This window comes from Phalacrocorax carbo, chromosome 1 (assembly GCF_963921805.1).
Source record: "Phalacrocorax carbo chromosome 1, bPhaCar2.1, whole genome shotgun sequence".
Taxonomy (NCBI): domain Eukaryota; kingdom Metazoa; phylum Chordata; class Aves; order Suliformes; family Phalacrocoracidae; genus Phalacrocorax; species Phalacrocorax carbo.
The window spans coordinates 184666769-184729758 of record NC_087513.1 but is presented as its reverse complement, the minus strand read 5'-3'; the positions used below and the strand labels follow the sequence as shown (position 1 = coordinate 184729758).

The window sequence follows — 62990 nt, the reverse complement described above, 5'->3', positions numbered from 1 at the left end:
AGAAAACTCATGGTTTGAGATAAAAAAGGTTTAATAGGTAAAGCAAAAGCTGCACGCACAAGCAAAACAAAACAAGGAATTTATTCACTACTTCCCATTGGCAGGCAGGGCTGATGTTCAGCCATCTCCAGGAAAGCAGGACTCCATCACGCATAATAGTTACTTGGGAAGACAAATGCCATAGCTCCAAATGTCCCCTCCTTCCTTCTTCTTCCCCCCAGCTTTAAATGCTGAGCATGGCGTCATATGGTATGGAATACCCCTTTGATCAGCTGGGATCATCTGTCCCAGCTGTGCCTCCTCCCAGCACCTTGTGCACCTGGCAGAGCTTGGGAAGCTGAAAAAGTCCTTGACTAGTGTAAGCACCACTTAGCAACAACTAAAATATCTCTGCATTATTAACACTGTTTTTAGCACAAATCCAAAACATAGCCCCATCCTAGCTACTATGGAGAAAATCAACTCTATCCCAGCCAAAACCAGGACACCGTCAAAAGTTGTGGTTTAGTAACATGAAACTGAAGGGCTGATGAATGACGCTCTGCGGAGTATGCCACAGATGTACATTGGATGTGTTTGAGATGCAGAGATGGCTGGGACAGTGGTGGAGGGATGTTTAGGGTGGAGGAAACTAAACCTGGTAAAGTCATATTCATACTGACTTTCTGGGGGTTGTACCTGGCATAAAACATCCTCAGAGCCAGGCCTGGACGTTGTTCTGGAGACAGCTAGTTTGGGTTGTCCAAAACAGAGCTAAGAAATGAATGAGCATTGAAGTGACTGAGCTTCTAGTGCTTGGGTTTATTGTATATCCCCCTTTTTGAGCAATATAGATATAAACTACTTAGATTCTACAGTTACTGTTTGCAGCCAAAACTTTCTACATTTCAACAGGAAACAGATATTGGATCTGAATTGTACATAACAATGTGAGATTGAAGATACAGCAGTAGTGGCCACATTAATTATAATCCATTTTTGCAATTAAATTTGGGTTATTAAGACATCAATCTGCCTGGGTTACCAAGAATCCTGATGTTGAAGCTGGATTTTTACCAAATATGGTGCCTGTAGGCACAGCTGTTACCCCACAAATCTTTGCAGTCCTCAGACATGACTCTTATCATTTACACTGCCTCTATTCTCTGTGCACTTCATGTATTTACCCTGCAGTCCTACATAAGGGACTAAGCTTGGTACTTGCTTTCATTTGCCAGCACCTCATATAAAAACCCCATTTATATTGGTGAAGAGGAGGGGGAACCTGGGTTAAGAGACCTTCCCCAGGCCCTGCCTTTAGCAGGTGGCAGCCCACATGAAGCACAACAGCAAGCCACAAGCCTTCTGGCCTACCTGAACACCTTCTTGGACAACTCAGGGGATGACTCAGGTTGTCAAGTGCCATGCATTTGATTTCTGGTAAAAGCCCAATTACTATCCAGGATGAAATGTCTGTGTTCTTCACAGAGACCAGAGGTAAAGAATAAGCCCACACAGCTGCTCCCAAGGCTGTGAGGCCTTTTGCTCTTTTAGCAATTCCTGAAAACATCTGGCAGAGGAGATGCTCTCTCCCACACCAGACTGGAACACTCCAAAGCAAGAAACTGCCTATGTTGGCAACATCAAGAGTTGCCTTGCAGCTATGACCCAGCAGTTGTCTTACACACTAGACATATTCCTTTGTCCGCAGTATATGGATTTAAACAATGTGGGTCAAAGAGGACTATTGCCTGCTCTGGCCTCCTGGCAGTTCCCAAACAAGGATGGCCCGTGTGAGCAAACACTCTTGATTAATGGCCCAGGCAGCTAAAAAGCAGCTGGTACCGATCCACCCCAGCTGGGCCAGCTCCTTAAAAAATGTCCCAGAGGCCAATTCTTCCCATCAGAAACCAAAAAAAGAGACTGTACTGCCAACGTGGGATGATTTCTGCATATGTCTCAATGAATGCCACATCGTTGTCTTGAGAGAGATTGGGATTAGAGAGATCAAGAGATCAGGGCCATAGGTTCTGCCAGGAGCCTGCTCGAGCACAGGTTTCCATGGGGTCACAGCCTCCTTTGGGCATCCACCTGCTCTAGCATGGGGTTATCCACAGGGGCTGCAAGGGAATATCTGCTCCGCCGTTAACCTCCATGGGCTGCAGGGGGACAGCCTACCTCATCGTGGTCTTCACCGCAGGCTGCAGGGAAATCTCTGCTTCAGCACCTGGAGCACCTCCTCCCCCTCCTTCTTCAGTGACCTTGGTGTCTGCAGAGTTGTTTCTCATGTATCCTCACTCCTCTCTCCCGCTGCAATTGTGCAGCAGTTTTCCCCCCGTCTTAATTACGTTATCCCAGAAGCACTACCACCATCACTCATTGCCTCGTCCTTGACCAGCGAGCGACGGGTCCATCTTGGAGCTGGCTGGCATTGGCTCTATCAGACATAGGGGAAGCTTCTAGCAGCTTCTCACAGAAACCACCCCTGTAGCCCCCACCACTACCAAAGCCTTACCATGCAAACCTTGGCCACAAAAGTATCACTTCAACAACGTGGTTTTAGTGCAGCTTGAGCAGCTGAGGACAAAAAGTGACAGGATCTGCATGCTTGGGGCTGAAATTGCCTACGTCTGCTGCATAAAGCTTGAATCACAGAATGGCAGGGGTTGGAAGGGACCTCTAGAGATCATCTTGTCCAACCGCCCTGATTGAGCAGGGACACCTAGAGCAGGGGGCACAGGAACGTGTCCAGGTGGGTTCTGAATGTCTCCAGGGAAGGAGATTCCACAACCTCCCTGGGCAGCCTGTGCCACTGCTCTGGCACCCTCACAGGAAATAAGTTTTTTCTCATATTGAGGTGGAACTTCCTGTGTTCCAGCTTGAGCCCATTGCCCCTTGTCCTGTCATTGGGCACTAATGAAAAAAGCCTAGTCCCATCATCCTGACACCCACGCTTTAGATATTTATAGGTATTGATGACACCCCCCCTCAGTCTTCTCTTCTCCAGGCTGAACAAACCCAGGTCTCTCAGCCTTTCCTCATATGGGAGATGCTTCAGTCCCGTGATCAGCTTTGTAGCTGTCTGCTGGACTTGCTCAAGCAGTCCCACATTCTTCTTAAACTGGAGGGCCCAAAACTGGACACAATACTCCAAATGCGATCTCACTAGGGCAGAGTAGAGTGGGAGGATAATCTCTCTTGATCTGCTGGCCACACTCCTTTGAATGCAGCCCAGGATATTGTTGGCCTTCTTGGCCACAAGGGCACATTGCTGGCTCATGGTCAGCTTGTTGTCCACCAGTACTCCCATGTCCTTCTCAGCAGAGCCGCTTTCCAGTAGTTCAGCCCCCAGCCTGTACTGGTGCATGGGGTTGCTCCTCCGCAGGTGCAGGACCTTGCATTTGCTTTTGTTGAATTTCATGAGGTTCCCCTTGGCCCAGCTGTCCATCCTGTCCAGGTCTCGCTGGATGGCAGCACAGCCTTCTGGTGTATCAGCCACTCCTCCCAGCTTGGTATCATCAGTGAACTTGCTGAGGTTGCACTCTGTCCCATTGTCCAGGTCATTGATGAATATGTTGAACAGGACTGGACCCAGCACAGACCCCTGGGGAACACCACTAGTGACAGGCCTCCATCCAGACTCTGCTCCATTGATCACAACCCTCTGAGTTCTGTTGCTGAGCCAGTTCTCTATCCACTTCACTGTCCACTCATCCAACCCACACCTCCTTAGCTTGCCTGTGAGGAGGCTATGGGAGACAGTGTCGAATGCCTTACTGAAGTCAAGATAGACAACACCCACTGCTCTCCCTTCATTGACCCAGTCAGTCACGCCATCATAGAAGGCTATCAGGTTGGTCAAGCATGATCTTCCCTTGGTGAATCCATATTGACTACTTCTGATAATCTTCTTGTCCTCTACATGCCTGGAGATGACCTCCAGGATAAACTGCTCCATCACCTTTCCGGGGATAAAGGTGAGGCTGACTGGCCTATAGTTCCCCAGGTCCTCCTTGCCCTTTTTGAAGATTGGAGTGACATTTGCTTTCCTCCAGTCCTCAGGCCTCTCTCCTGTCCTCCATGACCTTTCAAAGATGATGGAGAGTGGCTCAGCAAGAACATCCGTCAGGTCCCTCAGCACTCACGGGTACCTCCCATGAAGGCCCATGGATTTGCGAGGATCCAGTTTGCACAGGTGATCTCTGACCCAGTCCTTCTCAACCAATGGTACATCTTCCTTTCTCCAGATTTGTCCTCTCTTCTCTGGGGGCTGAGATGCCTGAGGGCCAGCCTTAGCAGTAAAGACCGAGGCAAAGAAGGCATTGAGTAACTCCGCCTTCTCTGCATCCTGTGTTACCAGGGCCCCTTCCTTGTTCAGCAGTGGGCCCACTGTATCCCCAGTCTTCTTTTACTGCTGATGTATTTAAAGAAGCCCTTCTTGTTATCTTTGACATGCATTGCCAGATTTAATTCCAAGTGGGCCTTGGCCTTCCTCGTCGAATATCTGCACACCCTGACAATATTCCTATATTCCTTCCAAGTGGCCAGTCCCTTTATTCACATACTGTGAACCTCCTTCCTCCATTTGAGTTTCTCTGGAAGCTCTTTGCTCATCCTTGCAGGTCTCCTGGCTCCTCTGCCTGACTTCTTCCTCCTGGGGTTGTACCAATCTTGAGCTTGGAGGAAGTCATCCCTGAATACTGTCCAGCTCTCTTGGAGCCCCCTGCCTTCCAGAGCCCTAGCCCATGGGATTCCTCCTAGCAGGTCTTTCAAGAGGCCAAAGTTGGCCCTCTTGAAGTCCAAGGTTGTAACCTGACTCATAGCCCTGCTTCTACCACGCAGTATCCTAAACTCAACCATCTCATGGTCACTGCAGCCAAGGCTGCCCCCAGCTCTTACATCTTCAACCAGCCCTTCCATGTTTGTTAGGATAAGGTCAAGCAGCACATCTCGCCTCATTGGCTCCTCCAGCACTTGCATCAAAAAGTTGTCCCTGATGCTCTGCAGGAACCTTCTGGATCGTGCGTGGCTCCCTGTGTTGCTTTTCCAGCAAATATCAGGGTGGTTGAAGTCCCCCATGAGGACCAGGGCCTGTGACTGTGAGGCTACTTCAGGCTGTCTGTAGAAGGCTTCATCAGCTTCTTCTTCTTGGTCAGGTGGCCTGTAGCAAACGCCCACAACAGTGTCACCCATATTTTGCTGTCCCTTAATTTTTACCCACAAGCTCTCAACGTGTTCTCCTTCCACTCCAAGGCAGAGCTCAGTGCATTCCAGTTGCTCCCTCACATAAAGAGCAACTCCCCCACCTCACCTTGCTGGTCTGTCTTTCCTGAAAAGCCTGTAGCCATCCACTACCACATTCCAGTCATGTGAGCTATCCCACTGTGTCTCTGTGATTGCAATGAGATCATGGCCCTGCGACCGCACACAGACCTCTAGTTCCTCCTGTTTATTCCCCATGCTGCGTGCGTTGGTGTACAGGCATTTCAGAAAGGTGCTTGAGCACACAGGTTTTCCCAGAGGGGTGTACAAGGACCCACTACAGCTATGCAAACCCTTGAGGTGGTTGGTCTCCTTGAGTAGCATTACTAGTTCTTTTTTTCTTGGGTTAGGAGCTGCTAAACATCTTTATCTTACTAGTGATATTAAGAAAGTTGCTGGTTTTCCACAGCCCTGCAGGTCTCATAGATACAATACTGCTGGTCAAAGGTGTTCACTGAAGGGATCTACATTATTGGTTAAGAGGATGATGTATTTGTCTGCTATTTGTCAGGTAGAATTAGGAAGGCTGAAGTAAAAAAGGTTTTCTGATTGAGCAGAATTGGAAGGCAGAATTAGAGTTGTGCAGGACCCTTGCCTTAGGATTCACGTGAGGCTTAGTCTTTAGTTTCACTTTCATCTTTCTCTTTACACTCCTGCAAAATAAAAACCAGCAACCCCCCTAGAGCTACTCTGCTCTGTCACTGGCAAGTTTGAAATGCTGGGGTAAAAAACGGTCAGAAATAGGGCTTTCAGGCAGACCTCACCACCCTTGTGCTGAAGCCGTCTATTTCAAGACTGTGCAAAGTGTTGCTGACTGTTTTATCAGTATAGATCAGCTTTGCTGTCACCCCGTGACTCCAGTCTGCCGGGGTGCTGTGGCTGAGATGATCAAACTGACCTTCAGCTGGAGTATTGCTCAGAAACCAGTATGTTCTGAGATATGCATGTATTTACATGTCTTACAGCTGAGATTCCAGGCAGGGGCGGGTCTTATAAGGAATTGAAACCAACTTGTGAGAACTCAAAAGCTTTGAGTCTTTCCCTAGCCTTAGCTGCAATACTCCTTTCTGACAAGGCAAGGTACTGCCGAAGCAATGTCTGGGGACAGCAGATGGAGGGAAGGCAGCAGGTACAGGACAGCTGCTGCCTCTGGTACCCTGTTTTCCTCTCATGGTTACCTCTGGGATGGCAACAATAAAACAGAGGAGGCTGAAAACTCTCAGAAGCTGACGACATCTGAAGAGGAGCAAAGTGGCCAAGCACCAGCCTACCAACAGCAGCGAGAGCAGTAGTAAGTAGCAAGGAGCCTGGCTGAAATGGTGTTGCATGTAGCGGGTGCCTGTTCTCCACCTTAATCAAGGTGTGCACCTTCAAAGGCAGAAGTACTTTATAGAGAGCCTGTGAATGGGACTGGGCACACAAGCAGCTTGCCCTTGTCCTCTCAGAGCCACCTGTGGTCAGCCTGAAGCCTACCTATGAATGATGCTTCTTACATGTGACCTGAGTCGTTCTGGTAGCTTTCATGATGGCATGGCTTACACCTCACGTGATAGCAGCAGCTGGTTCTGTACGTTTGATATTGCCATACATAGTGTTAGTTTCTTGGCATCTTTTTTGAAGTGAAATTTCAAATCTGGTTCTAGTTCCCTGTTTCCTGTCTCCTAATATTTCATCCTGGAAAGTCTGAAAATACTTCCTTTGGCTTAAGAGATAGATATAGGCTGCACTCCAGCAGTAATCTGAGTGCAGTCCAGGACACAGAACAGCTTCTAACAACTTCATGCTGACAGAAGTAAAGCTAAAGTTTGAGCCCTCAATTTCATTTTAGGTATCGGGATCTACGCTCAGTCCATCTCTGATTTTTCAATGACAATTCTTAGATAGTTTGTATAACCTCTAGCTGGCAGATATAACACAGAATAGAAACAGACAGTAGCGTATGTGTATTTTATGCACGTGTGCTTAACACATATATGCTTAGCTGACCAAAAGTAATTGTTTACAGTCCTTTTCCCTAAATGTGCTTTTTCTGAGCTGTTAGTAACAGTGCATATAATGCTATTATTATTTTTTGCTGAGTTTGCTTAGCTTGGCTTTTTTCCCCTGCCTTTCAAAGTGCAGCTGACGGAAACTGAAGGCTGTTTCAGTTTCCTTTCCCGTTCTGGGTGAAGAAGGTGGAGCCACGCTGTAAAAGAGGTAGCAGGCTGCTAATCACAACCAGCCATCAGCAGCTTTCCATTGTAACCCATGGATGCTTGCCTACTAGGAAGTAATGATACAGGGACTATTAAGAGTGGGGTAGCTTTGAAATCTGTCAGTGCTTTAATGACTGACTTTCAGGAGAGCAAACAACCATTCCTGAGTTACAGTCTATGTTTATTTTCTGCCACTTCCAAACATGAAAGACCCTCTGTCTTGCCTGCCCTCACACTGGCATATATCCTCAGTACAGTGAGAACAGCCCTAGTTAGCTTATGTATTTGTGCTATGTGTGGTTTTTGCTGGTTTTTTGGTGTGTTTTTTCACCTTTTGATCAGTTGGGTTGTGGGTGTGGGGTTTTTTTTTTGTTGTTGTTTTTGGTTTTTGTTTTTTTCTGGTGGGGGTGGATAGTGGGAGTTGCCCCATTGATATAACTGTGTTCGCCCAGATTTAGTCTGGGGTACAAACCCCTTGGTAGAGGTTAGGTAAATACATAAACAGTTGGTTAGCCTGAACTCCCCACAGAATTTAAGGCTAGAGCAAATACATTCACACAGATTCTGACCAAATGATGGGATCCATCACTAAAACTAGGTGAGCTTTTGGGGAAGAATAATTTAAAGCCCCGTCCCTGTTTCATCTTTATATGATGCTTGCAGAGAGAAAGCTGTTGTGCATCTACTGCAGGGACTGTGCACTTTACGTTTTTTGCTGTATGATACAAAAGATTCTCTCTGTGCCTTCATAAAGATGTAGCAAAGAATTCATTCCTAAACCTGGAGTGTACAAATTAAGGTCTGCATTAGTATGTAGTTGCTGAGAAGAAGGAATGAGGGAAAAGTAGATTCAAAGAGAAACCACATAAGTGAGAAACAAATAAGAAGTGAACAAGACTGGAGTTTGCTTCCCTCCCTCAAGGAGGGGGACGCTAACAGTTTGAAGGAGATGAAGCTGCTTAAACTGCAGTTTTCTTAACTAACCCAGATTAAAGTGGTAGATGGTGTTGAAAATACTGAAGCAGACAAGGGGAGATCTTTATTCTTAAAACAAAAAAATCCCCATATTTCATTCATTGTTACTACATTTGTTCTGTTATTTCAAGTAACATTTCAAGAAAGATCCCAGATTAAAGTATCATTTTAGCAGTGATAAAGCTGACTCAGCCTTTTAGACATCAATCCTTTTGAACATGATATTTAAAAGTAAAATACTAGGACACCCTCAGAATAGTCCAGGTTCTCAGGCTCTAGGGTAGCCAAGGGTTGAGCATTGCAGTTGGAGAGCTGAAGTCATGGGCTGTCAGTAGAAGAAAAAAATGCACAGACTAGCATTAACCTAGAAGGCTTTCAGGAATATGTGTAGCAGAGGGAACATAAGGGGCCCAAGCAGCATACCTCTGTGCCAAGGAGTGGCTCTATCCCAACTTGTGTGGCGCTTGCTATTTTCTGGAAACAGCCAGGATACCATTTTGCTGCCAGCAAAGCAGGAATTGGAGTCTCTGTTGAAGCCTCTTTCTGTGTGTGTGGTTTCCAGGCAAACTCTCAGTCCCAGGCTGTGCATCATTGCAGTTGGGAGTGGAAAAACACCTTAGCAGCATCTTAGGGAGAGATCAGGTGACCTTTCATGTAGACTGGACACATGAAATATGTGTGGGACATGGCATGTTGTAGTCTCATCCACTACTCGATATTCAAACTTGACTGTTAAAAAGTACAAAGTGGGCAACTGGTATTAGAGGGTAATTTTCCTATTGCTTTGGAAAAGCCCTGATATGACATGTCGAGGCTGAAAAGTGATAACAAAATGGTCCTAATTAAGTTAGGAAGAATACTTGTTCAAATGCAAAATTGAAATGAAAATTCACACATCTCCCTCCAGTTATATATAGGATGTGGTTTCAGGCGGTGGAAAAAAAATCACCGGGATGGCAAGTGCTTGAAACTGCTTATAATAATAAGCTTGCATTTAAGTTACTTCACTTTGTCTGCTAAGTGCCATGAAATTAACTTGTAGAAAGTGAATTCCCAAATTGCCCCTGTTCATGTCTATTCAGAAACAAAAGTCTATACAGCAGAAAAGGTGGAGGAAAGTGGGAAGATTAGAGGGTAAATTATAGCTAGTGCCTAAAAAAGAAAATGCTGCCCCCAGTCAGTAGTCTGTCCTTGGCACCTTTAAAGCTGGCAAGAATAATATTGGTTCTGGTAAAAATCCATTAAAAAATCAAATTCAAAATAATAAAATCTGAAGATGTATTGTCGCACAGCTGGTAACAGTCCCTCTCATTTTGTGTGAGAAGAGACCAGAGCTCCTAGAATGCTTGACTCACAAAATTGTATTCTTCGACTGCCAGAGCCAAATCCGTCAAAGCTTTCTTTTCTTCCTTTTCCAATCTTCATCCTGAATTAAAAAAAATATATATATCTGTAGTGTTGTAAGACGTCTCAATCTCTTGCTGACAGAGTACACTTAGCAGTTCTTCTGAAAATTTTATTTTCTGTCATGATCTGAAATTTCTTTTTAAAAACACCAAGTTAGTCTATGAAACTGAGGTGGGTGCTTAGCAAAATGCTTGTTTTGTCCACTGCCCTGGCACTGGTGAGAGTGCTAGAAGTGTAATTTGAATTATGGACAATCTGTTTAGAGTTGAGTTCTGCATTTGCTGCACAGGTGAAGTCTCCCAACTCCCTATCTTTCAGGCTGAGGGACTAATCTTTACAGCCCAGTGGGGTGATTCAGTGATATCTGGCTTCGATGTGGTCAGTAGCCATCCTTACCTCCAGCCAAGTGTTTAGTGGCTGAGTCCATATACGGGGATAACTATGCAGTAAGATTTCTGTTGGTCTTGAGGATGGGAGCTGCTCTGTTCCTCCTAATGTGTGTGAGCGGGAAAGGAAGTCCTTTTAACTACTACATTAGAAGCCTTTCTTGGAAGAGCTTGGTTTGCACATACCCTGGCATGTTCTCTTGATGCATAGCTTGATGAGCGGCTGTGGTGAGATGATGAATAAGGAACATATGGGAGGATATTGCATTTGTGCAGGGGCAATAAAAGGACAGCAAATACTGTGGTGCAGAGGCAGAGGACAAGGAAATATATTGTTGAAAAGAAAGTGGGGGAAGCAGAGATGAACATGCCACTAGCTTAGGTCTTAATCTTCATGAGATACAATATCTGAACTGTTCAGCTCTCCAGGCATGCTGGCAAGCCTGACTTGCAACACACGGATGCCTCTGCGGGGTGTAGCTCAGCTCAGCGCTGGTGTTGCCAAGCCCAGTGCCTGGCCTGCCCATGTATAGATGCTCTGCGCTCCTCATGGCTAGTGATAACCAGGTGCTCTAGCTGGCTCTGGCCCACTCGCTGCAGCCCTGGCACTGTTCTGCGCTGACGTAACTGAGCTGCTTTGGGACCTGGGGACAGCATAAACACGGCTGCATCCAACTTCATAGACTTTGTTGGGTCCAATGTTAGTCTAACACACTGCCACAGCAAACTCTCTGCCCACAAGCATATCTGACTAATGGCACGTTAGTGTTTTCAGGGGAGAAAGCTGTGCTGCAAGCCAAGTTTGGGCTGAGAGCTATCCTTTGGCTCCCTGATCTGATCCATCGCTGTGACAATTTCTCTGGAGATTTAGAGGGTGTTTAAGATTGTCTTCCAGCACCAATGTGTTTACTACATCAAGTGGGGCACTGGTTGAAGCACCTGCCGTTCTTTTTCCACTGTGCTATCGCATGCTGAGCCCAAACCAAGCTGCTGAATCCAAGCCCCATCTTAACTCTTGGAAATTCAGTTCTGAGCTTCAGTTTTACACTTTGGGCCAAATTTTAACTTAAGGAATTTTTCTACAAGCTTGTGGGTACCAAAGAATTAAGGTCTGGGTGCCAACAGCAGAACCATAGGTCTGTTGCTTTCCTGCTTGTCTCTGACTCATACCTTCTCCTGGGCTTTCCTCTGTTGTAACTGCACCTCGTGCAAGTTCACTTCTGCAGGGTTTAACTCTTGCTTTATCCTGAGGCCTCACTATGGCAAAAATATTGGTCATTTTAATGAAAGCTTTAGCTAACCAGAGGGACCAGATACAGAAGTGAGTTACTTAATAAGCTTCCAGACTTTAGCTGAACCGTGGTAATTAAGTGCACTCCTAGTGTGTGGCAAACGCAGGACAAAATCCACGAATGCAGACTTTTGATGATAAACATTTTCTGTTACATGCAGTTTATTTTCTGCCTCTTGTGTCAAGAGCACACACGCAGCTAGGATGAATCAGACAGCGTAGAATCTTAAGCCCCAGTAATTCAGTTTTTTCTCTGAGCTGCAAACTGGTAAGATGCTGCTGCTGATAAAGATGGAAAGCCAGAGCCCCAAAGTTGCACGCGAGGTTTGTACACCCTCCCAGAGCTCTGCTTATGGCACCGCCAGGGCACAGAGCATATTGCTCAACTGAAGTCTAGAACTGTGGCTGTCAGTTATCATTAGCATCTGGCTGTATGTGCATTGCAAAATACGGCTACCTGCAGGACAGTTGTCTGCTCGCTGGGATTTGGCAGCTTTCGTGGTGCTTGGCAGCATATGGTTGCTCCATGTGGCATGGGAGCCTTGGTGAGAATAATACTTTGTGGCGGCATGGACTTGACTGCTCTTAAAACAATTCCTGATAATTGAATGCAAAGTTTAGCTTATCGTATCTTTGAAGGAGATTTGACAATCATCTTCGGCATTTTAGTCTCTCTTCTCTTTTTAATTCAGCCTTAACATATTATTTACTGCAGTATTTCACCTATATCTTCCCTTGAGTCTTTCCTCCAGACTGAACCTGCCCAGATCTTTTTTCCCAAGCTTTAGTCATTTCTGTTACTCTCCAACTACATTCTCCTTGGTTTCAGTCTCTTACAGAGAGCTCATTGCCCAGCAGAGCGAAATATTTAGCTTTCAGCTTTGTGCCATTCACATACCGATGCACCCACAGTATAAAACACAGTGGAACTGGAAATAGTTTATAACAGTCATTACTTTTGTAACTCTTTAAACTATTTCACACTTCATTTGGAAAGCTCCCCAGTGGTAGACAGCTGGAGCAGACTTGAGGAAAAACTGAAGGGCACAGCTCTGCAAAAAACATTATTAGTGAATGGCAGTTCCCATGTGTATTTTCAATTTTAGAAATAAACTATTTTATACAAACTGGAAAGAAAGTAGAACAAAGGTTTCTATGGTCTGTACCATGAAAGCCTTGAAAAAGTGTCCTTGAGTGGTGCTAGTTAGATAAGTGGAGTTGCACACAGGACTCAGAATTGAGGATTGCAGCCATGGTGTTCTCTGTGTTGCTGATCACTCAAACTGTAAACTGTCCTTGCAGATTTTCTATGACTGTATTGAATGTACCTCTGGATTGAAATTTTTGTATACCTATTTATACGTAGTTATATAGGTATTTATGTTCCCACTGCTGTGGTATTTGATGTCTATCTGTTTGAAAAATCATCTGAGGTTGCTTTTTGTTTTAATTTCAATATAGATACATTCTCTTATTGGGTTATAACTTTCTTACTCTCATTAATATCTGTTCGGTCTGTGTAATTAGTCAATACCTTCCCATTTTCTTTGGAGAAAATAAACCAAAAAAACCTCAACAAGATTAATATGATCTATAAAGACGTAAGACGATTTGTTTCCCTTTTTTGAAGAGCTATAACCTGGGTAAGATGTTCCCCTCCCCAGTGACGTCTGTATTTTTATTCATAAAACAATCCTACCTCAAAGATAGGCTTAAGTCATATAACAATAAGAATCATTATTAGGGAACCTGGAGAGTTAAATTCTTTATCATCTTTTCTGGTTGGGGATTTTGAAGAGCCTCATATATTGGTGTAAAGTACAAAAAGTCTGCACATCACTGATAGCTTCAAATCTTCACATTTCCTTAATTGCTACCCAGGTAAGTAGGATAATTTGCTCCAGACTTATGGCTACTGTGGCAACTCAGAAACTGACTGGAATATTAAATTGACAGGCTGTAGCAGGTTTTATAGGCTTTACTGGATCAGAGGTTTTGTCTGAACAAAGAAATTACATGCAATATCCTGCAAACTGGCTAAAACATAAGGTGAAAGCTGGTGGTGGGGTTTTGCATTAACTTTCTTTCCTTCAAAAAAAAAAAAAAAAAGAAAACGAGGGATGCTAGGTGTGGATTTTAATTTTAGCGTTAGAACTGGTAGGGCAGATGGTGTCTCCTGGGTGACAGCTTGTCTGGCTCCTCTCCTGCTGTAGGCTTGAAAAACAAGGACCAGTTCATACCCTGACTTTCACCCATCCCACAGGTTTTCCATGTGCTCACACCTCCTTCCTCCTGATCCCAGTACCCAAAGCTATACCCTTACATATCTATCTTCCCAGAGACCAAGATGAACACTATAAAGTTAGATAAACTCGCTAATGCTTTTTTTCCTCCCCTAACTTGGACTAAAACAAAGTACAAACACTAGGTAAAAGACAAACAAAAGTTGGTATCCTGTTCTCCCTTTCGCTCCCCCACTACAGACTTGACATCCGCATTTTATTTTAATTTTGCCTTTATTTCACTAACATGGAAACCAAATTGGCCTTTAAGTAAGCACTTTCTTAACCACAATGACTCTTACACTGGTCTTTGGAAAACAGAGCAGGGGTTTCCCTGCCAGTAAGTGTAGTGTCACCTCTACCCCTTTTGTAAACTGATTGATCTTTGCTGTATTTCGTGTGCCATCCTTCTGACTTCCTGGATTATGTCTATGGACTGGTGTCAGAAAAGTGGCCCCCACCTGGCCTCCCAGCCTCTGAGCCTTCCAGCCAAAAAGCAGAAGCAGATAACTGAAATGATTCATGGCATAAGGGCTAGATTTGATATTGTGATTTCTCATACATGTGTGGACACCGAGAGGTCCATGCTTTCTTTTTAATTTGATTTCTAATTTTAAAAAAATCCAACCAGAAAAACACTGTTTGAAGTAATCAGAGTACATTTGATGATATAAAAACTCTTCTGCCCTCTAGTGCTGTGAAGCAGTGGGATGTCTGAGATGCACTGATGTTGTGGGGGGAAATTTTGTGGCCTTGCAACTCACAATTCCAGACATATTTTTTTTTCGCTGAGAGAGGGAGGGGAGTGTAAAAGGTACTTAATCATTTTTGTGTATGAACTTGAGAGAAATACGGTCTTAATATCTGAAACAGCCAAGAAAAAATTCATTGAAACTGATAAACTGTACAACAGCTTGTCAAAGGCAGTTTGGGATAAACTGTAAATGCTACCACTCAGTCAAATGAATACAAATCTGAAAAACCATCACTGATGGGGAATGTTATGCCATAAGCAAGATGGGTTGGCAAAACTTCTTTCAAGTAACTATTACAGTTGTGCCATGAATGCCAGAGAGGCATTGCTGCTTTCTTAGCTCCTGCCTTTAAGGGTCTGGGATTCAGTGGAGAGGTGAAGAACAGTCCCAGGGCACCAGAGTATGCTGGCAGGAAAGGAAAGGATCATATTAAATGGCACCATTAAAGCTTGTAGCCATATCTTTACTAGTTTAATCTCATAAATTAATCCACATCCTCCCAGAATAAGTCTTCAAAGTGAAAGAGGTAATTGGATATAAATACTTTCCTTCCCAAACCCTGAATTATTGTAGGCAGCAGGCAGCTTTTTGCACTTTGATCTCTTTGCACGATATTCAGTCTCCTTTTTAGCCTTAGTCTCTGGCCTCATTCTCTCATTACTTTTCCACAGCCAACTGTGCTCTCTCTGCTTCCTAGCTTGTCCTCTAGCCACCCCCTGTGGCCCTTCTTTTAAGAGTCTCAGCCTTTGCCCCTCATTATTCTTTGTTTTCTGCTCTTCTCCTTGGGCCTTTCCTGGATGAAGTCAGATGAAATTTTTGTGCCCATGTGTGCAGATAAAACCCTTCTGAATGCTTCAGAGAGATGTGAGCTTACTCTGATACGTGGAGCCGACTGCTGCCTAGTGCATTTCTGGTGAACCTGCACCCCCATGGCTTAACTTCTGCTGAGCGAGAGCCATGTAAACTCGTACCCAGACAATACACTGTGTAGATAAATCCCTTTGTTTTCTCCAAGCAGAACTGACATGTTTTCATCACTCTTTTGATCACCTCAAGTCTCTAATACACTCTGAACCATGTCCTGCCTCTTTGCTGTCACATTAGATTGATAGCTCCTTGAGACAGCAACCACATTTTGAATTAAGTCTAGCAAAACAGGACCTTTGTCCTGATTCAATGAGTCGCACCTTAGGCATGACAGCAAGATAAATATGCCCAAGGAATTCCTGGTGCCTGACAAATGAAAGGCTGACAAGGAAACTGAGGCTCGGGCTGAGAGCAAGTCACCTCGGTCCATCACAAGCAGTATGATTTTGCATGCTCCTTGGACAACTCTTGGGCAGACTGCCTAAATCTACAAGGTGCGTGGTGCCCTTGAGGTATGGGGTGGGACTGCCAGCCCCAGTGCTCTTCCCAGTAGACAGTGGTCTTCCTCTGTTCCTGAGCAAGCTGTGGAAGTAGTTGTCTACCACATGGAACTGTTTGATTCGAGGGAGTGATTTGATTTGAAATGACTGAGATTTGAGGTCAGCAGTCTAGAGTGAGAATTAAATAAGGAAAGTGAGGATTATGCTAAAAGTGTCTGAAAATGTTATCTTGGTGGCTGCAGCCAATTCCAAATATAACAATTATTTCTAGAGTATTTACCAAAAATTCCTGAAGAGCTGAATCAAAATAAATACCGGTTTTGATATGAAGTTGTTTGCTACAGCAGCAGAAAACTGATCTTGCTGATGAAGGAAACCCCTTCCAATCTTGTTTTCCTGTAGACAGGAAAAATAAGAGTGTTCTCTTTTGTTTTAGTGTCAGCCCATATGTCTTGGTAACTCCAAACGAAACCAGAAGAAACCAGTTGCAGCAAAGTAAGTTCCGTTGTCTAATATGGTAATACATTATTTCTACTTGTATAAGTTTAGAGTTTTGTGCGCTGTATCGCTTTGCAACTTTTATCCTAATTTTTACAATGTTTTTATATGTGCAGCTGTGACAGTAAAGTTGGTGCTACAAGCATTCTCCTTCATCGCGTAGGCTTTTCTTAAGATTAACTTCTCATCTGGCTAAACTTCATGCAGGTTAAGTATTGTTCAGGAAAACATTTTTGGCAATTTCAGTACTGGAACTATTCTAGCTGGCTTCTACAAGACAGCTGGAATTAGCTCTATCCCACTTCTACGGGACTGAATTCAGATTGGAGAATCCACTCTCTGCGTTAGAGGGAGGAAGAAGAAAAATGTAAGATATTTTTTTGAAAATACTCTTATGTGGAGAACTAAAGCAGCTAGAACCACTGTTGGTTCTTGTATCTCCGTTTAAGGATTATAGGTGGGTCTTTTAAGGAAGATGGGAAAGATCATTTTAGACAGAAAATATCTTCACTTTTGCTTCACTTCAAGTCTTGCTGGTGAAAGTAGCTAAGCAGGAACACCCTGAACCTCTAACAGAAATATTAGGCATGTGTTAAAAAGCTTTCATTGCCAAAAGTTACAACAGAAGAGCCATGAAATAAATTCTGTATGCAGAGGTGACCAGGCACTGCAGTCCTGCACTCATGGCTGTTTATTTGTGCAAGACACGAAAGCCAAAGGAGTGTCAGTCACCACTCTTCACATTTTTAGCCCTCAAAGAAACAGTGCAATAAAAACATTTCTTCTCCAACATTGTGAGTTTGGCTGAAATGCTTCACCAGCATGCTGGTGTAGGGTTGGGTTACCTTTGGTTGTGAGAAAGAAAAAGGACTTCTGAACCAAACCGTAATCTTCTGGAAGGAGGAATAAAAGCAGATCATCTTAGAGCTGACTCTGATGATAACGCCAAAGGTGCTGCTGCTCTAATAAAGATCTGCTTTCACTTTGTGGCACCAGCATGCAAAGTCTGAAGCACGCCAAGTACTTCCACCTTGCGTACTGGCAGAAATAGGGCCTCACTAAATCCAGTCTCTACCTAAGTGTTTGTTTTAAAAGTGAAATTACAAGCTGGTGTATCTCTTGGGCCTCTTTAGAGTCTTGCCCAGGAACTGGCTTTAGCTTGTGAGAGGAGAGCTGGTGTTAGCACCTGTTAGCCGTAGCCTACCATTAGAAAATATAGTTCATGTTGGTTTTAGGAAGAGTGAATTGAGCTCTTAGAGTGACTGAGGTACTACCCTAAAACACAGCTCCTCTTTCCATAGGCTTTGTGCTCCTTGGTATTAAAATGATTTTTCTTTTCTCCTTCTGTCAGCTGACTTGAGAGAGCAGTTTAATCAACCAGCCGCCCTAAAGCATATGGCTGGTGCCCCTGGCTCTATTGACTAGACTTCCACTGACTACACTGGGGGCTCTCCACCCATCTCACATGCGGACACCTGTGTTGAAGTGTCTTAACTTGAAGCCGAACCATTAACTCCTCCTGTTTTCATTTAGGAAGCATGTGGTTGGGAGGGAAAATTACTTATTCTTCATTTTCCTGCTGGGGAGTGTTATATCACAAGCATTTCCCTACATGCAGCTATAACATCTTAATTGTAACAACTTCTGCTTTACCTGTACTGTGGCATTTACCTACAGGTTCCCAGGGTTTAAAAAGAAGTCTATTAGCAGTCCCTTAGCTGTTTTTTGTTTTGCTTTTGGGGTTGAATCCTAAGGTTTTCTCACCATACAGTCTCAAGTTAGGCAAAGTGTTTGCCTTCTTAACAGTTCATTGCAGTGACCATGTAATCTCCTGGGGGTCATCTGCACCCCTTGAGAACAAGTGTGTCTATTCCTGGAAGGGTCTTCAGGGTTACATACAACTAATGATACCACCTGCTTTTTAGTGCTGCCTCTAACTTCCATATATTTGTTTCTTTTTGGACCTGCTCAGTTGCTAAGAAAGAGCTAGATGACCTGGAGCGGTGGAAGAAAGAGCACCAGCCAGGGCCAATTAAGTTGGTTCCACAGAGACTGGGTAAGACGTGTGAAGCAACTATTATGAATTGCAAAATTGTATGTTCCAGGACATGAGACGTTTTCCTCTTTTTCCATATTAAAGAGATTCAGTGTCAAAAAGGGCTAACATGAGCCTACTGTATGTGCTCTGTGCTTTTTGATGGTCATGGTTTCTGAAACAAAACAGCATAGATTGTCACTCGAGAAATCTGTCAAGCTCAGTGTAGAAAATCAGTACTAACATTTGGGAAAAAGAGGTGGATTATCCCTCCTGCTAGCAACATTTTCTGTGGTTGATGTCTCTGAGGGGACGCACACTTGGAAATAGTGGGCAGATGGACAACATATGTTGAAGACCCTCCAGTTACCCATAAGAAGACTCCTCTGTGTTAGGGGACAGTGTGTTTCCTGATGGCTAGCTCCCGAAGAGGCAGAAGTGAACCCTGCAGCTTCAGGCATTTGCAGGCTAAATGTGCATGTGGCTTTGTATTAACATTTTTGTAAAAAATAACAACAGAGATAGGTAAATGAAAAACAGAATAAAAAGCTACAGGAACTTAGGTAATGCTGAACTGATGTGTTTGATAACATAGCCAACTTTTTTCCTAGACAAGTGAGAGGAACTGTAGTCAATCTCTTCAATTGTAACCGCTATAAAGCATTTAATTTAATGTCATTTAGGAGTTAGTTTTCAAAAAATTTAAAAGACAAAAAAAACCTCCCCAACAGACCTCAAGTCTTGTACAGAAAGTAGGGCTGCAGGTTGTGCTGAAGAGGGAGGAAGGTTATTAGAAGTGCTTTTCAAGTACCAGTCTTCAGACATATCTTGTTTTAGTATCTTTCTTTGGCACAAAAGGTAGGAGAGAGCTGATGAAGCTTGCTGACAAGACAAAGCTTGAAAGCATCATCCGTACCAAACATGATGAGGATACTGCACAGCAAAAATGGGATGACCTTGAGGAACTACACTAATAGAAGTGGCACAAAATTCATTCTGACAATGTGAATGATTATAATGATGCCTTTATTAGTTTTGTGAAACTGGAGCTTGTCTTTCTTCTCTTGGCTATTGTAGGAGAATTTGGGGTACACAGTGCGGGCTATTGTCTGTTTGACCTGGAAACTAAGTTCTTTCTTTGCCGTGCCATACAAGATAAGTTTGGGGTGGTTTACTGTGTATAAGAATAGATACCAGATGGGAGATGGAGGAATTTGATCTGACTCCAACCCAGATTTGTTTCTGGGGTCAAGGTGATACTGGTCCCACGTGTTTGTTTTGCCCTGCAGCCTGAATCTCAGTTGTTTACTGTGGTGAACCTACCTTTGCAAGTTGGTGTAATGCCCTGTATGACCACCATCCTGTGGCCAGATGTGCTCTTTGTGAGCTCATACATACTGGCTGCTTCTTGCCTGTGAGCAGTTCCTAGAAGACAAGCTTCTGCCCCAAGAGGACCACAAAGCTTTCTGCTGAAGAAAGTGAAACCTGAAGACAGAAAGTTGGTGTGTGGTGTCTATGCAGAATTTACACAGGCTGGCTGTGTGACTGGGGACATGGTGGCAAACCCACAGTGGCTAAGATTGTAAGGAGTCTTAACTTCTTCTGGTCCCACTGCATTTAACAAATTTCTTGGGAAAGAAGCAAATTAAGAAAAAAAAAAAAAGGCAAGAAAAAGCTGAAAGAGTTCAAGGAGGTTATATGAGCTCCTCAGTCACTGTCTAGCTGCCACTTAGAAAGACCCCTGGAGACTGAGACACATGCACTGTGTTCAGTGCCTCTGAAATGAGGTAAGGTGCAAAGATTATTGGATCTTATCATTCCCACAGGAACAAATTTGGAACAGAAGAGAGCTCAAGGAAAGAGAAAAAAGTATAAGCGGCATCTCTAATTTCACAACTGTAGGTACTCATTAAGGTAAAAACGTATCCTATGTTATTTTCTCAGAGTGATTTTAAGACACTACACATCTAGTCCAAATCACCAGAGAATTCTTGAAGCTGAAGTTTCTTAATGCTCATGCTTTCCATAGGGAAATAAATATTCTGGATTTCAACTCTGTAATATTTGGCTGGCAAACTTTCAGGTACCATAGAGGGATGAAGGATGCAAGTTCCACCCTCCTCCATAAGCAAGGAATGGAGCAACAAATCATGCCTGATAAACGCAATGGCCTCGTTTTTTATCATATTATATAAAGACAGTCACAACATAATCTTAATTCAGTGAAACATTTGACACATTGCACCCAAGCCAACTTGAATGAATTAAACCTGGCTGAAAGGCTATAGGCAGTGGCTAATGATGGTCAGTAAAATACTTGCTTAGAGCCAATGTACATGCAGAAACGTACAGTGAACACAAGAGTGTTAAATGTTGCCAATAAAAGGCTAGAAAGAAAGAAAGATCAAGCATCCAAAGGTTTCAAAAGTTGTTTAGTATCAATTTTATTTCCTAGAGCTAGGGAGGAGACAGTCTCCAATGCCAGCTGTATGCTTGTTGCTACTGTAAGCTTGTTGTTTATATACTGTGTGGCCAATCTTTCTTGTGAGCTTAATCTTAAGGAGTTATCTGTGTGCATAGGAATGTTTCCACACTTAAGGAATTGATCTCCCATTCATTGAACCTCACAAAAGCACCTAAAGATTATTTACCTTCCATTAGTAAGTGGAGAAAGCTACTTCTAGTGAAGGGTGATCCCTCCTGAAAGATCTAATATAGCTGTCTAACGTTTCATGCACCTCAGGTAGCACAGATTAGTCCAGCTGTTTCTGTAGAATTAACAGGCAGATAGGGGGGGGACTTACCAGAAAATCTGTAGGTGAAAATACAGCCCTCATCCTCAAAATGGGGCGGGGCTGCTGTTGGTTTTTCTGTTGTTTTTCGCAGCAACTGAGGGAACGAATTACTGGATTTCCCAAAGCAAGAAAGTACTTCGGAAAATAGTAGAGCAGAATAATAGAATGAAACCCACTGCCTCCATCCCTTAGGACCTATTATCACTTTCTCTGTGTGGTTGGGGGTTTTTTGGTTGGTTTTGGGTTGTGTTTTGTTTTTTTTTTAATTGAAGGCTGAACATTATGGCCAGAGGTATAGATGCCCTCAAAAGAGAGCCTGTGCCTTTGGAAAGGGCACCTTCTGCTACCTGGATATGAATATGAGGTCTGTGGGAAAAGGCTTTGATTTCTATTTCAGAAAGGGGATTCTTCCTTGAGCCCCAAGTCATTACTTAGAAGATATTCAAATGATAGCATCCCATTAGAGCTGGCAGAGACTCCAAGTTCCTAAATTTTATGAAAGAGAAACTTTTTGGCAATAAAATTTCTGACTGTTTATGTGTGTGTGACAAACTGAGCAAAGGTGGGGAGAGCTGGATCTGAAGATGAAGACTCATCTGCAAAGAGTGACTGATTTTCTGAAAATGGAACAGTTCCTCAGTGAACTGATCATATACTGTAGGACATACTTGCTGGTAGAGTGGGTGATATAGTTGATGCTCTGTAAATAACAAGCTAGTGCTTTTGACGGATGGACAAAATGATCAAAGAGGTCTCCTGTCTGTTCTCTTCAATGTCAGACAGCTACTGTAATTATGAAAAATTTCCTGTATATCCATACATGCAATCTGTTATATTGCTCTGTTCTGAAATGACTGACATTTTAACTTAAAATGCTCATGCAAAATGCAATTTATACTTTTTTCTTTTTTTAAGGTGGAAGGGAATCAGAGGCTCAAGCAAGGCAGAAACAGCAAATGATGCTCATGCAATCTAAATACCAGCAAAAGGTCAGGAAGAATAAATTTGTTTGTTTATTTTAAGAACTCAAAAAATAACGCTTTTTGTGAAGTGTTTCATGTGGCTATAAAATGAACTCACAGGTGCTTGACAAAAGAAAGTCATGAAGGATGCAGCAGAAAACTAGAAACGAATGTTCTGCACCAAAGAAAATGAGAAATCTGCCTATAAATATGTAGCAACCTGTATCACAGATCACATCTAAAATGATAATCAGTACAGTTGTAAAGCCACTTTCATGCCTCACTGTACCTTTCGGCATGTTGCCTACACTTCGACTAATTGATCAATGTACCGCCCCATCCAGTGCTTATGTAGAAATGTTGTTCCTGTTATAAAAGGTATAAATGCTTGTAAGTTCTCAATCAGCTGTGTGACTCCTTGCAAGGATGCCCATTTATCAGTCCTAGATTTCTCAGTCTTTGTAAAACCAATATTGGAGTAGCTGGTGCACAGCCTGCTTTAGTCAGTGCCTCATTTTAAGAAAAAAATCTGGACACTTTCCTCAAACACACTTGTTTAAAACACACTAAGTTTCAAAGATGTACAGTACAGGAGTCAAGTCAATTTACCTTATGTGTTCTTTGTATACATACATATATAAAATAATTTTCTGTATTTATGTCATACAGCACAAGAGAGAAGAATATGTAAAAGCAAAGAAGGCAGCTGAAGAAGCTGAAATCCTGAAAAAGAAAGCAATTCAGAGAGAAAAGGTAAGCATGCTTACTGCAGAATTGAAGCCATATAACAAAGTTCATGTCCTGATGCTTGATTTTGCTGAATACATGGAACAGGCTAATAAAAGTAATGGTAGCCCCAGACTGCATCACGGAGTTAGGAAATCCAGTCCTTCTCCTCAGCAGCTGACTGAAAGATCCTGACCTGGTGTTCTTTGGGGCTTGAGCATTCCTTTGGCTCTTCAGGAACTCCAGCCTTTCAGCTGCATCCATCCTGAAGAACTAGCAGAAAGAGAGAACACTATGGTGAGGATTAATGTTGTGTATACAGGTTATATAGTTCACTTTGGCATGAGCGTTCTCTGTAAGATCAGATTGTGGCAGATGGCACAAAGACCTTACAGAAATCCACAACTGCCTGCTGGGAAGAATACAAGAAAATCCAGCCTGTCATAGTGGAAAAGGCATCCAAATAATAAAAAGATCATGTAGTCTATCTGCTTTTTGCTGACTGCACCCTGAAATTCAGATGTCCCTCCAGTTCCTTTGGGGCTTGCACACCCAGGTGTATTGCTAGTATGTAAGATCACTTTTCCTTCTAATATTCTCCATATATTGACACGAATGATAGCTCACTTTTAAATCTTCAGTTTTATTTTGTGGGTGGTTTTTTGTGTTTTTTGTTTGTTTGTTTGTTTGTTTTTCTAATTATTCTTACAAAGTATCTTCTTGTCCTGTGTTCTGCATAAATCTTTGTAAAAGTTCATTCGTGTCTCCGTGGTGGAAACCAAGTAGCACTCACTTGAGAGTGTAACGTGGAATTTAAATGAAAAAAGAAAAGAGGAGGAACATGATACTGATGTGCACAGTAGTAATGAGAGAAAGGGAGATTTCAGGTTTGCAAGTTTTGCCTTCACAACAGTAAAAATTATCTGCTGTGCAGAAGATGACTGCTGAGAGTTAATTTAAAAAAATCATCACTACTGGATGGCGTACAAGGGCATGCATACACAAAAATAGCCTTAATTGCCTCTAGGTAAGGGTTACTGTGTTCCCAGTCTTTCAGTGGTTAGCATTGCTCTTTGGGGATAAGCCCGTACACAATAGCTCACAGGGGCAATAAATGTTATCATGTGGAAATGTCATTAACAGTTACCAGCTCATGTATAGCTCTAGAAGCAGTGATGATAGCAGTGGTAGAAAGGGGATTAATTATATTTTATTCACCTATTAAATATATGTTGTTTGCCTGTGGGCGTTGGAAAAGAAAAATGTTGAAAGACTGCTATAATTTATAGTTACACCTAGAATATATATTGATGTATCAGTTTTGTTTTCATGCTCTTTAATTTCCTTACCTTCACTCCCCCAGATTATAAAATCTTTATAGATATTGTAGATAGTAAAACTGTAACTATCAGCTTCTTCTAAAGGAGAATGCAACACCATGGCAAACATCTTTGCCAAACAGACTGTTTAATTTGGATAAAGAAACATATACCCACAAAGAAAACAAATAAAACAGAGGAGCATGAAAAGGAACTGTTAATTTTAATTTCTTTGTTTGGGTTGTCTTCCACAATAGTGATTGGGCTGATGAAGATTTCTGTTTGGAAGATGTTTATATATTCAACTCTGTGTTTAAGAAAAGCATGCTGGAAAGCCACTTAAAGGTGTTGATTTGGCTATCTCACCCTGCCTGCAGATGGAAGGCTCCTGAGAGCTGAGGGTGACAAGAAAGGGATCCGAAAGAACTGGCACTGTACAACAAACATTGGACCCCGGTTACAGCAGGAGAAGAATGGTTTTTTTTAAAGTGCAGGGCATCAGCTGAGAGCATGTCTTCCCGCAAATTCACAAGCTGCCTTTTCTTGCTGGCCAGTCCCTCTTTTGCTCAAGGTTATTACTCATTCAGTAAAAACCAAATTGTCTGGCAGTTGGAAAGGAGATAATGGCTAGCCATCTTTATCAGCAGGGGCCCTGAAACTTTCACAGCTGGAGGGCTACTTTGCCAACAAATGTGAATGGTGAAGCCCTACAGAGTAATGCACGATGACTAGAATGGGTGCTGGTACTCAGCTCAGTTATTCCTTGATTGTAGGGATGATATTCTGTAAGCCAGTGCTGCTTATGAACATAGGATCTGTTTATGTTATTGCTTTAATGGTGGTTTTGCAGAGAAAAGCAGTATCCACTCTCCCGTTATCTTTGTGACCAAGAGAAAACTGGGTGTCTGCCAAAGCAGTGCCCAAATGGGCAAGGTCTGCCTTACCATCTGTACAAGTCCACCTGCCTGTCTCTGTCATTTTTTAATAAACCATGAGGTTAGGTGCTGAAATATCAACACTCTTGGCATCTACCTTGTCTCTCTCTGGTTCCCAGAGGGAAGAAAGGTGGGCCTTTCCCCCTCATTATGTGTTCTACAGGACCAGTTTGTGTGAACTGGTACTCGAGTCCCTGTGTGTAACAGTGAATGGCATTTGGGATCCTGTGCACTCCACGTCAGGAAGCTTGTCCTGCAACTGCTTTGATTTGTTCATAGGATAACCCTGGGCTGCATGAGTTTGGACATTCTTCTGAGCTGGTGATCTCTGAGTGCTTACTGAAATAATTTTGGAGAGGCTTTGTAACATTAGCAGGGGAGTCCCTATTTCTGTATTTGTCCCTAGAGCTGAGATGCATGTCTGATCTGCAGAAAGTGTGGGAGTACATGGGATGTAGCGTTATTATTCTTATTTTCTCATTAGTATCAAGCATCTGCAGTTGGGTATCTTTTGGGCAGCTCTTCATATCACAGATTTTGACCAGGCTGCACCATAACTTCTTTTGGGTGAAAGGACTGTCAAAGTTCTGAAGAAAATAAACAAATGGCTGCTCTTTGGCTTCTTGTTTTTTAAGCTTTCTGCATCTGTGCTGTACACAAACCAGCATAACTTCAGTGCACTGGATATTTCTGTTTCCTGTTGTTCAATCTCTATTCCTGTTACCCTGCCTTTAGCCTTTACTTCTATATTCTAAATCTTGACTAAATATTAAAAGATTCAAAAGGTTTGAAGTGAAAAGGCTCAGTGTACTTCTACTGTGTGCAACTTTCTTTTGGTCTTACATTACACAGTAACAGTCCTGCCATCTTTAGAAACTGTCCTATTTAGAATAAGCTGTAATTTCATTTTATTCTTTATCAAATCATGTGCTCTTTAATTTGACTGTGTTAATCAGCATGAATGGCCTTTTTCGGGAATTTGTTAAAACCAGGCACTTTACAGACCTTCTGCTAATGCTTTTCAACATGTTTACCTTCAATATCACAGCTGTTCCACTCTTGGCTTTGTTTTTGAAGATTGTGCCAAATGTGGAGTGCCTTGGCAATGTCTACTGATAGATTGTCATTAGTTACAGAATGTCTCAGTCCCGTTGCCTGTCATTTGTACGTGTCCTAAGCAGAGGTCCCAGGGTAAACCTCCAGAGTAGAAAATAGTCACACCAGCCACAAGTAAATAGTTTCAATATGCTGGAGTTTTCTTCAGGCACCATTCTGGTGGTAGAATAGCTGTAGGGTATTTCCTTCTTTTTCATCTAGTGGGAGAAGAGGGTGATATTGAAGGATTATATTTATCAAAGTTAATATCGCTCTGTTGTTCTAGCTAGGAGCTAGACCACAGCAACTCCAGTGAGCTTTGGATTTGACCTTTCAGGAGCCTTGCAATATGATGGTGGATCCTGTGTCAAATGCTTTTTCAGAGGTGAAGGCATCAACTTGCAGTGTTGAGCAGTGGAGAGGAAAAGCCTGAGAGCTGTTTCTGGTGCCTTGAGGGTATTAACATCACCTTTGACAATAATAGATGGCATCAGATTTCCTTTCATCCTCTTTCCTTTCTTTCCCTGTAAATTGTTAAGTTGCACAAGTGGGTGGGAGTCTTTTGCCTAAAAAATCATCTACCTCTGGGTGGAGGGGTTAGGAGCAAACAAGTTATGCCTTGAACACTATCAGAATTTGCCTATACTGTGGGGTGGTATTCCTTACTTTAGATTGGTTTTTTTTAATTGCATCAGTACTTCATACATTCTACCATTGTCTCAGCATGTCAAATGACTGAGCAACGGGATGTCTTATTCAGAGATTCGTCTTCATCCTTTTGTTTATTTTCCCATTGCCTTTTCCAAATAACAACTTCTAAGTCATTTGCCTTCCAACAGTTTATATCAGTACACAACATAGTGGCTCTTTTACTATCTGCAGACATCTGACAGGATTTTTTTTCCTACTCCAATACATGCTGAGGAGGAATTTGCACTTGTTTTGTAAATCTCTTGCAGACAGTCATTCTTTATCCAATTAAAAAATACCCACCCTGAAATCACTGAAGGCAATGTAATTGAATAACTGCCAGTAGAACTGTAATTTCTCTGAAACGTTATTGATTGCAGGAGAGGAAGAAAATGATGGGGGTGGGGGGTTACAGCCCTGTTCTTAATACCACTTTCCCCCTTACAGACACCCCCCATCCCCATTCTACCTCACCTTGCACAACACCTCCACCCAGGTACAGTGTTGCTCCCTGATTTGGGGCTCTGAGCAAATAGGCCATTCCCACCTGTAGCTCCCTTCTCATCTCTGCAAGGTATAGTCTGAAATTGCCAGGGCACTTCATTTAGAGCAATGCCTGGTTGCTGGGTTACCAAACAATTACTTTTTTTTATTCTGAGGGTGGGCGATGAGCAGAGTGACAGTCCAAGACTGCAGTTTGCTCAACATGCTAGTCGTTGTGAACCTCGGTTGGGAGCTCTTGTTGGAGCATTCCCCCCTCACCGACTGCAGTGTGGGAGCTTGTGCTCAAAATATAGCAGGGCAGAAATCCCAGTTTGGCACTTCTGATTTGAGCTTTTAATACACTGAACTGTCTTTTGACTATTCTTCCCACTGGACCTACCTACAGACTCCATGTCAAAAAAAAATCTGGCTGGCCTCCTTTTGACTGGAATTCAGCTTGAGCTACATATTGCTGTTGCAGCAATTTCTCTAGTTTCTGCTTTATTTTCACATTTAATTCTACTTGAATTTGAGGGTTGGGGCAGCTTAGATGACCCTTCCACTGGAAATTTGTGTAATTCTGTATGAAAGAGCTTAATTGCTTGTGTGGTATCCAGATTTCCAGAGGAGTTTTGTGTGTCAAGGATTTGGGTGACTCCTGCACTGAGCCAAATAACAGTTGCACTTGCAACGGAGGCAGAATAACACTGGTTAAGTACAAAAGTCTCCCACTTTCATCTGTCTTAGCATGTATTCAAGTGGCCAGTACCTAATGCTCCTGAAGGCCACAGGTCTATGTGCAGAGCTACGTGTACTCGTATCACTGTGCTTTCAGTGCTGCAAGACCACCATCTGCTTCAGTGTGGTGGTTTGTATCTCCTACCTTCTTACTAGGACCAATGCTGCATCAGTTATACCAAGAGATGGCCCCAACAGTGCTGTGGCATGAGAACAGTGAAGGCTTATGGGGTCCTTTGTGAGGATAGATGGGTCTGCCAGGAGCACAGTGCATTTTTCTATTTCAGACTAGTCTCTTGACTAGGAGCTGTTTGGTCATGTCTGAATACTTTTAAGTTTGGGATTGGGTCACTTCTGTACCCAACTGCTACAATAGTTGTTTTAAAAACCAGAATAATTAAATACTTGTATCGAAATAATCAGTTTGTTTCTGGCTTACTGGAAATCTCAAGTACATTTTCCTGTTTTTAATGCTACAGGCAGAGAGGCTTGAAGTTAAAAAAAGGCAACAAGAAATGCAAAGAAGAGAGATGTTATTTGAAGATCAATGTTAGTAAGTAAAATTTGAAACTTATTACCTAAAATTCCTCATCTGCCTGTCCTTCTGTTTTGGGTTTGGTTTTGGTTCTATTTGTTTGCTTTTTTTCTGGTTTGGGGCTCAGGAAAGTTTTGAATTCTGTTGCTGTTTTTTCACTTTTTGACTTCAAATTTTTGACTTCAGGGCAAGAGGCAATGGACACAAACTGAAGCACAGGAGGTTCCTTCTGAATATCAGGAAACACTTTTTTACTGTGGGGGTGACTGAGCATGGGCACAGATTGCCCAGGGAGGTTGTAGAGTCTCCATCCTTGGAGATATTCAAATGTTCTGGGCAACTGGCTCTAGGTGGCCCTGCTTGAACAGGGGGTTGGACAAGATAACCTCCAGAGGTCCCTTCCAACCACAGCCACTCTGTGATTCTGTGAAATATTCCAAGCCCCCCCCATACCTTATTCTGTGAGAAATTTGGTTCAGTAGATTTCTCTTAGCTTCTCAAAACATACACTTTGAAGTGAAAACTGTGAATTACAGAACAACTTTGTGCTTTCTTTCTCTAACTGAATCAATATGTGATCAATCAGTCCAAGACTAATTATTGGAACAGGATCTAAATTACATTTCCACCCATTTATTTAAGTGACTAGTAAAGAAATCTAACCCACGTGGAAATAATGAGGTCTTCCTATATTTAACATATTCCTACAGCTTAATGTAGAGATCTGATGTGAAGACCTGTTTCCCAATAATACCTCCTTAGTGTCAGATTTAGATATGGTTTAACTCCTAACATAATTAATTCCATTGGCAGTGAAGGTCCTGCCTTGCCAGTTCACTCTACCCTACTTATTTATTTTTAACTGATCCAAACCAATTCTATCACATAATTAACACAGAATGCTATTTAGTCACCTTTACCTTTTTTATCTTTGGCTCATGGATTACTCACCTGTGTTCTTAGTATGACTGATTGCTTTTTCCTCTTCTGTGACCTTTAAAGGAGTCACTTTTGTCCCATGCTAGTTACTCTAGTTCCTTCATCATTTACCCAGACTCTGTTCTATAACGTATAGACACTTTAGTGCTTTCTCACTGATCTCAGCCTTTCTCGACTTTTTCCTTTTATTCCCATTTGGCTTTAGGCACAGCCCTTTCCTTAAACAGTGCTAACATTTGTCTCTAGATGTCATTATTTTGCCTGCTGTCTGTCCTCTGTCCCCGTGTGGATTTCCCACATACACACCTTGATTCCTCAGGAATTCTGAAGACCCTGCACAGCTATAGATCTCTGGCTGTTTCTGACAGACTAGACACCTTCATGCTCTTTAAGCCTAGCTCAGCAAAAACCTCATCAGATCTTTTCAATGCAGGGTCCTCAGTTATGTGATTTGCTTGTTCCTGAGGGGAATGCCAGGGTTCTTATCTTCCCATTTAATCTGACTTTTTTTGTCTTAAGGATTATCCAGTTATGAACAGAGGCTTATCTATTCCTTTCCCTCACCTTCCCTGCCTGTACCATTTTTCTGCTTAAGGTGAAATGAATTCTGCTGATCATCAATTTTCCATTAAAAGGAAGCTTTGTTCTGTCAAAACCAGGCCAAACTCTGTGAAACACCTTCATGTGGGCAGTCAGTTGGTCCCCAGGTGGTGCAGGAGCTCAGGCTGCCTGGGGGCACCGAGAAGGAGACAGGCTGGCAGGCGTTCTGTCCACTGATTTAGGAAAGCCTTGTGATCATTCAGCTGGTGTCATCTTAGGAAACCAAACTGACTGATGCAACTGAAGGTAAAGATGGACTGTCGAGCTCCATTGCTCAAGATTATGCTTAACTATCAGAAGCTTATTTGTATGTACTATGTATTGAACATGCGCCAGAAGGGCCCTGGTAGATACTGCACCTGGAGGAAGTGAGCTGAAAACCTACCTACAGTGAGTGCAATTTTGCTTAAGCAAAAATTTTCCATGGTGTACAGAGTGACAATACTGCATTCCCTGGTCTGAAGGAATCCTCTGGTGGGCAGAGGAAGAGGAGTCTTTACCACTGGATGTTGTTGAGGTTGCATTGCTAAGACACATTGGCATTATGGAGCAGAACATCCAGGAGTAATGGAAAGATACCATGCGACATCTCAGATCTTGTAAAGTAACTCCACTGAAGTACTGCTGGTTATTAGAGACATGTTTACATAAAAGTGCTTGGTATTTAGAGATGTGCTTTTGCCTACTATGCAAAAATGAGTGACTCATTACTTCCATCATCTAAGACCTTATGTCTAGAGGCGAAGAGAACAAATACGAGGTTGTGCCCCTTTCCTCGCTGTCTCTGCTAGGATATTTTGATGTCCTTCCATACTTGCTGTGAGAGGTGGGTGAAGGAAGGTCATGCGCTGCATATAAAGCAATGACCTCTGCAAAGTCATGGCCTGTGGAGCCATTTCAAAAGATAAGCTGCCTTGTTAGTCTGTCCTCTGTAAGCATCTGTACCAGCAACATCACAATTTTCCTGAGGAGATCAATCCTTCCCAGCAGTCTCGTTAGCTGGGAAACCTTTTAAAATTGATCACCACCTCTAGTTGTATCAGCCTCCACGATGCACAGCCCAATCAGTACCTCTCCCTTATGAAGTGCCACTTCTATTTGATAAGGAAAAGCACTTAAGATTCTCATGTCATTAACATACTCTGACAATAAAGTATGATGCTGCCCAGAAGTTCATTGCTCTGATTAAATTCCGGTCACTATTAAAAACAAGATCTTCTCACTGAAATCCCCTTTCAAAGGGCGTAAGGTGAAGTAAGTGAATGCCAAAAGAAAAAATTGTCTGCAGTCTTGTCCACTGTCTGCGGAATCCAGTTATTTCCTATCTCTTGAAAGCCTTGTTAGCTTCTTTGTGTACAACTGGCCTTCGAAAGTCAACTGTGTCTGTTATCACAGTTGCTTGAGTATGTGTTTGTGTCTTATGAGAATGAGGTCTAGACATGCATGGAGAGTGCTGTGGAAAAGTCTGCAAGCCTCTCTCTTTTGGGATCAGCAGCTCCTCTGACCCAGGTGGACGCAAGCTCTACTAGGTGACTAAAATGGACAAAACTCACAAGGTATCTCCTAAAGTAGCTGTGTATAAAAAGCCTGAAGAGCACACAGGAGCAGATTTTGGGCTGGGGGAGTTGATGCATGGCAAGATTGCTAAGGTTTGTACTAACAGAGGAGAAGCACTTGAGGGATTTATTGGTGATAGTGTTGCTGTGGTTCTGCCTCTGCGGATTCCAGATCTAGAAAATTAGGAGTACATGTGCACTTTTATTCTGGGAACTACTTACACTTGAAATGGAGTCCTTCCTTCTGAGTAATGGTGTCTTTGATGCATTTTACATTGGTGGCCTGTGGTAGAGACTGTGTTTCTGTCAGAGTGCATTAAAAGATAAGGAATGCTTGTAGAGTCCATACTTTCCAATTGCTAATCCCTGTGAGGAAAGGGCTGAGTATCCATCTTTCCAAATAGGAACGAAGAAGAGATTAGAAGGACTTTTCATGACATCCCTCTTTAGGTGGGACACAAAAATTGTCATTTAAACAGTAATGAGGGATGGCTACCTCATGACTTGCTTTTATCTGTGTCTTGCTGCGGAGGCTGTATGACTCTGTGCTCCAACTGCACCATGTCTCACTGTATGGTTTTAGCCCAGCTCTGCAGTAAGGTGCTTTTATTTGATTTGGATTTGACTTCCCAGAAACTGTAGTGTTGGATGTGGTCCACTACTTTTCTAATAGCTACCTACCTATTTATGTAATGGGAAAACCAGTGTAGAACATAGGGTTACTTTTTAATAGTACATGATGGTTGTTATATCACTTAATTCTTCCCTTTTTTACAATTTCGTGCCTCTGGTTTTGTAAAGGTTGTACTCTTGTAAAAATTCCTGGCGCTGCTGCACTTGGGTACATGTGTGCACTCAATATATTCTGCTCAGAATTTGGAGCTGGAAACAAAATTTACCAGAGTGCCTGTAAGTACATATTCCAAATACAATGCAGGAGATTCTCCAAACCAAGCTGATATATACATGCCTGCCAAAGCAGTTTTTTCAAAAGTCGTAAAATGCAAGAAAATAAAACCTGAATCAGAACAGAATTTTTATTTATTTATCTATTTTTACAGGATAAATACTAGTGTCCTTGCTAGTTTTCAGTCCCCTATGATGTGCGGTTCAAACAGCAGGCTGGTAACAAATTTTCCCTACAGAAGTGCAAATGTAAACCTGACCAGATTTTTAATATAGGTTGCTAGAGAGAATGAAAGAGGGCTTGCACAAAAAAAGGTTTTCAGCCTTGAGAATCTTTTGTTTGCTTCTTTTCACCACAATGGTCTTCGTTTTGTTCATTTGCTCCTGATTATTTTAAGCGTTGTCAATTATTTAGCTAACAGGCAGAAAACTAGGCTTTTATAGACATCCAAAGGGACTCTCTTGAGTGTAATAATGAAGGCAGTTTATTGAACGCCTGTGAGGTTGCTTTCTAATTGTACGCATTAATCTGCCCATGCAAGCTGGCTGAAAATATAGAAGCAGATTGCACATGCAGATGGAGCACACAGAATGGAAGATCTATGCAATAGACTTATACAAAACTGCATTTTCCTTAAAACTGGATTTATGCTTATTACTTCAGATAATAAATGAAACCTGATGTTTAAAATAACTTCCAAGAATATCGGTTGAGTTGGTGGGAAGGAAGAATAGCCTGGCTGTATTTTTCATCCAGTCAGGATAACAAAAAAACCCAAGTGGGTTGACAGGAAAGATTAGTTTTGGGTGTGGGTGGGAAGTGATGAAAATAATTCTGCTGAGAAAGTTGCCCTTTTTTTTTTTTTTAAACATATTTTTATACTTTCCTGAAGCCTTATACCTAAAATGAACTACTGCCACATTTTTTTGTTCTCATGCCCAAGAGCAGGAACAAATGCCCAAGAACTTACAGACAAGAAAGCCTACCAGCCAGAGACAGCAGTTTTGATCACTGTCATTAGATCTGTGCAAGTCCTCCTTAGCATACTTGCGCATTGCTCCCGGTCTGTGAATACCGCATTAAGCTTGGTACATAGCGACTGGAAGGATTTGTGCTGGAAAGCAGGTGAACTAAATACCCAGAGGATGGCCTTTCTTCCCAATAAAGGGCATTGCAGAAGAGCCATCAACATTATGCAGAAATTTAATGGGTTAATTATTTCACATTGTAATTTTTCACCTTATAGCTTCCAGCAAAAGATTAATCCCCCACCCACACATACACCAAAAAACATGGGTGTTAGTTCATACTGACAACTTGCACATGGCTGACACTTGTTTTTTCTTCATACCCAAAAGTGGATTCTGTCCTGCAGGTGCGGGTTAGAGTTGAGGTACAGGAGAACCAGAATCCATGTAGAGTTGAGGGCATGTTTCTTGCTGACAGATGGAGATGTTTTTATTACTTTGCCCCTTGTCATGGCCCTGCTGTGTGTAAATGTGGCAGTTACTTGTAGCCTTCTGAACTTATCTAAACCTTGCAAACTTCTTGCTGTGGTAAATCTCTGCAAAGAGGAGGGGATGTGAGAGGAGGCAAGTATAACTGCATACCAGCAAAAGCCACTGGTGTCCCCACTCAAGCTACTTGCAACTTTCTTAATGGCTTAATTTTGAAATATGTACCTTTGGTGGGATTATTTTCACAAATGGTATTATCGCCCCCCCTACTTCATTCCCACTTTAGCAAGTGATTTTCATTAGTGAAAATCCTAATACACCTCCCTTTGGAGTCTTTTTCTCCATCTTCCAACATAGAATCTATGGGAAACCTGCATAAATGGACAGCAATCTCATTGACATTTGCGTTGACTTCTCGAATTTATTCTATTCTAACATTTGATTTTGTTAGGCCGCGTGACAGAAGAGCAGCAATGGCCCTAGTACCAGCCAGCCTGGCTTTTGGGTCATTGTAAGTGCCTGACCACGATCTATATAGCAATGCACAAGGCAGAGCCCTCGCTGAGGAAGGAACACGGGCATCAGTAAGAACACACCCACCATGGACCTTACTGAAACGAAGGACAGCTTTTCTTGTGGGTGGGCTTTGGTAGCATTGAGCAACTGATCTTGATTTCTGCAAAAGTTGAGGAGGTTGTTACACTTAGCCAATTAAGTATGCGGAAGTGGGGAGAAGTGTAGATATGCTTACTGGTGCTGCAAAAAGATGTGTCTTGAATGAAATTCAGTTTTGTTTTTTGGTTTTGTTTTTTGAGAGGGGGAGGCCTGCCATTGTTTAAAAACCACAGTGAAACTTCTGGGCAGGTGTGTGAAACTAACGCTAGATATATGCATTGTGCGTGGTACTTAGTTTTTCAGCCGAATTGGAAGAAAATGGTGAAATATCACTTTAGCATTGCTTACTGACAATGAATTTGGAAGCTGATATGTCCATGTCATTCAGCACTAGATGCTACTTCTGTTGTCTTAGCCACCATTCATGTTGTCTCCTCTCTGAAATGCCTATAATGATTTACCTGGCTTGGAATTCTTTATTTTAATTTTTATTTCTTTTTTAAAATGGTAGCATACTTGTGGACATTCATTAGAGCAGAATTGTAGTGCTGGAGAAAACAAGCTTGGGAAAACAAGGAGTTCAGGAGCTATTTTGTTTTCAGTAGTAATAAGTGTGGCCATTGTCTTTTTCAAATTGTCAATAGAAATAAATAGATTTAAGATATATGCTAAGTATTGTGCTGCTTTTTTTTTAGAAGCACTAGCATAAAAGCCAGTATATTTTTCTGTATCGTGGCATTTCAATATCCATCAATTAAAGCAAAATAATTAACTGCCACTGGTTTCATATGAAGATTATAATAAACCTTTTTAATTGATGCATTGTTAATGTTAGTCTGTAAAACAGACTTAAAGCCAAGAACTTGATGTTTAGGCAGAAAAATTATTTCCTTTAAGTCTTTGTTCTGAGAGGAATACAGACTCAAATGAAAAAGCTTAGCAAGCAGTGCTGTGCAACTCTTGGGTGGAGGAAGATGCTGGGTCATGAGTCCATATCTTTCTTTATGTTCCTAAGGATGAATCCTTTTTAGAACTGGCTCTTCTGTTTGCCTTGTAGATGTGGCAGGAGTTAAGACCAAATGACACACAAAGTTAAAGACCTTATTTTGCACAGGATTTTAGACCTCAGGTCCTGCAATGATATCACTTGTGGGTCTTCAGATCTTCCACAATTGCATGCTGGAGTCAACTGTGGAGCTTTCTGCTTCTTGACTGTCAAGGCTGGTGACCCTGTTAGAGCATGGGAACTGCTGCCTAGGCCAGAGGAACCTAGGGTCACTCCAGCTTTTATATCCACCTCCTTGTCTCACCCCAGAGGGAATGTGGGCAGCACACAAATTTATTCCCAAACAATAAGAAATCTGTGTGGATTCCCTGATCTACAAATAGCTTGTATGTGCAGGGTGCCAACTCTAAATCCCTCAATTACGTTGTTCTCAGTGGAACAAGTAGCAAATTCGTGTTTCTGCATTTTACCTGTACTTGTTGAGCTTCAAGTATATGCTTTTACATACCAGATTTTAAGAGAGGACTCTGCCTGAGGAACAGTTGTGAAATGTAAAGCCATATATCTGAGGACCCACAGACAGCATCTGCAACATGGACTGATTTACACAGTCATGCACTGTCCCCTCCTAGCACATTTCTCAATGATCCTGGCAGCAGAGTCAGTATTTTCCCATGACAGCTCTTAAAGAGTTTTTCAGCCCCCAAATCCAGTATTGTGCTTCACTTCCCCACAGCTGCATCTGTACTAATGAATTAAACATTGTCAATCACTGTCACTTTTGAGGCCAACAGGCCTGAGACTGCCTGCTTCCATTGCTAGGAAACTTTTTTACCTCCCAAAATGAGTGAGGCGGTTGCATCCAAAGTGCCTGTTGGGAGTTGCTTGTGGTTGATATTCATTCCCGGACAGCAGCCAGGAGTTATTTGGGAAAGTGCTATTTGGAACAGGTCAAAACTATTCCAGGAACTGTTACCACAATATAGATGGCTGAGTTCCCATGCTAAGAGTATTAAACATACCAGTATGGAAGTAGCCTATTTTAATTAACAGAGCAAAAGCCTTGTTCCCAATGGTGTAATGGGAAACAGGGCTACCGAGACAGGTAAAAGATTACTCCAGCTTAACCAGTGCTTCTGAACTGCTCTCTTCACTTCAGCCTGTTGCTTAGGGGTAGTCAGAGATCAGGTTAGCACCCTTTTATGAGGGTGCCATCTTCTTGGTTTGTCTAAATTTTGGATCTCCTTTTGCCTAGGTATTTTTGAAGGGTAACAGGATGCTGCTGTATTCAAATTAATTTCTTCAGCTCATGCCCTTCTTTCCTTAATATTAATTAGTTTAGAGGAGCGCATTTTATTAGCATCTTTGATTATCCCTTCAAGTTTTAGCAAGCGAGTGAGATGTTGCTCCAACTGTCTGAATGTGGAACACCAATGGACACTTTGATATGCTGATTTCCTTCTGGAGATAATGCTTTCCTCTCTGGAACATTAATTGAACTGTCATCTCTCTGGCTTCCCCTTTCCCTGCAGCGTGGCTTATGCTATGCTCTGCATTTTTATGACTATAGGTTTAATATTATGAAAAATACCATTCAGACAATATTTTTGACAGTCTGGCAACTCCATATGCATTGCTGGGTTTCCACGGAGATGATACACAAGGAATTAACATATATGACTGACTTGACTGAGTTTTTCTTTAGTCAGGTTTGGAAACCTGAGTCCCTTTCTTGTGATAGGGACACTTTATTAATGTATTACTGAATTTGGTATAGTAGGGTGTTTTCTGCATTCATAGGCAGTGCACAGTCTTGTTGAGAAACTTTATTTGCTTCCACTCTTGTAATCATCTTTTCTAAAATTGAAACTGAGATAGCTTTTAATCTCTTAGTGTGCTGATCCAGGAAATCCAGTGTCTTAACCCTCCACCCCATTTTTATGTAAATAATGAGAACTTCCACATACCCTATGTCATTCTTTTACCATCCATAAAGAATTAGGACATCCAGTTGCCAGATATTTCTTTGTAGAGCTTCAGTCTTCTCAAATATATTCCAGACTTTCTGTAGGAGTTCTTAGTCCTTCTGGTGTAGAATTAAATAATTATTTTGGCAATTTTAACATAGGTAGAGAAACATAGAATCATAGAATCGTTAAGGTTGGTAAAGACCCTTAAGATCATCGAGTCCAACATTTGGATGGCCAATGGTAGCACACACCTTAGTGCTTTCTGTAAAGCAGGCGATGAGTTTGAGGGCTTTCCAGATGAGAGGAGCAGATCTGACCTTAGGTAGTAGATTTCTTATTTACAGTTTAAATCAGGTCTGAATCATAGAATCGCTAAGGTTGGGAAAGACCCCTAAGATCATCAAGTCCAACCGCTAACCTATCACTGCCAAGTCCACCACTAAACCATATCCTCAAGCACCACGTCTACCCTTCTTTTAAATACCTCCAGGGATGGAGACTCCACCACCTCCCTGGGCAGCCTGTTCCAATATTTGACAACCCTTTCAGTGAAGAAGTTTTTTCTAATGTCCAAACTAAACTTCCCCTGGCGCAGCTTGAGGCCATTTCCTCTCATCCTATCCCTGGTTACTAGGGAGAAGAGACCAACACCCGCCTCGCTACAACCTCCTTTCAGGTAGCTGTAAAGAGCAATAAGGTCTCCCCTCAGCCTGCTCTTCTCCAGACTAAACAACCCCAGCTCCCTCAGCTGCTCCTCATAAGACTTGTTCTCTAGACCCTTCATGAAATCTGCAATTTAAAACTTCACATTCCCAAAAGTATTCTGTGCAATCTGACCACTCAGCCACTCATCTTTCATGGAAAAAGTATGTGTGCTTAATGCTTGGGTAAGAAGACAATTTATTTAACCTTGATATACACGTGATTTGTAGATCAGGGAATCTTACGTTTCACTTGTTTCTTTCTGTATTGTATGTTGACTGAGGTCCATATTAACTGCCCAGGTAATGAAGGAAAGGGAGCAGACTGTAACAGGCTGCCCAGAAAGGTGGTGGAATCACCATCCCTGGAGGTGTTAAAAAAATGTGTAGACGTGGCACTTCAGGGCATGGTTTAGGAGCCATGGTAGTGTAGCTTTGACTGTTGGACTTGATGATCCTAGAGGTCTTTTCCAACCTTAATTATTCTATGATTATATGAAATGGGAATGCTGAGACTCTAAAAGCATGGCTTGCTACAGCTTGAGCAAGTTCTTCATACCTGAAGTGGTAACATGGTGTTGTATTGTGTAGAATAGCAGAGAACTTGTGGTTTCTTGTTCTTTTTCCCCACTTCTTCTCAATATACTGACTGACCAGCAGGACATTTTCCAAAAATGCATCTACTCACCATTTTGGATCATAGAGTAAAAGATAAAAATCATTTGGTAGTCTGTTTCAGCAGTTAGTCATCATCACTTTTTGGCAGCCAAGACTTTATCTCTAGGGTTAAGTAGCTGTCTTTGGTAGTGGCATCTTCTTCCCCACAGAGCTAGCTGGTTGCCCTGTTAGCAGTGTAAATCTTTGTGTTGAATGCCTCTTGAAGCACTCTTTCTGCTCTCACTTCAGTACTTTCATGCTTTCCAAAGCTGTATATAGAAATAAAATTGCCTTTTTTCTCTATTCCTTTGAGTGAGCAAAGACTTGAATAGATACGCCTGGGACTGAAGGTTAGGAAACTGATTTCTGATCATGGCACTGAAACTCCTATTCTTAACATTTGTTTATGTTGTTGATTGTGACTTTGTTTAATTATACTTGGTTGAAACTGTGAGCAAAGTGGTGCTACTTATGCTACTTTGAAAATCTGGTTTATGAGGGATGATATTGGAAAAATAAAATTGCCCTTGCCAGAATAAGAAATGACAATGTTGTGCAAGTCTGCTTCAACTATTTTTTTTTCAATGCTACAAAACACTTCAAAGTCTTTCTGCTTGATTAAGTAATCTGTTGTACGGCTGCATTGTATTAACCATGAAGGAAAATTCCTTAAAATAATATTTTAAATTACTTACCTGAGATTTATAGATCTGGTAGGATTTGCAACAATTCAGTGAAGCAGTTGAATCCTGATGAAGTCCAATGGTATGTGAGTCTGTGTTTTAGGACCTTTACAATGAGGAAAGAAAGCATAGCCACTGTACACCCCAAATATGCAAATGGCAATAACTGTTTGCTCAGAAATTCCTCCCAGCAAATGTGTTACCCACAATATAGGTTCTGTATTCTCTGTCCCATTTCATTCTGTCTGTCTCTATAACCTTTTGTTCCACCTGTGATGTTTTTCAGCAGTCACATGATAAAATGTCTAGGCTAGATTCCAAGGGTGGAATAAAAAGCTGTATTTATTTTTATGGAAGCACTAACAATTCTATTTGGATTGGATTTCTTCATAGCAAAACCAATGAATTATTGAACAGATTGGACTTGGGTTTGCCAAAGAGTGATTCCTGTCAGATTGCTAATCGTGGCCTGGAATCTACAGCATGGGTAAGCAAAACCATGGCATGTGCTATATTTTCTGTCAGCTTTTCAGGTGCTGCCAGTAGTGTAATATTAGAATATTCTAATTGAGCTTAATTGTCTAGACATAACTCAGTGAGTACCAAGTAGTCTTTCTCAGTGAATGAGATTGCCTACATTGTCTCTTACACACTGGCAGAGTATCCTGCATAGTAGGGGACTGCCTTTATTACTCACAGATCTCTTTCTGATAAATGAGAGCCAGATTTATATTCCAAGGCCAGATCAGAATCTTAAATGTGCTCTGTACCCATCCATTGGTGGCAAGATTTTATGAAATCTCAACTAGTTCATGTCAGTGGATGCTTTACTGCATTGAAAATCTAGTCAGAAGAGAAGCTTATTTCTCTCTGCATCTTAAAAGTGATTCCACAGACTGCTTGGGGACTTCGTCCCATTTTGAATAAGCCTGGTAAGTATCTATGTAATTAGGAAATAGATAAAGTGTTGCATAAGTTTCATTATTCTAATTGCCTCAAAAAGGCTTTTTCACATATGATTAGGCTCTTCGTGTCTAAACCAAGCTTTCCTACTGATATAAAAACTTGCAGTGGGGAATATTAACCCTGAGACAGAAGTATTTCTCCTTTAGGGAGGTTTGTAACTGGGGGAAGACAGAGAGCAGGCAGCCAAGTGGGCAGAAATTGTTGTTAGAAGCAATAGTCCTTAGTCAGCAGAAACTTGGAAGTACCCAATCTGGGCAGTCCTCTGTTTTGTACAACCTTGAACACCAACAGTTAAGTAAGGGAAAGTTTTTCCCCCATATTTCCTTAGAAGCCTGGAAAATGTGCAGGACCCTCCCGTTATAAAAATTGTTGCAAACAGAGTATATGACAGCTCTGTCTTGCCTCTAGTATCTTTTCCTGGTTTTGATTGCATGAAAAGGGAAGGTAATATTGAAAATAGATTCCTTTCCCATTTGATTCCTCAGGTCATTTTGTGTCTCTGAAAACTCTAATGAAATCTTAGCATATGTGGGCAGCTGCATAGCTTGAAGGAGCCAATTTCTGCTCGGTATCACTGGGCAGAAGATCAGTTGCAGGACAGTGGCTTTCAGACTATCTTTTGTAGTCCTGAGTGGGCAAGTAAGGTGAAGGACTATGGGAAGGAACAAAAGATGTCTTGAAACCACTTCTACGTCCCTCTTGAAGCATCTGACACTCAAAACAGTGGGGAGCTTGTTCTTTGGTAGGGAAGACCCATCTCTGCCACTTTTCATATGGTGTGAACATTGAACTGCAAAGACAAGTGAGCTCATGTTACCAGGACCGACTTGGATTTCAGCATTTTGATGTTGTGTCTTCATATCTATACAGCGGGTGGATGCCTAAAGGAACAGTGAATTCTTTCAAGTGTACAGGTCCTACTTTAAGCCTTTGCCTTCTACTTGACCTGCCTACGTCTGCCTTTCTTGTTCCAGTTTTTGAGGAATTTCTTAATAAGTTATGCCAAATTACATACCATAGTTCATCTTTGGTTTCACTAGTATCCAAGCAGATAAAATACATAGTTTATCTGTACTGTTCTTTAATACTATCTGATACTATATGTGCGTTTTGCATGGCAGCATTTCTGTAGCTTTGTGAATCAATTCATCACTTGCTTATAAATCAGCAACGCAGTTAGCAAAACTTCATCCCAACCAACTTGGATGAGGTACGGTCTTTAGGCCTCTGTGCTCTGTGTGAGGAACCTGAAGAACATACCCAAGAAGTTGTTGTCTAAATAAACTTGGCATAGTACCAAAATGCTAAACCAGTGGGAAAACTTGAACTATAATTTTGATGTTATCTTGGACTTTTCCTGTGCCTGGAGTAATTAAAAGATTCAGGAACAATGTCTTTGAAATACTGAAGTGTGATAGGCTTAGGAAGTGCCTGTCATGCGTGCTAAAAGGGGAGCATACATATGTATATATGATCTTCTAAATTTAAAATTCATGTCCTAAAAAAAGGTTGGGACAATGTAATGTTGATTGGTTTTTTTCTCTTGCATCATTTCTTTTATAGTGATATTAATTTAACACGCCTAGTTCAAATATCAGTGTCAAATATTACTTGATGTGCGTGAACAAATATAACTTCTTTGGAGTGAATCTATCATTGGTGACTTTTTTGGCCCACTTATTTAATCAAAGTCATAATTAATTTTAATCCTGTATTTCAAAGTGTTACCAATCCTGTGTAGATTTTTATTGTCTTCCAACTTGATTAATATACACGCCACACAATTCTCCAAGCCATTACAGAGAGTAATGAATAATACTGGACCCAGAATGAGTCTCCCTGGACACATGTAAAAACTCCTCCCAGCTGAAAATTGAGCTGTTAATAATTGCTTTCTCTATTCAGTCTTTTTAGCAAATTATGTGCCGGTTGTTTTAATGGTGTCATTCTGCATGCATATATCAAGTGTCGAGAACATTGTGTAGACCTGCAACAAATTCCTCACTAAAGTCAAACCTGCACATTTGTGTTAAATTACACTGGCTCATTATTTAGTGTGTGTGCTGCACTATGTCCCTGCTCAAAGACTACGGTATAAGTTCCTATGTATAAGATCCTAAGGATCCTATGAGATCCTAATGGTAGGCTGGCTCTTTGCTAACAACTACAACTTGTGAAACACCAGGACTAATTATTGTAACGAAAACCTACTGCACAGTTGAATACATTGTTCATGATGCGTAGTTCAGATTTTCGGTTCCCTTGTCAGGCCCACAAACAGTACAGCAGACCTGATCTCCCAGCTTGTGTTGCCCTACCTCCACAAATGCCTTTCCTCACATAATCTTGGGTTCCCCTCCATTACCAGGCCTCCATTCTGCTGTTATCTTGGTAATATTTTCGGTACTTTTCTTTCTTCCCAGAATAATCCATCTCACTATCACATATCCTGATTATATTTTTTGATTGCTCAGGGTATCTTTATGCTTGCCACTGGGACACGGAATAGCATGTGCTGTGGCTGCCTGGTTGTGATGCGCAGGTGGACATTCAGCCAAACCAAAAGACTGAGAGGCTTTGGACCATTTCTTGTTTAAATTCTACTCTTGAGACTAATTTGTTTTTTAAGTAACTGGAATCATTTAACCGCTTCTCTTTTGTTAATTACCTGTATAATGATTTGGGAATATGGTTTGGGATTTTGGTACCCCTTCTCCCCACACCAATATATTTATATTCTCTGCTGAACAATAGATGAGAAGCCATACTTATAAGCAAGCTCTTCGAGAGGATGAAAACAGAAGATTAGAGGAAATGAAGCAAGAACAACGGAGGAAGGTAATTATACATTAAGAGTTTGCATATTGTATCATTTTTGCATGCTGTGAAACCAATTAAATATGTCGATTACTTGTAGCCTACGCACAGAGCTTCTCTTAGCAAAAGTGATTCAGTCACTGTTTTCAAATATTGTGAGCTGTAAAATTTGGACAGGGACAATACAATTATCTTCTGTGTTCAAAGCTATTTACATCTGGATGACTTGCTCCTGTTCACCTCTCCATTTGAACAATTGTCAGAGCATTTTTTGACCATGGCACCCGATTTCACAGGCTAAGGAAACCAATTTCCTCTCTTTCAGGCAGAAGTAATCTTACTGAGATATTAATGATGATCTCAGACTCTGAATAGTCTCTTTCTAGAGAATCGAGGCCCATGTGACCTGCCTTCCCAAACGGGGATGTGGAAGCACTCAGATTTGCTGCTAAGTCTGTATGCATCTTTGTTCCCTAGCTAACAACCTAAATTAAGAGTTTGCATTGTCTAAAAAGCAGGCATACTGTAACTGCAAGTTTGAACTCCATCTTCGGCACATGCGGCACGCGTTGCCTGAAATGTGTCTGAACCACTGTAGTTCCTCTGGCGTAGATTTGGGTACCATATCCACATAAAGTTCATTTACACAAGGTGAAGGCACTGTGCTAAGTTCTGTCTTTTGGCTCCAGGTCTGACTGTGCAAGTATGGGGAGAGCAGCATTTGAAAATCATATTAACAAATCATTTGAAAACATATTAGGAAATAGTGAGCCTCTCGCTATGCCTCTGCTGTTACTGACATCCAAATTAATGTTAAACTACTTCCCCAGTAGCAGAATTGTAGTGCAACAAATTGCGCAACAAACTGCACAACAAATTCCATGCAGTGAGTTTCTACTAGAGCTAGACAACTGACTCAGCCCCTCTCACACATATCTTTCTTTAAATGTTGGGGATAAGTGTCCTCATTTCATAGTATTCTAGCAACCAGGATGCTGGAAACAAAAGGTGGGAAAAAAGGGGGGCTCTTAATTTCTCTCCTGTCAGGTGTATGCTTATTTCTGGGAACTATACAGAGGAAAGACTTTGAAAGCCAGTCCTGAGGGGTGTAAGGCTGGTAGCTGTTATATTCTTTACACTGATTCTTCCATAGAGAAAATAACTACGCATGTGAATTAGCATGCCCCTACCTCATGAGTTTAAGATGGTCATAGACCCCACCAACCTCCACAGATTTCTAAGAAGGTGTTGGCTCCTTCTAAGGCTGCTCATGCTTGGTACATGGTTCCAAGTGCTCCTTTCTTTCCCCGTTGCTGCTACCTATTGCGCAGAGTAATGCACTACTTACAAGCCTACTGTAAATAATATGTATTTTAAAGGCTCCAATAATTGTCCCTTATATATATGTTGGCTCATTTCTACTTCAAACTAGTATTTATTAAAGTAATTATGGATTCTGTCTTGTGTGCACTGCCTAGCACAGTGTAGCTATAAAACGTGGAGGTATTGTCAGTTCCCTTTTTTTTTTTCAGAACAGGTTTTAGTATGTATTTTAGTATGTATTGCTTGATTTAGAAATTTTCAGTACGCTTTGAACACCGCATCATATACAGACAATATATTTTAGAACATTACTTCAAGAGAGGACTCAGCACATTGGAAAGTCAGATACTGGGGTTTAATTTTCAGGTTGAATTGTTATTTAAAACAGTGAAAATTAAGGTTGGCTTTTTTATTTCTTAATCCTGTTTTTCTTTTAGGGCTAGACAAATATTGATACACAACACATTTGCAGTTATTGATTTTCTTCATATATTTATTGCATAGCTTTTATTTAATGTTCCACTTAAATTGATTCTTTTTTTAAAAACTTTTGTGGTTCCATTCAGTTATTGAAGCTTTTATCTAAATGCATCATTTTATTTTAGTTCCTATTCTTACTGCTGCTGAGTTGCTATGGAAAATATGAAAGATGGGTCTGTTTCTATCCCTTCCGCCTCGCCTTACAAGCCAAATTTTCTTTGCAGAAAAATCTGCATCTTCAGTTTTTAGGTGCATTGCAGGGAGCAAGAGCCAGACAAACAAGCACACATGCAGAGCAGAGTCATACAAGCTGTTTCCTTCACAGTCCTGGCTAACTTGCATAAGCAAACTCTCCTTTGAAAAGAATTTCCTTTGACACTGTTTATATACCTTAATATTACATAAATTAAGGAAGGTAGGCTGCTGCAACACTGGGAGCTTGCACACACTTTTACCACACCAGAAGGTACCATTTGCCTTCCCCTCACCCCTGGGAGAGCCCCAGGGAGCTGGAGGTGACACACCATGCCACATATCCCCATTCTCATCTCCTCACGCTCTACGGAGACAGGAGGCAAAGGGCATTTCTCCTTCGTACCCTACAGGCATGTCTGCTTCTGCTAGATGACTTTGGCTGTCTTCCCCCTTGGACCCACAGGGAAATTCAAACCCGTGGGCTGGGGTGAGGGGAAGCAGACTGGCAGGACTGTAAATGACTGAGTCCTGTAACTCACAACTTTTTAAGGCACAAAACTCCTCTGGTGCAACGCTGAACAGAAAAATGAGCTCAATTTTTAATATACTGCTCTCACATAAATAAAATGCTGTTGAGAGAAGTTCTGGAAATGACACATGGCTCTAGCTGAAGTTAACGCCATGTAGAATTAATTGGGTTTGCAACATAGGTATGTTAATTAAAAGTAAGTTTGTTCTGGGTTTTGTTTGTTTGCTTTTTTGGTTTTTTTGTTTTGTTTTGTTTTTCACTTTTATATTTCCTAGGCTGAATTAATGGAATTTAAACAAAAGCAGGAAGAGGAAGCCAGGACAAGAGCACATAAAAATGAACAGAGGAGGTATGATGCAAAAATGCAGAATACACTTTAATTGAATTCCTGTCTGGAAAGGGTCTCAAAATTGCAGCCATTCATGCTTCACAAGATGATTTCAATGAGGATCTCTGACCTCGCCTCTGGTTTAATTTTGCCTTCAAATGAGCCACTAATATCCACCATTACAACTGCTCACTGTAATGCAGCGTGACCCAGAGTGCCTTTTTCACTTTGTTTATCTTATCAGCATAGGATACAGCATAGGGTAGAAAATATTACTAGTTTCATGGGTAACTACTAATATAGCAGTTTCAGCTGGTAACCATTTTCTGTCTTTGTCTGTCTGTCTGTCTATCTATCTATTTATTTATTTCTACTTTATTTTAGAATGGGCTACTTTGTCCATGCCACATTTTGCGGTTGACTGTCACTGAGGTTAACAGGCAGAGCTAAACGTGGGATTTTATATCAATACAGATAGAAGCTGCAGTGCAGCAAGGCCTTCTGCAGCTGCATCGCTTCAAGCCCCAGGCTGTGCCCCACTGCTGTGCCCTCTCTGTGCTCAGCGGTTTTAATCTTGCACTTCTGTCACTTAACTGACTTTCCATTATCTTGAAGCACAGCTTTATTCTCAGCTTTCTTTTCTGTTGGTAAAAAGAAACAATGCTCAGTCTCAAAAATAAAAACACCATTTGTTTCTTTTTTTATATCATTAGGGAAATATAAAAAAAAAATACTTCTGTAGGCAGCCACTCTCCATACTGGTTTTATTTCTTTTTTTTTTTTTTCTCTAGCAAAGATATTGAGATAATTACCCATAGAAGTTAATGAAGGATTTTCGATTCAGTCCATCTCTTATCCCTTGGTAGAAATAATCCAGTATCTTTCATTTTACATCATTCTTACCAACAGCATTGTAAAACATTAAAACAACAGTCATGTCTAAGCATGTGTGTCATTCCTAAGCATTAATAAGGGATAAAAAAACAGTTTTCAGAAGGTTTGTGCATGCTTTCCAGATTGATAGAGCAGTACAAGGTTATGCTAGAGTTTATTTCAGAGCTGGATGTTGGGGAAAGTTGTCAGCTACACAAATTGTCTCCATCAGTAACAAGCTTAAGTGGGTTTTTGCATTAGCGTTAGGAAATCAGTACTTCTAGAAAGTCTTCTTGTGTACTGAAGGCTGAAAGACTACCTGAGGCGAATTGTCAAAATAGCTAACCTCCCTGATAAAGTGGGTGGTGGTAGGCAGGTCATCTTTCTACAGAGAATTTTGGTGCATTTCTCATAGCAGCCAGGTATGCCTTTTAATCACAACAGACTCATCACATGATAAGGATGCATCTAGTGAATTGAAAATTAAATCCACCCTATCTCATGCCAATCCATGATTATGCAGCACAGGCTTGAAAAGCACAGGAAGAAGGGTATTGAACTGAGAATAGGGAAAGCCACTCACAGAATGTTAAATTTCAAAAGTTTGTTAACTCCTCAGCTACCTTCAATAACTATTCATTTTCTGGTTGTATTTTAAGGGTAAATGATGCTTTCCTGGACCGACTCCAGAACAAAACGCGACCTAATAGTACCTACCAACCTGGATATTCTGGGAGCCTGGACTACCTCAGTAAGAGTGACTGGGTAAGTTTTTGAGTACAGAAAGTGAAAGCAATGAGATCGTTTAAAAGTTGACTTTTTCCTCAGATACTATTATCTCTCTGTGTGCATTTAACCTGCCTGACAGAACTTACAGTCCTGGCTGTCTGTCTACAATAGCTTTTAAGATGAAATCCTGTCTTAAGCTGTTCAAGTGGGAGGAGGGAGGAACACCTGCTCTTGCAGCAGTATTCAGAGGCTTTGCATGCAAGGTACTTACTGCAAGGAACTGCACCCAGGGTACTTTCTTAAGCTCAGAACAAGGGTAGGGAAATCATAAGGGATTTTCTGAAAGTCTTTAAATGAAGGATGTTCGGAAATGCTGTAAACATTTTACTATGATATTGAAATTGGAGGGGAAAAATCCCATGAAAGGTACAGCTGTTCACTTTTTACCTGTATTAAATTATGACAAAGAAGACCTAACAGCACCCAATTTAAAATACATAGTATTTGTAAGGTTTCTTTGAAGAAAAGATATCTTGACTGTAGCCCATTAAACTTGCATTATTTTCTTCATCTGTTGTAATGAGGCATTAATGTGACTGTTATTTAGAATTGCACTCTTCAGTGTAAAAAAAAAAAATAAAATAAAATTGTAGTATTCCCATTGTGGAAATTTCCATTAGGTTGAAATCCCATTGCTGAAGGACCCATGTCTAGAAATGGGAGAGATTTACAAAGACTGAGCAGCAAAAGGATGACAGTCTAAGAGAATTTAGTGTATGTGCAGAGAAAGTTGTTTAGTGGATAAACCAGAAAAGTTTGAATTGGATTACTTGGACTGTCTGGTGAGGATGTGTATGTTGACAGATGAATACCAGGAAGACTTCGGTTCGAGCATCTATGAAGTCAGGACATGGTTAAGAAGGAGATATTCTTGCTGCTGGGGTTTTTCATATACTGGAAGTGGAAAAAGAGTGTCTTAAAGTGTCTACAAGTTTTGGGCAAGCCCTGGGCCAGGGCAGAGGGCTCAGGAACCTTGGACTGAGACCACCTTTGTGCACAGCAGTTCTCTTCGTCTTGCTGAGAGGAGGCAGGACCTGTCAGCTCAACCTCCCATAAGGTCTGTGGGCAGCTGCCTGGAGAACTGGTTCTTTAGGGGCTTTACTGGTAAGGCCTGTATCACGTGCCAGGCAATCCAGGAGTTGCTGGAAGCCAAACTACAGACGTCCAGGCTAGTAAAAAACTATGAGTAAGACAGCACTCTATATGGCAGGCCTGAACAATTTCCTGAAGGATGGCATGGCTGCAGATAGCAGAATTAGAGACTTCAGGTAGGACAGAGCCGACTGATACCTAGTAAGGTGCAAAAGGGAAAGTCTGCTGGATGGGGCATGGCTAACACAGGCAGCAAGGGCAGAAATTATTATTTTAATTTCACTTTGTGTTCTTTATCCCAATTTGTAAACTTTCCTGATAAACTCAAAAGAAAATGTGTGACACAGCCAAGATCCCCAATATCTAAACTCGAGCCTCTCCATCAGAGTGCCCGCTGTCACCGTTGAAAACCTTGCCATTGTCTGCAGAGGGAACAGGGTTTTGCCTTTAGCCACATGCCATATGTCCTCTTCCACTGGGCAGGTGTTGGTACCACCAAACGAGCGCACTCAGCCCAGGCACAATTTTAACAACAGACAACTCAGTGACATACGCAGCCAGTCTCTGGGGTTTTTTTAAATACATACATTCTAAGAATGCATCAACACAAATGCAGTAAAACCCATACTCTGATGTTTACTTAAAGGCTCACAAGCAGCCTGACTTCTGTTGGGTAATGCTAGATTATCCATTTTTCCTTTACGCTGTGATGTGAGATTTGAAGACTAAACAAAGCAGGGAAGGAATGAACTATGAAAGAATATGTCATCATGGAAATGAATTAAAAATTGGTATTGGTAACAAGAGCAAGAAAGAAAAATATCTCTCAAAAGATAGGCTGGAGGCTGCAATGTCGGTGTCTTTGATTACACCGAGATTCTTCTCCCTTCCCTTGGGATTTTAAGCAAAAAGAACTGAACTCCAGGTGGGGCTTACAAGTTATGTAGTCTGCAGTGTGGTGTTTTACATTACAAGGGAGATAACTGAAGCAGGTCAGACTATATACTAGGACTAAAAGAAATTAAAAAGGTTTCCGAAGTTAAGACCTGCAGGTAATGTTTGAGCCTGCTCCATCTGTGCAGTGGCACTGAAGAGAAAATATTTGTTCTCCTTCCCACTTCTTTTTTCCCTGTTTGAACTCTTTACAGTCACAACATCTTCACACTTAATGGAAACTGAATATTGCATCGTGTTGTCAATACACCTGCTGTATTTTTCACTATTATTTCTATTAGCCTGGTTTCCGAAGGAAATGAAGTTTGTATGATTACACTGTCTACATGTAATAAGGTTTTCAATCTGCTGGCCAATCTTAGCCAAATTTGAAAGGGAGTATAAGTCTCAAAGATAATTAAGTTTCTGTGTCTTTCCTGAAAAGCAATGGCTGGCAGGGGAGGGACCCCAAAACAGTGCCCCCCTCTGAAGGGTGGTGGGAAGGACCTGGGCACTCTGTGTGTTGTTCGGCTGCAGCCCTCCGGCCGATGAGCATGGGCACAGCTCCAGGGCAGCTGCAACTCTGCCCTGTTTTCCTGGTGCCTAGGGGATGCAAAAGGGGACATAGATATCACAGGGGACATGGAGAAGAAGGGGAGAGGGTGAATTTATTGTGTGTGTCTGGGCAGGGGGGTGGAGACCAATTGCATCACCCAGTTGTCCCCTAATTGATAGGAAAACAGTCTTCATTAATTCATCTGCCCTCCAGACATCTCGTGGTTTATTAGGAATATTTATAAGCTGTTATTTCAAGAAGGATATTCATGAAACCAATCTTTTATCCCTTTTTGGTTATAAAGCCAGGGTGCTCTCTGGGTGGCTGCATGGTTTCCTTTTCTTAATGGGAAGACAAATTAATGGATTTCCACTTCTGTCTGTGAGCTACTGCACCTTTGAGAGAGGATCAAGTCTTGTAGTATGCTGTCAAGAAATTTTTGATGTCCTTTGCATTTCCATTGTCTCTAAGATAAGGATAAACCTTTTAGGATAGGAGGGTGAAAAAATAACAACTGTCATTTTGACATCAAAGTTTAATCAATAGCATTTAATCCTTACTCAGCTGGGACCTATGACTGATACAGTATCAGTTCTCTGTAATGGCACAAATGATCAGTTTTATTTAAATATTAAACCACTTATATTTTTACAGAAGAACGGGTTTAAAAGAGTTAGGCATTTTTATATTCAGTCCCTTGTGAGCTTTGCCCATGTTCAAGTACAGAGGGACTTGCAGAGACCAAGCGCTAATGCATGGCAAGCCTGTAACAGAGTCCTTGTTTATTTTTTGTGCAGAAATGGGGCACTGTCAAGGACCCTTTTGCCTGTTCTAATGATGGGGAGAGGTCACCTGGTGAACATATAAAATTAACATGTCTACTATTCTTTAATGAAATACTAGTTGTCTTGTGGAAACTCTGAGCTATAGTAATCCCCAGAATCTAGAAGGCAAGACGACATATTACACCCTCCTGTTTCATGTTTCCATTACACCGTGTCATGCATAAGAATGAGAAATGCTCTCTCAGATGCTGACTCTGCTCTTTCAGTGGATGCATAATTCTAGATATTTGTTGTGGGAAGTGACTATGCCCTGAGTACACACATGCAGTGTGACAGGAAACCCATTCTCTTCCTTTCCCATATGCAGAACAGGAACTCAGTGGATGCTGGATGAATCTGTTTTGAGGAAACATGATTTATGGATAAAACTATTTTAAATAAACATGGCTTGTGGGTTAGCACTTGGTTTAGTTCTTGTAGCGTGATCCATGGGAATGTTTCTTTGGAGTCTCAACCAGCACTTGATTTATGCTATTTGCTACCAGTTTGAGAGGGCGCATGTCATGAAGATTACTGTTGCACAGCAAAGAAGACTCGTAGCTCAAAAGTCCCTGAAATTACAAGGCCAGCTTGCATGCTACAGTTTTCCATATACAATCAGTCTTTAATGCAGACTTTCATGAACTTTTAGATTAATAAAGTTGCACTGAAAATGCTGGTTTCCCAGCAGAGATAAAAAGCTTTTATTTAACATGGGAATATTGTGAGTAGAATAATTATATAAGAAGGTTCCAGAGCGCAATCCACAAAGGTTACATTTGTTTTAACAAAGAATGTGGTTTGCTAACTTAGCTTTGGCCTCGTTTGTCTATGTACAATCTTAGTTGGAAAGTTTCTTAATTTTTTTCTCAAAGCTGATTGTTTTGGATTTTTTTTTTTAATTGAAAGTAATGTGGTTGTCTTTCCTGGCAGAAGGATGGGAGAAACTAAATAAACTACTCAGCAGAAGTGTCAGCATCAAAATAGGGACCTCAGATGAACAGGTCCAGGCACGCTGAGCTGAGTTTAGTGACTTAGGTCTAACAAGGCAGTCAAACAGCATATGTGGATGTGTTCTGTCTGGCTTGAATTTGAGTGCAATCATTCTTTCCTTTGAAAATCTCATCCTAAAACAATAGTGGGAGTCTTGGGGGGAATGGAAGAAACTTTTCACTCTTTCAAACTGTGTGAGATCAAGAAAGGATTGAGGCATCTGAAGACATCTGGAACACTTCTAAATTGATTTTTTTTTTCAGCAAAACGAAGATATGTTTATCTCTGAGTCGATACACCCTCCTATTCATATTGAGCTCAAATTGAAGAAATATTTGTTGCTAGAACTGGAATCTTGCAGTTGGGATTATTTGTTATTTTAAGTGGAGTTTCAAAAGACAAGAAAGGGCACCAAGTAGTCAAGAAAGTTCTGCACAACTGGATGACCATAATTTCTTGCATAAATATGCAATTGTACTGTGCCTAGCACATTCTACTGTACTGATGCATTTTTCTCCTTTTATTCAGGAGTCAGATTACTTGGAATAAAGGACGAGAAAGGTAAGAATAATGAATTTGTTTGCTTTTTTTAGTACCAATGCTGGTGTTAATTTAGCTTCATATTTGACATTTCATTATGAAAGCTTTTGTGGTTTAATACTCAAGTAATATGAGAGGGGATCTTAAAATAAATGCTTTCCAACTCTGTGTTTGGGGCCATGCAATGGCACATACCTATTCTGAAACACATTCTTTCATAAAGAACTGCAGAACATGTATTTCAAATCAGAGGAAGTGCCAATGTCATGGAAGGCATCTGCTGGGGGTGCTTTGATATTTAGGCTAAAACCTCAATACAGCCATGTTCTCTGTGTCACGGGCTGTGAGTGGATAAACACAGGCAGCTGGGGAATGTGGCTGGAAATGCAGGAGGAGGCTCTGCAAACTTTCAGTGGTCTTAAGTGAAAGAGGATGACTTTGCCATGGGCTGCATTCTTCCTGCTATTTCCCATGAGCAAAAAGGGAAATGATTCGTATCAGTGGAGGCTGTCGGTAGAACACCACTATTGAATCAGAGCAATCAGGCCCTTTGTTTTCAAATGACCTTTTCATAAGGCTCACTGCACCTATGTTCTCTTCTGAAAGGGGTTCCTTACCCTAAATCCAGCCCCAGTATAAAGATTTTTGCAGAGCCTTTGCTTCTAGGCTTGGAGACTTTTGAGGCAAGTTCAGGTACTGACACACATTATTCTTGCCTTAGGAGATGGCTTTGACATAGCTCTTTTTTTCAAGAGTTAGGATTTTATGAAGAGGAATTTTTAAAAATCAAATTTAAAAAAGCCCTTTGCTTTCAACTCTTCTCCCACAGATGCATATATTCTGCGACTTTCTTCCTCATTTGCTGCTCCAACAGTTATTTTAACATTTTTGCAGCAGGGTTGTATTCTGAAGACTGTATCTAGGTAATATTGTTGGTCTCCCATGAGTCATCTTTTCAGTTTTATGAGGAGTAAAATTGTTATTAAAAATTAACTCAAATTCACTACAGAAATGACAACGAGTAGATAAAGGCAGTTCCCCACAGGGGAAGAAATGGCCATCTTTTGCAGCCCACAGTGCTATTAGATTTTGTAAACTGTGGGCAGCTGAGGGAGTTCAATGCTTTGGATTCTTTGTTGTTTTTCACAATATCTACAATACCAATAATATATTTACATATGAACCGTACAAGAATTATGGATGGGTGAACTTTTTTAAGCCTTGTTTTCCTGTTGTTTTAAAAACACATTTCAGCTTGCTACGTTAATATATTGTTCAAAGAGTTATTAATATGTCTGCAGATAATTAGGACATTTTGTGAATTAAATTTACAAAAAGATAGAAATCCCTTCATGAAGGCTTTACATAATTAAAAGCTAAAACCTGTCGGAAGAAAAGGGAGACTTTATTTTCCAGTGGACTTAATCCTAGAGAAGTTGACTTTGATTTTTGTTTTTGCTGCAGAAGATAATTTTTAATTCTGTTTTCTCCCTCTTGTTACAGGGTACTGGAGAAATATTCACTTTTATCTGGCCTAGGCCAAATGACCTTCTAAAAGCTCCAAGAAAGCACACTTTTATCATTGTGATTTTTTTCTTACCCTGACTTCAGCTTCACACCCACTTCATGAGCAATCTGCAGAGACTGGTTTCTTGCTGTCATTATTCACGCATATTTGAAGCAGCTGATTATGAAAGTCCTATTTAATTTTTAATAAGAGAATGTGTCATTTTTTTTTCATAAATTGTTTTTCCTCTTGCAGAATGTAATTATTCCAGTCTTTGGGATCTCAGAAAAAGAAGGCATTAGGGGCTGCAGAAGCTGCAGTAATGTCTGTGTTTACTTGCTGCTCTATACCCAGCTAAAAAAGGTCTCAGAGACTTGAACTGAAAAACCAGGCAGAGGGCTTTCTTTTGGGATGGGAAGGAGAAGTGTTGCTGGTTTGGGTTTGTTTGTTTTGTTTTGGTGGGGGTTTTCTGGAATTGTTTTACTATTGTATTCAACAGCAGACACTCAAGAAGAAATAGATGTGTGCATTGTAGACAGTATCTCTTAAATGGGTTCTTAGAAAAATATAACACATGAAAGAAATAAAACTTGAAATAACACTGAAATTTATTTGATTTCTCCCACATCTTTTGTGATATAACAGTTTTTCACTTTGCCTGTTTTACCTTGGTAACTTCTGTTACATGAGAAGGGAAAACGACTTTAAGGTTAGCGTTAGTTTCTTGCTTTTCTGTGTCCCTCTAATCTAATGGAATTTAATTTATATCTCCCTGTTTCTACAGATGACAACATTTTAATGTTTCCCAAAAGTCAGACGCAAGATATTTCTAATGGAAAAGAAGGGTCCACAGTACATGTTAGATAAACCATGCAGACAAGAAAAAGTATCTGTGGCATTTACAAGCACATCTGAGGGAAAGTTAAAGGTTCTCTGAGCAGTTTTTTCAGTCTGCAGGCATGCCATGATATTTTTTCCATCACCCTTGCAATATGGGTACTTCATAATGGATCACCTGAAGTTTTCTTTTGAACCATGGATGTTGCTATGTTTGCTTTGCTCTCTGGGACTCTCTGCAATTGCCTTTGGCTCCCTTTGCCTCAAAGAATTACTCAAGTCTTTCACACTACTATATAGCTGATGTTAATAGGAAATGCCGGAGATATTGGTAATGCTCTATGGTTTGGCTTTTTTTTTTAAGTATGTGACACTAGAAAAGTTCCTTGGGAAAAAGACTTTTGCGTACCTACACAATGCCACTGAATTGTAAGTGGTACTTGGCTGTGTTATTGGACTGCTGCTTTGGAAATTAAATTCACACCTCCCTCCTAGAACTCCCTCACACAACCTCCTTTAGTAGATATCAGGGCTGGGCCTAAATGTCTGCAGAGTGGGATATATGCGCATGCATGCACATATATTTTAAAGGAATCAGACCCTTGCGTTGTACTCTAATCACGCTAAGACTTGTAGGTGGTCTTTTTGAAGTAGTGAACCTGCAGCTTCCCTGCGCTTGATGTACAATACCTCTAGGCCCTGCTGACAAAGGCTGGGTGGGAGGGGAAGTCACCATGGTCACTGACAAGTTAAAATTCAGTGTGATTTTGTTGCTGTGTTTCTATAGCCAAAGAAAAAGAAGAACTTTTTATTAACCTGCTACTTTCACACTCGGGAACAGTGATGGCAAGGCACCTTGAGTAACCTTTTCCATTAAGCTCGTCTACTTTCTTTTGGCTGTCTTCAAAGATGAAACTTGATCACAATCTTCAAAGTGCTTCCCCTTATCCAGCATTTTAATCTCTTATTTGAAATGCTCTCTACAAACTACTTCAGACATTAACTATTCCAACCCTTTTTAATGGCGAAGTATCTGAGTATTTCCTGTACTATCTTTCTGAACAGAACAAACCAATCTATATGAACAGTGGCCCAGGATGTGTCTTTGAGAGCCTCGGCCTGCAATGGAGATGATAAGAAGTTGCATGCATCCATGAATTAATGTTAGCAGGATGTCAGGAAAATGCTGTTCTTATCCTGGTGGAAAGCTTCCAGTATCTCAGAATTACCACCTCCCCACACACACATCCTGCCAAAGCTTTAAGCTTGAAAGCAAGGGGATGTTATGACGTCTCTTTAAAGGGGTTATAATGAAATGAACTGGCGATAGACTGGGAAAACGGCTTCACATCTGCTGAGAGTTAAGAAGTGATAGTTGGGTGTGTTTGCTATCTACCTGTTAGAGTAAGCCTTTGATAAAGATTTTCAAATACAAATAGGTTCTCTAGTTACAACTTGCACCAACCAAATTAATTATCTATTATGCGGTGGTATAAAACCAGATTTTATTACTGTATAACAGTAAATGGAAGGGGTTTGGTTTGTTTTGAAAATTGTTCTTGTCTCAGTATAATGCGTGCTGATGATCTTGCTATTTCAGAAACAAACCTTCCAACAAGGAGTGGTATGGGGCTGGAAGTTACAACAGGAAACCCCCTTGCTTCTTCATTGCTGAGACAAATTCATTTTAACAAACTGACTAAACCATTACGATCAGCTATTCTGAATTCCGATATAACTTGACAGCAAGGTTCCTATGTTTAGATTTTATGGTCTGCCTAAATCAGAAGCTACCCTCCTGTGAAGAAATGCAATGTTCGTTAAAGGACTTACAAGGCTGATTCTCCGTTATGTACCAATTTTTTCCAATTATGTACCAAGTACATGTTATGTACAATTATGTACCAAGTCGTTCCAATGGTTTAACTATCCCTGCTTTTAAAATTATCTGCCTGACTCCTAGTTCAAACTTGCCAAGTTTCAGGTATCTGTTATTGAATTTTCTTAACCACTTGCCTGGTAAATTAAAGAGTTTTCTGCTCTTGGGACTCTTATTTTTTTCAATGTGCATATTTGGACAGCTTTATTCAATTTGCAGTCCCTGTTCAGCTTTTATTCCTAAAATATCCCCGATTTACAGAAAGTCTTAGGTGCAATAGAATTTGGTATAAGTGTATCTTCTTTTTGGTATGTGCCCCACTACCCAGGCACTGAGGCAGAATCTTATTAGCTACTAGAAAGGGAACTAATCCATAGCTTACATTTTATGGTACTCATCCATTTCAGTTCATGCTTCTGCTTCAAGAAATCCAAATCTCTCTCTCCTGTCTTGGAGAATATCTTAACCACCAGGCTCTTTAGGGTAGTTCTCAGCACCCAGGCTGTGATGCCTCTTCTGCTTTATGCAAAAGAATAGAAATTCCTATGAAGTGTGAAGGCACATGGCTTTATCTAGACCAAGATCTGGATGTTCCTACTGCTCTCCCATGCCATGGCTCAGCTCCCCATCGTAGTCTTCCCTAAGGGCTCCCTCACATATCGCAGTCACACCTTTACACTTGCAGATATTTGTTTTCTCTTGTCCTGCTCCTGGAGTACAGATGCTTTTGGTGGAAAACCCTTTAAATCCCTTTCACTCCCTCAGTTAGGCATTCCTCCGCCTTTTCCTTCAGCCATGACCCCTTTCTTCTTAAATTCCTCTGCTTCACCAGCTCAGTTGAATCAGGTGCCTATAATCTGTAGATTCTTCTTCAGCACTCTTGACTCCTTCATCAACAAACTCTTTCTCTGCTCTATCTTATTTATCAAAGAACAAATGGACAAAATACCATTGCTATTTTCTGCTTCAACCTAACTTTTTTCCTTTGCAATCATTTCTCTCTCCTTTCTGAGAGGCAGATGTGGTTTTTTAACTCCTCTCTATGTCCCCTACTTATCCCATCCTTTCCCATCTTGGTATGGGGCTGTGTTAGGAAAAGCATTGCCAATAGGTCAAGGGAGGTGATCCTTCCCCTCTACTCAGCACTGGTGAGACAAATATGGATTTCTGGGTCCAGTTCTGGGGTCCCCAGTACAAGAAAGACATGGACATGCTGGAGTGAGTCCAGCAAAGGGCCAAGAAGATGATGAAGGGACTGGATCACCTTTGATGTGAGGACAGACTGAGAGAGCTGGGACAGTTCAGCCTAGGGAATATAAAGCTCAGAGGGATCTTATCCATGTGGGTAAATATTGGAAGTGGGGGAGTAAAGGAGATGGAGTCAGGTCTTCTTGGTGCCCAATGACAGGACAAGAGGCAATAAGCACAATTTAAAATACAGAAAATTCTCTCTAAAGACAGAAACACCCCCCCCTTTTTTTTTTTACTGTAAGGGTGATCAGGCACTTGCCCAGGTTGCCCAGAGGGGCTGCTGAGTACCCATTTTTGGAGATATTCAAAACGAAACCAGACAGTCTTAAACAACCTGCTGTAGGTGACCCTGCTCTGAGCAGAGAGATTGGACTAGATGACCTCCAGAGGTGGCTGTGAACCTCTCCTGTCCTGCAGTAATCTCCAGGTCTGCCCATAGCTATTTTCATCTTCTGCTACCATTCATTTCTTTCCTCAGCCTGCATTTTCCACTTTCAGCTCACAATCCAAGAAAGGCTTGTTGTTTTATCCTGCAGACATAAACCAAAATTTTTGTGACCCAATTAATTTTAACTGCTTCCAACCCTCTATTTATTTTAAATTTTGTAGCTTGTTTACATTAATTCTACACTTTTTAAATTATTTTTTTAAGTAGTTTAAATCAATACTTCAAATTATTTCTTTTTGTCTAAATCTTGGAGTCTATTCTTTGTCTTCACCCTTCTTTTTTGTTAGCAACAGCCAGTCCTGGTCCTCTTGAGCTCTGCCCATGGTGGTCCTCTGCCAGCTCTCCGCTTGCTCCCTCAGGCAGCTCTGGATAGCTCAGCAGGACCCTGGACTACAGTTTCAGTGCATCTGAGGTCTGAAGCACTCACTTCCCTCCCTCACTTGTGGAGTAGGAACCTGTAAATGTCTCATGTTACCTGGAATAAACACCATCTCTTGTCTTGGCCTTGAAGGAGTCACCTCAGTCCCAGCAATCATGGCAGGCACTCATCAGATGCTGACACTGTAAGTAGAGGGGGAGCATTCGCTGTGATGGGGTCTGAGTAGAAATGAAGGTTGTAGTTGAGAGAAAAATTCACTTGAGCTCCTTCAATCTCTCATTAAAGGCTTTCCAAATTTCAAACCGTTTGAGGGACTGAGGGATCTCATCTGAACTCTCTCCAGTCTGCTCTCATTAAAAAAAGGTGGAGATTTTTCTTGCCAACATTTATTAATTATTTATTTCACTTACAACCCACGTTCCCTGTTCTTAGCTGTTTGATCTTTGCACCTCGCTTTTTAATTAAAAGAAGGCAATCCCAGATTTTCCTGCTGTCTGGACCTTTCTCTAGAAGCCATCTTTATCTCTCATTCAGTTAGTGCCAACCACAGCCTTTACCATCAATTTCTTTTGCCTTCCCTCCCAATCCATGAACTCCCCTGAACTACATTTGGATAAGAAAACCCTACCAGAAATGTTATTGTTTGAAAGAGCATTCCCATTTAGTATTTTCTTGTAAAATCTCTCTAGCAAATTTTTTATTTTCTTACCTAGACTTTGAATATTTCTTTTTTTTTTTAAATGAAAATCATATGGCCTTATATAACTCTGATATTTTAGCAAATGCATGTTTTGTCAGACTTCTAATCCCACCAAAAATGCAACGTATTTATCTGTAAAATTTTGTCTTTCATTAAATCGTGTTGTCTGGTATTAATTGTGCTGTTCACCCTTAATTCTTTATTAAGCACGTCCTATTTCACCTCCCTGAGATTTTTGCCCTGAGTAAGCATTAAATTGACAGACCTATAGTCACATTTTCAGCACATTATCCTTTGGAAATATTGAAAAATCTGTTTCCTGTCTTCTCTGTTCAATCTTTTAGACAGCCACCATATCTCAGAGGACTTACCCAGTATCCTACTTTGAAAACAGCAGTTTAACAATCTCATCAGTCAATACGTCTACAGCCAATGGTCCAAGTTTTCTGCTTTGTTGATATTTAGGAACCCACTGCTTTACTAAAGGAGTAAAAACTATGTGTTCCCCTGTTCTAAACTGGAAATAGACATCTGTCTGTTTCCCAAAAATAAATAAGAATTTATTTTATTACCAGAAATGAGGATTTTGCACTTTCGCCTCCTCTTTGGCACAGTGTTTGTTATTGAGCTAACCTGTGAGGGTGGCAGAGTTTCTTTGCTGGTGCTCCATGTCTTAGGTACTTGGGTTTCTGCCTGGAGTGGAGTGTTTCCCTGGGGGTAGGCACATAGAAACAGTAGCCCCCAAAACGACCCTTGCCCCTTGACAGCAGACACGCTCCTGTGCCACTGATTCCCAAACTCATCTTGGGTAACAGGTTTTCCCAGGGGCTTTGTTTCCACAAGCTGTGGTACATGACTAGTGACTGCTGAAGAAGCAGGGTGTCTCATTTTGTAAAACTTCATCCTCACAGCAGATAAGATTTAGTAGCCACTCTCCATATTTATGCCACCAAGGAAAAGGTTAAGTCTTGGATTACAAAGTGGAAAACAAAGTTATAAAAAGAGGAAAATAAGAAATGCAGTCTTGGTGTATCCCTGATACCAAACCTCTCATCTAACTGTCACTTCAAAACTTTGAGTAATACTGTAGCCCAGCAGCCAAGAGGAAAACAGCCAGGTCTACTCTTCATTACCATCACTTCAGTTACAGACAAAAGTTTTCTGGTTTGTCCAATTGTGTTTGTTCAATGCAAAACCAGAAAAAAAGTATTCCTCACCTTGAGAATCTACATTTCCTCCTTAACGTAGAGTACCCTGTGATATTTCAGGTTTGTTTTGCTTTTGTGGAAATACTCTATGGCTGATGACGCTCTCTTTCTCTTCTTTTTTTTAAAATTTAAATAAAAAGATGCAAAAGGCTTGTTGGAATGCTTGTATCTTGACTTGTATTTGTTTTGTTGATCTACAGAACTGAATTGCTTCCTCCTTCTTCATGGAGAGTCTGGGAAATAGATGTTGTGCTGTTGTAGCACATCCTGAAGGTCAGCAATTGCTAGCACTGCAAAACGGAGACTAGAGCCTTCAATCCTAGAAATTGGTCCACTTCTTTTTACTCATGTACCTGATCCCACGCCATTTAAATAAATCAAAAACACTTGCTACAATGAGCTAATCTGGACCTTTTACTGGAGGTTAAGGCAAGTGGATGTAATACAAAGCTGTAATACATATGGAAGTTTCTTAGGTAAATTTCACCTATTTTGCTCAATTTTTTTAACCTGAATAAAGTAGCAAAAAAAAAAAACCAAACAAAAAACCAACACACCAAACACAAACAAACCCCAATGAAAAACCTCAAACCCAAACCACAAAACCAAACCAAACTAAAACAACCTCTTTTTTTTTTCATTTCTTACAGAGAGTAGAAATTGTTGAATTTGATAGGCTTCATACAGTCTTTTTTTGAAGGAGAGCCAAGAGAGACATTGATTTAAAGAGTAAAGTAATTGGCACTTCGAATTTTGATTTCACTTATAGAAAACATAAAAGTTGAAGAGAACAGAGAATTCATCAGAATTGATCCAGTGTGACAAGGTACTGCAGAACTTCTGAAAAGTCATGTAAAATAAAGGCTCTCCTTCAAAAAAAGACTGTATGAAGCAGTGATTTGTTCTGCTTTCTCTGTTTAAACCGGGAAAATGCATTGCTTGCTCTTTGTACCCTGGCAATTGTCTCTAGCAGACGGCAATGGGAAATACTGGAATTGAAATGGGTTAAACTGATAGGAAAGAAACCCAACCATAAAGATAAAATAATTTAATAAAGAGATTCAACGTAATTTCAGCCTTACAAGAAGTTGCAGATCCTTTTGTCCTCAAGTAGGATAGCCAGCACTTGGGTTGCCTGCAGGTTAGCCCTCCGGTGTCACAAAATGGACATACAAAATGGACAGCTTTTAAGGCGTGGGAGTGGGTATGTGGGCTCATGAACAAGTACTGAAAACAAATGCTACTGTGTCAGCATTTTGCAAAATCTATGACTTGTGAAGGATATCTTTCCTGCTGGTTCTATTTTCAGTTTAACATAGGTAATGGTAATATTTATAGAGGTCTTTTGATGTTGTGAGGCAGAATAAACTGAAAAGGTAGATGGAATACAAATATGGAGGTGGTACAAACAGACCACATGTTAGGTTTGTAGTTTGCAAGTGGAGAGGAGAAATGAACACAAATTGGTCCTGCAGGAGCAGTTTATTTTCTGTTCCAATTTACTGAAGAAAGGATCCAGTTTTTTTAACTGTCTGGAAAGCAGATCTGTGGAGCCATCTGGTAGGGGATCTTTGACACCTGAAATGAATCAGCCTCTGAGGATGTCTGTCTGCCTTTGCTGTGTCTATGGAGAGAACACAAACAATCACCCCAGACTATGTTCCTAATTTTGGGGTGATGTGAGTCCCAACTATAACACGCTATGCACCAAGAAAAGTGGTTTACCTACAGCATATTCCCAT

At 41.2% G+C, this 62990-nt stretch overlaps 1 protein-coding gene across 1 annotated transcript; it reads left to right on the top strand.

Annotated features, from left to right (window-relative positions):
• Positions 1-6259: 6259 nt before the first annotated feature.
• EPSTI1 (epithelial stromal interaction 1) lies at positions 6260-61251 on the top strand. The gene is made up of 12 exons (XM_064440819.1): positions 6260-6532; positions 16336-16394; positions 18370-18453; positions 22143-22216; positions 22859-22942; positions 28655-28728; positions 40195-40288; positions 43522-43605; positions 46387-46460; positions 47972-48077; positions 53028-53060; positions 54543-61251. Exons 1-11 carry the CDS (start codon positions 6336-6338, stop codon positions 53046-53048), a joined length of 951 nt encoding a protein of 316 aa, XP_064296889.1. The 5' UTR covers positions 6260-6335; the 3' UTR covers positions 53049-53060; positions 54543-61251.
• Positions 61252-62990: the final 1739 nt, after the last annotated feature.

Excerpts from the sequence above, each read along its gene's own strand:
- EPSTI1 (XM_064440819.1), top strand. The coding sequence starts at position 6,336 with ATGTCTGGGGACAGCAGATGGAGGGAAGGCAGCAGGTACAGGACAGCT. Across the intron at positions 6,533-16,335 it reads CAACAGCAGCGAGAGCAGTA|TGTCAGCCCATATGTCTTGG; the intron begins GTAAGTAGCAAG and ends CTTTTGTTTTAG. Across the intron at positions 16,395-18,369 it reads AAGAAACCAGTTGCAGCAAA|TTGCTAAGAAAGAGCTAGAT; the intron begins GTAAGTTCCGTT and ends GGACCTGCTCAG.